The sequence below is a fragment of the Lithobates pipiens genome, unplaced genomic scaffold, assembly GCF_037356315.1.
Source record: "Lithobates pipiens isolate NorthernLeopardFrog02 unplaced genomic scaffold, aLitPip1_a1.2 Scaffold_8, whole genome shotgun sequence".
Lineage (NCBI taxonomy): Eukaryota > Metazoa > Chordata > Amphibia > Anura > Ranidae > Lithobates > Lithobates pipiens.
Window position 1 is genome coordinate 648,275,423 of NW_027507903.1, and position 72,089 is coordinate 648,347,511.

Genomic DNA, 72,089 nt, shown 5'->3' on the forward strand with positions numbered 1-72,089 from the left:
ACTCATAGGTAGGCATAAAGGATGAGAAGACGGAGCCAACATAGCATAATAACGTTTTTTTAAAAAACTTTAATTAAAAAATATTTTCTAAAACTCACATTTCAAGAAGAACAATCAAGCGTGTCAGAGAGATAAAAATGGCAGTAGCGGAGTCCTCCCGACGCGTTTCGACCCACCGGTCATCATCTGGGCCACACCCCAGATGATGACCGGTGGGTCGAAACGCGTCGGGAGGACTCCGCTACTGCCATTTTTATCTCTCTGACACGCTTGATTGTTCTTCTTGAAATGTGAGTTTTAGAAAATATTTTTTAATTAAAGTTTTTTAAAAAAACGTTATTATGCTATGTTGGCTCCGTCTTCTCATCCTTTATGCCTACCTATGAGTCGTTGTTGGATTTGTACATGCACATGAGGAATATTGACCACATCTAGCCATCTGCTGGGATCTGGTGGGATCGTACATGATTTGACTGATACATCCAATTCTTGAGCCCTTTTTGGGATCGCAAGCTGTGATTGACCCCTGAGGCGTATGCCTGTTAGGGTCATATAGATCCGGTAAGCCTGCACTTTATACGGTGGTGGGATCGTCACATGGTGAAACATTGTTCTCTTCGGTCACAACATTACAGAACCCTGGCTGATATTGGCACTTTGCACGATTGCTTTGGACTATATATCTATTTATAGATTTCGTCACTGTGATTTGTTTACAGTTATCCACAGTCACTGTTTCCCTTTTTTGGATTCAATATCCTAATAATCACCATTTTTTGGTTATATATACACATGTATAAGTCACTATATATATGTTCATATTTCTTACCTGTATAATACTGTATTTACTTTTGCTTTTGGGTTATTTATATATACATTTGAATTTATATCACTTTGTAGTATTATAAGAAGTGTATACAGGTTGAGCGCTTGCACTACATTTTTCACCGATTTCTCAGCTAAAAAAATCCCTAGTTTTAGCGTGCTGGCTGCTAACCATACACACTTCTTGTCATTTTTTCTATTTTTCCTTTTGCGCAATATTGTTGGTGTATACTTTCCAAATGGCTGAGTAAATTGGACGAAAGGGAGATATATTCCGACGAACCTTTATATATATTCAATTTGTCTTTGATTTCTTTAATTTCCTTATCTATACTTGACAAACAAATCAATTGAAAACTGTATAAATGCTTATCCCTGTGAAGAGAAAAACAAAACAAAAACCAATCAACATAAACACATTATTGAAAAACCCTTATTGATAAAGGCTTTGAACAGAAAATTTTAAACAAAAAGGAAAGAGCATTTTTGGTCCCGATATCCCCCAGAATACCCACTATTTACTATCTGCCTAAAATCCATAAGTCTGACGCCCCCCCCCCGGTAGACCAATTGTGAGTGGTATTAATTCCGTTACAGCACGTATAGGTAGGTATATAGATTTCTATCTCCAACCACTTGTCAAGAAAATGCCTTCCTATATACAGGATACAGGCGAAAAAAATTGGAAGGTATACAGTTTCATGGACAATGTATTATAGCTACCGCAGATGTTGCATCCCTATACACCTGTATACCACAGGAGAAGGGAATCGAAGCGGTGCGTTGTTTTCTGAACAGAGAACAATCGTTGGTTCCCTGCCAACGTGATTATATCATTGAACTATTAGAATTTGCTACTAGCCATAGTTACTTTTGGTTTGATGGCCAGTACTACTCACAACAAAGGGGTGTGGCCATGGGGGCCAAATTCGCACCCAGTCTGGCCAATCTTTTCATGGCTAAATGGGAGGAGGATGTCGTCTATGCTCAACGGAGCCCATCATTGATTTTGTGGGTCCGATACATAGACGACATCCTCCTCCTATGGGGAGGCACCCTTGAGACACTCTATGAATTTTTTTTAGAGGTCTGAATACCAACGATAGGGGGATTTCACTAACCTATCAGACCAGTACTGATAAAATACAATTCCTAGATCTGGAAATTGGAATCACATCAGGGGGTTTTAGCTTTAAAACACATTTCAAGTCTACCGATCGCAATAGCTATATTGCCATTGATAGCTGCCACCATAAAACCTGGCTTTCCTCTGTCCCCCGTAGTCAATTCATTAGATTACGCCGTAATTGTACTGATGACCGTATCTTTTTAGATCAGGCGAATTACCTAAAGCAACAGTTTTTGGATAAGGGATACTATGCGCCCACTCTAGAGAAACAACTACAAGAGGTCTTACATATAAACAGGGATACTCTTCTACAAGTTAAAACCCCCCGGAAGGACAACGATAAATTTAAGTGGTCTTTAATAACTACCTTTAACATGCAACATAGGCAAGTAAAAAACATTTTTAGTAAATATTGGGGGGTCCTAAAAAAAGACCCGGTGTTGAGTCCAAATCTTCCTGAAAAAGCGAACGTCTTGTTTAGATGCGCTCCAACATTACAAAGTAAAATAGCTCCCAACATTATTAATCCTCCAATTCGGCCTACTTTTTTTCACAACTTGGTAGGTTATTTTCCATGTAAAAAATGTAGTGTGTGTCAGCACAATACATTGACACAACGGAAAATTTTGGAATTTACATCCACGGTGACAGGGAGAAGATATCCCATTAAATCTTTTTGCACTTGCAAAACCAGATATGTAGTCTATCTAATAACCTGCCCTTGTGGGAAGCAGTACGTCGGTCGTACTACTAGACCGTTTTCCACGAGGGTAGGCGAACATATTTCCCTGATTAGAAGTAAGGTGTCTAAACACACAGTGCCAAGACACTATAGGGAATGTCATAATAATGATTTACGGGGCACACAATTCATTGTGATAGATAGATATACTCCACCTTGGAGAGGGGGGTCCCTCACACGAGGGGTCTCCAGGTTGGAGACTTATTGGATCTATGAACTTCAGTCCCACTCCCCACTCGGTATGAATGTGGAGTGGGACATTAATGCTTTCATTGACGATTCTTAAAAGTTTAGACATGTTTTTTGGATATTTGCAATATGGTGTTTGGCATTACATATGTATATGTGCAGGTCTACTCCACTGGTAGATGCTTGTTCTTAATGATTATTTCTATATTAATTTTATTTTATTTTATTTAATAAGATATTTTATTTATATTTAAAAATATTTTTAAATTATGTGACAAATATTATTTACAAAATGATATATTTTGGGCATTGTCTCCTTACTATTATGACAATTCTATTTGTGGCCATTATGTGTCGCTGTTGCACCCTTTTCAGTATTACCAGTGAGGAAGTAACATGTTTAGCCTATGCCCAGGCCTCGTTCCCATTCTTGTTCCGTACCGGAAGTGACGTTTGTTTACTTCCGGCTTCGGCACCATCGCGGATGCGCACTTCCGGTTCCGGGTTGGGACCGGATGGCGAGACGGGCGTATTTTACACGCCTTTTGCAAGTCCAGTGGACGAAGGTTTACATTGGGCGCACGGTCCTACGGCAGCATTGGTATTATTACATTAGTAGGCCTTTGTTCTTTCCTCTTTAGATTGTCAGGAATGGGTGGAACGCATTATTATTGAGGCGTGGAACGCACGCCAGGCCGCCATCTTACTATAACCGGAAGTGGGGCCGTTACCATCCCCAATTATGCCTCTTGTATCTAATACATTGGACATATAGGTGGAACGCACAAAAAACGGAGGCGTGGAACACACGCCCGTCCGCCATTTTGGATGTACCGGAAGTGGGCATGATTGCAACACATGGGGGAATGGTATCACTTTATTGTGTAAGTACTTATATAAGGCAGTGTGTCAGTGGTTGGAGCCCACCCCAGATGATGACCTGTAGGTCGAAACGCGTCTCTGATATGCTTTGTTGATCACTTTGGAAATGTGAGTTTGAACTATTTTTATTAAAGGTCTTTTTTAAAAAACGTTATTATGCCATGTTGGCTTTGTTTCTTCATCTTCCATGCCTGAGCTGTTGTCGGAGTTGTCCATGTATATGAAAAACAGTGATTACACCCAGTCGTCTGTATGAATCGTATGTGGCATGATTGGAACACCTAATTTGGGACTACTTTAGCCGAGATTACAAGCTCTTGTTGACCCCTGAGGCGTATGTCTGCTTGGGTCATATTCATCCGGTAAGCCTGCACTTCGTAAGGTGGTGGGAGCTCCACAGGGTGGAACATCTTTTTGGTCACAACAACACAGGATCTCGGTTGATACCGTAGCACATTGGGACTGATATCTTGCACGTCTCATTATGGACTTTATCACCTTTACTAGTTATATTTCTATGTGTTTATGTTGATTGTTTTTTGTTTTGTTTTTCTCTTCACAGGGATAAGCATTTATACAGTTTTCAATTGATTTTAAGCACACATTTACAGGTTGTCACTTTTTATTTTATCAATTTTTTTTGGTATATATACCAGTATTATCCCCATCTCTTTTGGGGTCACACTACACTCATTTGCCACACATGTGTGCACATACGTTTGTATTTTGTTGTATTACTTTAAGAGTTAGATACATATAAGTTGGGCGCTTACACTTTATATTTTTGACACTTTTCCCAGCTAAAAAGATCCCAATTTTAGCGTGTTAGCAGCCTTCAGCTTATCCTTATTTCTCTTTCGCCGACCACTGCGCAGTATTGTTGTTACATAGTTCACCTTTAATAATAAACACCTTCATTTACAAATTGCATTTTGTGTTTACTTGTGTTGTCCTTGACTATTGTTTAAATTGGTTTGATGTTCCGAAACACTTAAGTGTGACAAACATGCAAAGGAACAGGAAATGAGGAAGGGGGCAAACACTTTTTCACACCACTGTATATTCTTGTTCTGGATTTCTAAAATGAATACTCACATCAACAAATCAATCAAATTTTAAGGTGTACAAAAGTGTTCCATCCATCAAAACAATAGTGCCTAATGCATGGGGGGCATATGTAAATAGCGAAATATACACTATTGCTCCATCCTCTTCTTTGTTATAGTCTCCTGTATAACGACATCATCATGTACTTAGAACTACACCAGTGTCATTGCCCCACATGGTGACATCTCACTTTCCTTATTTGAGTGTGCCATTTTGAGTCTTCGATTGCCGTATTGACTATGGGAAATGGGTTTCCCCAGAACGCTTGGTGTATTAGGCTTATCAATTAAAATATATTTATGGGAGAATAAATTCAATATTTTGCTAACAAAATATATGTTGTAGGTGTCACTCATGCAAAGTGAAAAAAAAAAAACCTTAGTAGAATATGTAAAAAATTTAATAAAAAAATTAAATAGAAAATGATAAATGGTTTTAAATTTTTTTTTTTTTAACAAATAAATATGTGAAAAGTATGGCGTGCATTTCTATTTAGCCCCCTGTACTCTGATACCCATAACTAAAATCTAGTGTAACCAATTGCCTTCAGAAGTCACCTAATTAGTAAACAGAGTCCACCTGTGTGTAATTTAATCTCACTGTAAATGCAGCTGTTCTCTGAAGCCCTCAGAGGTTTGTTAGAGAACCTTAGTGAAAAAAAAAAAAAAAAAAACAGAAAGACGAAGACCAAGGAACACATTAGACATGACCGGTTCGTTTCGTGCAAATCGAACATTTTGGAAAATTCACACATTCGGAAAGCATCCGAAATACGAATTTCTATGCTTCCGAATTGTATACAAAATACAAAATTTTGTTGACGAATTTCGGATCCGAATTCCAACGTAATTTCAACGTAAAGGTGACTGGTGTTTTGTTGAGCAATCAGAGGTTTTCTTCTGCTGCTGAGTGAGGGTTGGGAAAATTACCTTTTTTAATATGGGAGTGGGAGACTGGTACTGGTAGTCAATGGGAGATTCAGAATCAGATAAAATAAGAATGTTCATTAATATCTTTTTATTATTGTCATAATAATTATGATTATTCGTTATGATGAAGTTAAAAACCCAGGAAGTCAGCACGGCACAGGGATGGTGGGAGCCCCTCATAATGACCACATCACAGGGATGGTGGGAGCCCATCATAATGAGCACAGCACAGGGATGGTGGGGAGCCCTTATAATGAGCACAGCATAGAGATGCTGGGACCGCTCATAATGGGCACAGCACAGGGATGGTGGGAGACCTTCATAATGAGCACAGCACAGGGATGGTGGGAGACCCTCATAATGAGCACAGCACAGGGATGGTGGGAGCCCCTCATAATGAGCACAGCACAGGGATGGTGGGTGCCCCTCATAATGAGCACAGCACAGGGGTGGTGGGGGCCCCTCATAATGAGCACAGCACAGGGATGGTGGGGACCCATCATAATGAGCACAGCACAGGGATGGTGGGAGCCCCTCATAATGAGCACAGCACAGACATGGTGGGATCCCCTCATAATGAGCACAGCACAGGGATGGTGGGAGCCCATCATAATGAGCACAGCACAGGGATGGTGGGAGCCCCTCATAATGAGCACAGCACAGGCATGGTGGGAACCCCTCATAATGAGCAAAGCACAGGGATGGTGGGAGCCCCTCATAATGAGCACAGCACAGGGATGGTGGGAGCCCCTCATAATTAGCACAGCACAGGGATGGTGGGAGCCCCTCATAATGAGCACAGCACAGGGATGGTGGGAGCCCCTCATAATGAGCACAGCACAGGGATGGTGGGTGCCCCTCATAATGAGCACAGCACAGGGGTGGTGGGGGCCCCTCATAATGAGCACAGCACAGGGATGGTGGGGGCCCATCATAATGAGCACAGCACAGGGATGGTGGGAGCCCCTCATAATGAGCACAGCCCAGGGATGGTGGGAACCCCTCATAATGAGCAAAGCACAGGGATGGTGGGAGCCTCTCATAATGAGCACAGCACAGGGATGGTGGGAACCCCTCATAATGAGCACAGCACAGGGATGGTGGGGGGCCATCATAATGAGCACAGCACAGGGATGGTGGGAGCCCATCATAATGAGCACAGGAGGGGTACAGCCCCAGGAAGTCAGCACAGCACATCACAGGAATGGTGGAAGCCCCCTCATAATGAGCATAATGAGTCGATGACTGCCATATTGAGAAAGATATTTTTGCTTTTTAAATTCATCATAACGAACGTTCGTAATTGTTACGAAAAGTTAACAAACCTAATAAAAATTAGTATTTTGTATGAATCCAAATTGAATTTCGGACACGAATTACGAAATACGAATTAATGGCTAATACGAAGCGGAATGGAACGAAACAAAACTAATTTATTGACGATGCACATGTCTAGAACACACCAGACAGGTCAGGGATAAAGTTGTGGAGAAGTATAAAGCAGGGTTAGGTTATAAAAAAAATTCCCAAGCTTTGAACATCTCACGGAGCTCTGTTCAAGTCATCATCCGAAAATGGAAAGAGTATGGCACAACTGCAAACCTACCAAGACATGGCCGCCCACCTAAACTGACAGGCCGGGCAAGGAGAACATTCATCAGAGAAGCAGCCAAGAAGTCCATGGTAACTCTGGAGGAGCTGCAGAGATCCACAGCTCAGGTGGGAGAATCTGTCCACAGGACAACTATTAGTCGTGTATGCCACAGATCTGGCCTTTATGGAAGAGTGACAAGAAGAAAGCCATTGTTGAAAGAAAGCCATAAGGGGGCGCATGCATGGATTGTAAGATGGCAGACGTGTAAGATCTGAGCTCCGGCCTTCTTCTCTTTTTCCGAGGCTACTGCTCCTCTACAGCCGCATCTACAGCACCAGGAGCCCTGTAATTCATTTCCGGAAGCACCCAGGCATCCCATGGATAGAATCGGTGACCAAAAACACATCTATCAGAAGAACTTACCACAGTTCGCGCTGAGCTGAGGCCTTACCAGCTCATGGAGCGCTTCCTGCGTAGGCCGCAATCCCCGGTCTCAGGTAGTCCAGAGGATTCAGCAGAGCCCGTCGATCAGTCGGTGCTCAACGATCCTTCTTCAGACGATGAAAGGTCCCTAGGCGAGGCACACTCATCCTTGCAGCTAGAAGCTGTGGCGATGGTGACTGTGGAGGTTCTGGATTTAAAGTTGCACACTCTGCTTCAGAATCTAACCCAGAGCATTGTTAACCACTTTCAGACCGGACCATTTTGCTGGTCAAAGACCAGACCACTTTTTGCGATTCGGCACTGCGTCGCTTTAACTGACAATTGCGCAGTCATGTGACGTGGCTCCCAAACAAAATAGACGTCCTTTTTCCCCACAAATAGAGCTTTCTTTTGGTGGTATTTGATCACCCCTGCGTTTTTTATTTTTTGCGCTATAAACAAAAATAGAGCGACAATTTTGGAAAAAAACGCATTATTTTTTACTTTTTGTTATAATAAATATCCCCCAAAAATATATATAAAAACATTTTTTTTCCCTCAGTTTAGGCTGATACGTATTCTTCTACATATTTTTGTTAAAAAAAACGCATTAAGCGATTATTGATTGGTTTGCGCAAAAGTAATAGCGTTTACAAAATAGGGGATAGTTTTATGGCATTTTTATTAATATTTTTTTTTGCTAGTAATGGTGGCGATCTGCGATTTTTATTGTGACTGCGACATTATGGTGGACACATTGGACATTTTTGACACATTTTTGGGACCATTGTCATTTATACAGCAATCAGTGCTATACAAATGCACTGATTCCTGTGTAAATGACACTGACAGTGAAGGGGTTAACCAGTGGGTGGCAGTGTAGGGGTTAAGTGTTCCTAGGGGAGTGTTACTAACTGTGGGGGGCTGGATTTTGTGTTAGTGAACACTGATTTCTGCTTCAATCACATGGAGCAGAGATCAGCGTCACTTGTTGCTAGGCAGAATGGGGAGATGCTGTTCACAACGGCATCTCCTCATTCAGCCACCCCGTGAGACGATCGCGGGTATGCCCGCGGCGATCGAGTCCACGGGACCTGCGACCGGACTCACGGGGGTCCCGACCCGATGGCAAGGTGGCATTTAAAACTGAACGTACCTGTACGCCAATATGCCTGCCCGTGCCCGTAAACATATAGTCTCCCAAATTCAGATGCAGCAAGAGGATTTGGAAAATAGGGAACCTCGTCAAAACCTGCGGATCTGTGGGGTCCCTGAATCTGTCAAAGATAAGGAAATACATCCCTACCTCTTGGACATATTTGTTACTCTGACACACCATACCATAGATCTCTGGCCCCTAAACCACCTCAAGGTGCCAATCCCAGGGACATCATTGTCCATTTCCACTACTACAAAAGCAAAAAAGCTCTCACTATAGCCACACTCAATAAAAGACTAATTTAAAGGCACCAAGATTTAAATCTTCAGTGACCTGTTGTCCATCACTCTAGAAAAAAAGGAGCAACCTACGCCCTGTTATTGTGCATCTACAAAATCATCAAGTCCCCTATCGAAGGGGTTTTCCTTTTTGACTTTCTGCATCCAGAGATGGGGCACAGTACTCAATGACCTTCAAGAAAGCGAGATGTTCATTCGCAATTTAGGTCTTCCACCAATACCTGAAGAGGATCTTCAGATTCCCGTTCCTATTCCAAGGCCGTTCTCCACTCCTGGAAATATCTAGACACCAGTCCGGACATGGCATAAATCACCACAGATTGTGCGGTGATCTATTGCCAGAAGTGGGGGCAAATACCTGTATTAGACAGGTATCTGCTCCCCCCAAAAGGTGCCAGATATGACACCAGAGGGGGGGAACAGGATAAGCGGAAGTTCCATTTTTGGGTGGAACCCTGCTTTAAGGGCTATTGCCTCCTGGACGTCTAGATATGCCCTGAACAGATAGTCTGAAATTTAAATGTGGGTTATTTCCCCTGCACACCCTTGCTACATGCTATGGCCATCCTCTGACAAATATACAGTATGTCTCAATTGGGAAGTGTATGCCTAGGCCCGATGGTATTTACTTTGTTGATTTGGAAGCAATGTACAAGTACTCTCTTCTCCATGCTCGCCACTAGGGATGAGCTTCGTGTTCGAGTCGAACGTATGTTCGACTCGAACATTGGCTGTTCGTCCGTTCGGCGAAATCCAAACACTTGGTCCGTTCGCATCAAAATTCGCGTGGCGCTCACGGCCCACAATGCACTGCGATGGCGCAGTGCATTGCTGGCTCATGATTGGCCAAGCATGCACTGTGACCCCCGCATGCTTGGCCAATCGCAGCACCAGCAGCGGGGAGAGCCATGATTGGCCACAGGCAGGATGCCTGTGGCCAATCATAGCTCAGGCTGTGTAGTGCACGCCCCACACTATATAAGGCCACCATTGAGGCGGCCTCGTGTAGTGTGTTGGCATCTGAAGCAGTGGGTGTTCTGTGTACCTTCAACACAGTACACACCGATCGTTTTTGGCTGATTTCCTATCTTGCTGTTGTGTAGTGGTTATTGTCTGTGCCCTGACCGCAGTATACACCACTATATTCACCTCACCTATATAGCTAGTGATCTATCTTTAATAATAGAGCTTGCAGTCAGTAGTGTTAGGAGATAGTGCGTGCTGTCTGCGTGCTCTGTACCCAGTACATACCGCTATAATCCACCTACATAGCTGTTCTCTATTTGAGCCCAATTGCCATCTGCAGGAGTTATTGGAAGTTGTGTGTGCCTCCAGCACAGCACAGTATACATCTGTATATACCCCTTTATCTCTGCTGTTTTCTGGTTATTGTCTGCGTGCCCTGACCGCAGTATACACCGCGATATTCACCTCACCTATATAGCTAGTGATCTATCTTTAATAATAGAGCTTGCAGTCAGTAATGTTAGGAGATAGTGCGTGCTGTCTGCGTGCTCTGTACCCAGTACATACCGCTATAATCCACCTACATAGCTGTTCTCTATTTGAGCCCAATTGCCATCTGCAGGAGTTATTGGAAGTTGTGTGTGCCTCCAGCACAGCACAGTATACATCTGTATATACCCCTTTATCTCTGGTGTTCTATAAAAAAAGGTATCTGCAGGAGTTAGTGGGTGTTGTGTGCCTCCAGCACAATATAAACTACCCAACTGCTGTTTTACCCAACTCCCTTCAGGCCATTACCATGTCTGCAAGGCCAGCAAGGAGAGGCAGACAGGCGCGAGCCGATAAAAGAGGGCAAGCAGGCTCTATGTCTAGAGACAACAGTGCTGGTTGTGGACGCGGTGCATTGTCATCAGCACGTGGCCATGGGACATGCTTGTCCTTTTTTTTTGGCAGCTGGACATGTTGAACCGCAACATGCCAAGGACTTGGTAGAGTGGATGACCAAGCCCTCTTCATCCTCCTCATCCTCTCTCACCCAGTCTCAGGGTAGTAGCAAAGCAGCTGCCAACGCATCGTCTTCCCTCCTCTCAATGTCATCATCAGACCCACCACGTCCTCCTGAGGAGTCTCCTGAACTCTTTGAGCACAGTGTTGGGTACATGCTCCAGGAGGATGCCCAGTGTTTGGTGGGCTCTGATGATGACACTCAGCTAGAGGAAGGCAGTAGCGTGAGCGCAGAGAGAGGGGATGCTCAAGAAGGACAGCAAACTGGCAGTCATGTTCCACAAGCTGCAGCATACTGCCAGGTTTGCTACAGCGATGAAGAGGGAGGGGATGATGAGGACACTGACTCCACGTGGGTGCCTGGAAGGAGGGAGGAGGAGGAGGAGGAGGCACATGTCCAACGAGGCAGGATGCCCTCCGGGGGCCAGCTTAGGGGCAGCACACCGACTGAATCACACCGCAGAGCTCCGCCTGTGCAGAGCGCTGCCTCTGCGTGTTATTCTAAAAGTTCTTTGGTGTGTGCCTTTTTTGAGACGAGTGCATCAGATCGCACCGCTGCTATTTGCAACATATGTCTCAAGCGTATCTCACCTGGCCAAAACATCAGCTGCTTGGGCACCACATGCTTGACCAGACATATGTTGACCTGCCATGCAGCTCGTTGGAAAGCGTACCTCAAAGACCCACACCAAAGAACAAAGCGGACCTCTCCTTGCTCCTCATCAGCTGGCATCTCCAACCCCACTAGACCTTCAGTCCTCTCTGAAACCTGCTCTGAGAGGAATGAAGGTGTAGAATTAGGTGTGTCACAGCCAAGTGCTTCCGGGAACTCTGCTAGTGGTACACCCACATCCGATTATAGCAGGCAAATGTCCCTGCCCCAGCTGCTGGACCGGCGGAAGAAGTTTACTCCCAGCCATCCACATGCCCAGCGGTTGAATGCTAGCTTGGCTAAATTGCTAGCACTTCAACTGCTGCCTTTTCAGTTGGTAGACTCGGCCCCCTTCCGTGAGTTTGTACAATGTGCGGTTCCTCAGTGGCAGGTCCCCAAACGCCACTTTTTCTCACGGAAGGCGATTCCGGCTCTCTACCGGCATGTGAAAGGCAATGTCCTTGCCTCGCTGGACAGGGCGGTCAGCGGTAAGGTGCATATTACCGCTGACTCATGGTCCAGCAGGCATGGACAGGGACGTTACCTGTCTTTCACGGCCCATTGGGTCACTCTTCTGGCTGCTGGGAAGGATGCAGGACAAGGTGCAGTAGTGTTGGAGGTTATTCCTCCACCACGCCTCCAAAATGCTACTATTGGTTGTGACACACCTCTCTCCTCCACCCCCTCCTCTTCTTCTTCCTCCATGGCCTCTTCCAATGCTCTGTCCTCAGAACCAGCGGTGCTCCGTAGGCGTTCCAGGGGCTACGCAAGTACGCAGGCAAAAAGATGCCATGCCGTGTTTGCGCTGGTTTGTTTGGGGGACAGGAGCCACACTGGGGCGGATGTTTTGTCAGCTCTGCAGGGGCAGGCCGAGAGGTGGTTGACGCCACACCAGCTTAAGCCAGGAATGGTGGTTTGCGACAATGGCACCAACCTCCTCTCCGCCCTCCGACAGGGATAACTGACCCATGTGCCCTGTGTAGCTCACGTCCTTAACCTGGTGGTGCAGCGGTTCTTGGGCAGGTACCCCGGCTTACAGGATGTCCTGAAGCAGGCCAGGAAAGTCTGTGTGCATTTCCGCCGATCATTTAATGCCTGTGCTCGGCTGGCTGAGCTCCAAAAGGAGTTGAACCTGCCCAAGAACCGCCTTATATGTGACATGCCCACCAGATGGAACTCAACATTGGCCATGCTGCAGCAGCTGCACACGCAGCAGAGGGCCATCAATGAGTACCTGTGCGACTACGGCACCAGGACAGGGTCAGGGGAGCTTGGTTTTTTCTCACCACGCCAGTGGGGCATGATCAGGGATGCATGCACTGTCCTGTCACCGTTTGAGGAGGCCACAAGGATGGTGAGCAGTGACAGTGCATGCATCAGTGACACTGTACCTCTTGTCCACCTCTTGGAGCATACGCTGCGTGGAATAATGGACAGGGCACTTGAGGCAGAACAGAGGCAGGAAGAGGAGGACTTCCTTGCCTCTCAAGGCCCCCTTTATCCAGACAGTTTTCCTGCTGTGCCACCCATCACACAGGAAGAGGATGAGGAGGAGGAAGAGGAGGAGGAGGATGATTGTGTCAGCATGGAGGTGGAGGCTGGCACTCAGCATCAGCATCAGCAGCAGTCTTATAGGGATGATTTACAGTCCCAAGAAACACGTGGACTTGTACGTGGCTGGGAGGAGGTAGCTGCGGATCATGTTGTCCTTAGTGACCCAGAGGACTCCGGACCAAATGCCTCAGCTAACCTACGCTGCATGGCCTCCCTGATCCTGCAAAGCCTGCGGAAGGATCCTCATATTCTTCGGATCAAGGAGAGGGACCATTACTGGCTGGCCACTCTCCTTGATCCACGGTACAAGGGTAAGGTTGCTGACCTTATCTTGCCATCGCAGAGGGAGCAGAGGATGAGACATCTCCGGGAGGCCTTGCAGAAAGGTCTGTGCAACGCGTTCCCAGAGACTGGGAGGTCACAAACTCCTGGTCCTGGACAACGTGTTGCTGAGGCATCGGTCAGAAGGAGCGGTGGAGAAGGTGGCCGTCTGACTGATGCTTTCAGACAATTTTTTAGTCCGCAGCCCCAAGGTATGATTGGTTCCAGCATACATCGCCAGCGTCTAATTTACATGGTGCAGGAATACCTAGGGGCAAGGTCAGACTTGGACACCTTTCCCACCGAAAATCCTCTGGCTTACTGGGTCTTGAGGATGGATCACTGGCCAGAGCTTGCACAGTATGCAATTGAGCTACTGGCCTGTCCTGCATCCAGCGTTCTTTCGGAACGCACCTTCAGTGCTGCTGGTGGCTTTGTTACTGATCACAGGGTGCGCCTGTCCACCGAATCAGTTGATCGACTGACCTTCATCAAGATGAATCAGTCTTGGATCACCCACAGCTACCAAGCACCTGAAGCTGATGTAACCGAATAATTTTTTTTGAAATACCACATCCCTTCAAGACTGCCTATACTGATGCTGAGTGACTGTCCTGTTATGTTGATTGTCTATCCTCTTCCTCCTCCGCTGATATGTTGGAAGAACATTTTTGGTTCTGGGTGATGCCAGCAGCCCAATTTTTCTGCCCCTGTTTAACAGGGGCGTTTAATTACAATTTTTGATGCAATGCTTTGCAGCAGGGCTAATTCCTGCAATAAAACTAGAGTATATGGCAGAGGTTGCAGTGTGGTGGCACCAGCAGCAGTGCCTAAGGCCCAATTTTTCTGCCCCTGTTTAACAGGGACATGTAATTACAATTCTTGATATAATATTTCACAGGAGGGCCCCTTCCTGTGCCCACCCAGAGTAACGGTGAGGACTTATAGTGTTGTGGCACCAGCACCACAACCACCAAAGGTCAATTTTTCTACCACTGTTCAACAATGGCATGTAATTACAATTCTTGATATAATCGTTCACAGCAGGGCGCTCCAGCGCCCACCAAGAGTCACTTTGAGGGCTTACAATGTTGTGGCAAAACCAACACCTTGTTCCGCCATTTCTGCAGAGCATATAGGGCAGGTACCTACTTTCAAACATCCAACTTACAAACATCTCCTACTTGCAAACGCAAGGAGACAGCAGCAAGTGAGATGAAAAAAGATGGACGACAAAACAAATTATACAGGGGTGATAACCCTTCCCTATGTTTTCCAAAAAGCTTAAAAATAGTTTTTTTGACTGGAGCTACACTTTAAAAATGTACCAGTTGAAAATTACAAACAGATTCAACTTAACACAACAAACCTACACAGTCCCTGTCTTGTTTGCACCGCCTGTATACTGCTGTTCTGAGTATATAGGGCCTGGGGGCCACACGCATTTCCTTTTTTTAATATGGGTACAGGGTTCCCCTTAATATGCGTACAAGACCCAAAGGGGCTGGTAATGGGCAGGGAGGGCTACCTATGCCATTTTTATCAATGATTTTCAACCATATTGCAGGAACCAGATATAGCATTAAAACCGCAAGCAGTTTTAAATGGTGTTATTTCCGTTTAATGTCATTTTGTGCAGGGACTGTTCTAAACACGGGAAACACGTGGCACTTCACAGGCATACTACAGACACCCCCCAGGCACTATATTTAAAGGAATATTTCACTTTTTTTTCACTTTAATCGTCATTAAAATCAGTGCTCCCGCCAAAACGGCCGTTTTTAAAACTTTTTTTTGCATTGACCCATGTCCCCTGAGGCAGGAGCCAGGTCCCCAAACCCTTTTTAGGACAGTATCTTGCATATTAGCCGTTAAAATTAGCACTTTCCATTTCGAACGTTCGAGTCCCATAGACTTCAATGGTGGAGATGTGGTGAAGCTATGGCTAATCATTACCATATTTTTTTGGGCATTGTTCTGGTATCAAACCCTTTTGGGCACAAGTTCAAAACAATTTACACAAGGTCTTGGCTATCTCTATTCCTATAAACCCCATACATTTTCTATTAGGTCTTCCTTTTCCAATAATTACTAGGGCTGCTAGGAGATTGATGGCTTTCATTTTATTAATGGCAAAATGTGCAATAACTCAATGTTGGCTATCTACATCTCCCCCTACTTTCATGCAATTTCTTTTGGCCATAGCTGACATATGTAGGATGGAATGCCTGACTGCAATGATAGACAGCTCTTTGCCAAGGTTTAATAAAGTTGGGAAGGCCTAGGGTGCCTCTGAATATAGCACTAAATCAGTTTTCACGGATTCATAGACCAATATCTCTTGTGTATAAAAAAAAATGTGACCCGTATCAGTTGTTCTCCATCCAGTCCCTTTATGTTCTGTATCTACAGTTAAAGAGGACGTAAACCCTGATGAGTTTACTTCCTCTTTCATTCCCTGCAAAGGCAAAGCATAATGGGCTACTATGCATCGCATAGTAGCCCATTATGTGTCACTTACCTGACACAGGAGCCAGCGAAGTCGCCGCTGTCCCCTGTAGTCCGCCGCATCCATCTTGTTGGTGGGGTCTCGCAGCTCCGCCGCTGTCATTCGGCGAAGCCGCGATAACTTCACTCCCACGCATGTGCATGGGAGTCGACACGCGCGGCAGCTCCATTCTTGGAAATGCCGCGCTCAGTGCGCCTGCGCGCCGCTGTCTACGGCGCATGCGCCGTAGACAGCGGTGCCCGTTTTCGGGCAAATATCTCCTAAACCGTGTAGGTTTAGGAGATATTGCTTGGACCTACAGGTAAGCCTTAATCTAGGCTTACCTGTAGGTCAAAGTGGTTTGTAAGGGTTTTTCAACCACTTTAAGAGAACTAAGCCATGATGTATTAATATTTTCTTATGTCTTGTTTATTCTTTTATTTTTGTGTTCATTGTCATATCTTGTTTTTGTTTCTTACATCTGAATCATACTTTTTGCTTTGTATGCTTCATAAAACCTAATAAACATACAATAAAAAAGAAAGAAAGCCATAAGAAGTCCTGTTTGCAGTTTGTGAGAAGCCATGTGGAGGACACAGGAAACATGTGTAAGAAGGTGCTCTGGTCAGATGAGACCAAATTTGAACTTTTTGGCCTAAAAGCAAAATGATATGTGTGGCGGAAAACTAACACAGCACATCATCCTGAACACACCATCCCCACTGTGAAACATGGTGGTGGCAGCATCATGTTTTGGAGATGCTTTTCCTTAGCAGGGACAGAGAAGCTGATCAGAGTTGATGGGAAGATGGATGGAGCCACATATGGGGAAATCTTAGCCCTTGTACACACGGTCGGAGAATCTGTCGGAATGAGTCTTATCGGACCGTGTCGTCAGATAATCCGACTGTGTGTGGTATGCATCGGACTGATTCCGTCCGAATCTCCTTCCGACCCAATTTTCCAACATGTTGGAAAGATTTCCCAACCAACTGGGCCGGACGGACCTAATCCGATCATGTGTAGAGCATTTTCATCGGACTAAGTGGCACGCATGCTCAGATCAAATTCCTACATCAAAGCTATTGGCTACTAGCCTGAATGTAGTCCCATCGTAACGAAATAACGTCATCACATTCTGAAAGATCAGATTTTTCGCCAACTTGGCCCGACCGTGTGTATGCAACAGTTTCGGACACAATCCGTCGGACTAAATCCTACCGGCGAAATCCGACGGATTTGGTTGGCAAAATCTCCGACCGTGTGTACGTGGGCTTAGAAGAAAACCTGTTATGCCCTGTACAAACGGTCGGACATTCCGACGGCAAAATCCATCAGATTTTTTCTGACAGATTTTGGCTCAAACTTGCCTTGCATACACACAGTCGCACAAAGTTGTCAGAAAATCTGATCGTTCTGAACGAGATGACGTCCAACACGTATGACGGGACTATAAAGAGGCCAGTAGCCAATAGCATTCATCTCGTAATTTATTACGTGGCACTGTGTGCGTCAGAATTGTCTAGCACAAGATCTCAAACTTTGTGTGTCGAAAATACTGACGGAAAGTCCGACCGTGTGTACAGGGCATTAAAGTCTGCAAAATACTTTTTAAATGGATGTGTGTCCACACAACGGCATGGGAATCCTCTCATGTACTCCAGATCATGAAAGGGAAACAATCACAAAGCAGACATAGCATAATCCCTTTTATTAAAAACAATCTTAAAAGCAAATAGAATGACATTCACATATTATTGTGCCGTGTTCCTGGCACTATGAAAGATCTGCCAGTTGTGTGTAGGCGCCGTTGCTCTGTCAGTCCTGGAGCCAGTGTGCATTCAAATTGGAGGAAGTGGTGACAAAATGTAACCTAAAAGCCTGCCCCTATGCGTTTCGTCATCTACATGCCCTTCCTGATGATGATGTCTAGATGGAAAAACGCATAGGGGCCCTTCGGTTATGTTTTGTCGTCACTTCTGCCGATTGGAACGCATGCTGGCTCCATGACCCAAGGAGCAGTGGCGCCTACACACAACTGGCAGATCTTTCATAGCGCCAGGAACACGGCACAATAATATGTGAGTGTTAGTGAATTTGCACAAGCGCAGAGCACTTTACAGTTTTACCTATGATAAACTTCATATACACCTTATGTTGATGAATCTTCATGCACTTTTTTCACTGGATAGAGGCTTATCTTTTGAATTCATGCACTGCATACCGTTTTTTTTTTCATTTTGATTTCACGTTTATATTTATTCACCTTGTATATTGATCAGTTGTTTCTTTTTATATGGTATATGAATTCATGCACATGCCCTTCATAGCTTTAGCCCTTGTACACACGGTCGGACATTCCGACAACCAAATCCGTCAGATTTTGTTCGATGGATTTTGTCTAAAACTGTTGCATACACACAGTCGGACAAAGTTGTCAGAAAACCCGATCGTACTTAACGTGATGACGTTATTTCGTTAGGACGGGACTACGTTCAGGCTAGTAGCCAATAGCTTTGGTCTAGGAATTTGATCTGAGGATGCGTGGCACTTTGTCCTATCGGAATTCTCTACACATGATCGGACAAAGTCCGATCGGATCATGTTGTCGGAAAATTTTATAGCCCAGCTGGAAAACTTGGTCCGTCGGATATTCCGATGGAAACAGTCCGATGGAGCCCACACACAGTCGGATTATCCAACAACACGGTCCTATCGGAGATTGTCCATCGGAATGTCTGACCGTGTGTACAAGGGCTTAGTCTTAAGTTAATACTGAAACATTCAATACATGAAATATTCAAATGCAGAGGCAGTTATTTAATAGAATAAAGAGTAAATACATTTATATAGTGTAAGCCCTTGAACACACGATCAGAGATTCAGACGGAATGTGTCCGATCGGAGTGTTTTGTCGGATATTCCATCGGAACAAATTTGTGTGTGGTCCTCATCGGACTGTTTCCGTCGGAATATCCATCGGACCAAATTTTCCAACTTGCCGGAAATATTTTCCGACAAAATGCTCCGATCGGACATACTCCGATCATGTGTAGAGAATTCCGATCGGACAAAGTGCCACGCATGCTCAGATCAAATTCCTACATCAAATCTATTGGCTGCTAGCCTGAATGTAGTCCTTTCGTAACGAAATAATGTCATCACGTTCTGAATGATCGGATTTTCCGACAACTTCGTCCGACCGTGTGTATGCAACAGTTTCGGACAAAATCCGCCGGACAAAATCCGACGGATTTGGTTGTCGGAATCTCCGACCGTGTGTACAAGGGCTAACAGATACAACCGGCCCTTTGAGGGCAACCATGATGCTGATGTAGACCGCAATGAACTTGAGTTTGACACCCCTGGTGTAAACCATACTGATCGCACAAAATGCCAACGGTTGCTCTTTCACATCTATGTTTGTCCTCAGGGAACTCTAGCGAGGAAGATACGTACGTCAATATGTGTGATCTTGGTCTACAGAAACAGGAGAAAAGTGCAAAAGCCAAAGGTGAGCTTTTACTCTAACAAGGTACAACCTTCTGTTCTGCCTCAGGTCCTACTCCATAGGAGGATACACGCCTCCATTTATAGGGCATTCACTTTTATTAACACCAATATTTTGTAGTCTTGGCTCTAAAAATCGTGCAACTATTAAGAAGTGCTCTATTTATCTGGAGCACATAAGCCAATGAAAGAGAGCTCATTACTGGTCCAATGATTGGTGTATGAAGACCAATACCTAAATGTGATATTTATTTGATGAAGGTTATGGAGGATTCTGTACAACTCAGCAGAGTTCACTAGAGATACAACATGGCATGCTGGGAATAGCCAACCACATTGTCTAGGATTGGGCTGGAATGACATTGTGTATGGATGAGGATTTCCTATAACCGCTTTCCTCCCACACTTCAAAGACATGCTGGTTGGTTTATTGGTTCCTGTCTAAAATTGGCCCTAGTATGTGTATGTATGAATGTGAGTTTGGGAACTTAGATTGTAAGTTCTTTGAGGGCAGGGACGGATATGGATGTACATGTAAAATCACTGCATAAATTGACAGCATTATATAAGTACCTGAAATAAATAAATACAATAAATAAATAATAGTTGATGACTGCAGGCTTGTTCACAATTGTCTGTCTATAATTATTTTAGATATACACTATATTACCAAAAGTATTGGGACACCTGCCTTTACACACACACATGAACTCTAATGACATCCCAGTCTTAGTCCGTAGGGTTCAATATTGAGTTGGCCCACACTTTGCAGCTATAACAGCTTCAACTCTTCTGGGAAGGCCGTCCACAAGGTTTAGGAGTGTATCTATGGGAATGTTTGACCATTCTTCCAGAAGAGCATTTGTGAGGTCAGGCACTGATGTTGGATGAGATGGCCCTGCTCGCAGTCTTTGCACTAATTCATCCCAAAGGTGTTCTAACAGGTTGAGGACAGGACTCTTTGCAGCCCAGTCAGGTTCCTCCATCCCAAACTCTATCATCCATGTCTTTATGGACCTTGCTTTGTGCACTGGTACAAATCATTTGGTGGAGGGGGGATTATGGTGTGGGGCTGTTTTTCAGGCATTGGCCCTGGCCCTGGCCCCTTATTTCTAGTGAAAATAATTCTTAAGGTGTCAGCATACCAAGACATTTTGGACAATTCCATGCTCCCAACTTTGTGAGAACAGTTTGCGGATGATCCCTTCTTGTTCCAACATGACTGAGCGCCAGGTCAGAAATCCAGGGGTGACCACACTTAATTAGAGCTACATGAAAGCATTTTAGTACTTGTCTTCAAGTTTGACAATTAAGATCATATTCTGCATCCGGCATCCTTGGCTCAGCTGTACTTCAACAGTGTTTGCTTTTGGTCTCTATGGGCTGTTCTGGCCTCCCTGTGTATCCCCAATGGTGTTCACCACCCCTTCCCTGACTCCTGGCTGGAGACAAGGGGGATTGAGCTGGTAAAACATCTCTTGTCACAAATATATCCCCTGAGGAAGCCCATGGTGGCGAAACATGTCAGGATAATTCTTAAAATTGTTATCTCCAAGTGACAAGACAAATGCTTTGTACAATGATGTTTCAAGAGACAAGTTGTATTCAATGTCTGTTTGTTTTAAAGCATAACAAACATTTTTAAATACATGTTGTTTGTAATAATAAAATTACTGTCATTTTGTTTATGTATATTTGAATCTTTGTATTCATTATTTTCTGGCACCTTTAAAGTCTCACAACAACTTTTCTCTCTATGACTGAGCACCAGTGCACAAAACAAGGTCCATAAAGACATGAATGAACGAATTTGGGGTGGAGGAACTTGACTGGCCAGAGTCCTGACCTCCATTCGATAAAACACCTCTGAGATGAATTAGAGCAGAGACTGTGAGCCAGGCCCTCTCATCCAACATCAGTGCCTGACCTCACAAATGCCCTTCTGGAAGAATGGTCAAACATTGCCATAGACACACTCTTAAAGCTTGTGGACGGCCTTCCCAGAAGAGTTGAAGCTGTTATAGCTGCAAAGGGTGGGCCAACTCAATATTGAACCCTACGGACTAAGACTGGGATGCCATTAAAGTTCATGTGTGTGTAAAGGCAGGTGCCCCAATACTTTTGGTAATATAGTGTATATCCCATAGTTTGTGGACTCTATATCTTTCCTACAGACTAAATAATAAATGCGCATTTGGGTTGTTTTCACCAAAGAAATGTAGCATAATACAGTTTGGTCAAAATTTATGAAGAAAGATTATTTATTTGTAAAATTTTTTTACAGAAACAACGTTTTTTTAAATTTACTTTACCAGTATTGACGTGGTTAAATAGTCCACTAGGCCCAAGTACCTGTGGTGGACCTACTCGTGTGTCCACTCGCGCAGTGTTGCGCACGCATTCCTATATGCCTAATGGTCGCAGATCTCTCTGATGGCTGATATGATGCTCCAGACAGAAACACTGGCCTCAAAGTTCTCCAACTCCAAACTGACAATCCACCGAAGATCTCAATATACAGCAAGTCAGTCAATGGTAATACACGGGAATAATCTGAAACAGAATAGGGAACAAGCACAGTGCATTAACCTAGCACATTAAGAAGGGGGCAACACTATCAAAAGCATCAAATGCACTTACAAGATTCCAAAAGAGTGGTGCAGATAACAACGCCCAGGGAGACGTTCCTCCCCACTACAATGGCCAGTGGTGGGCTTGAATAACAGCCCCAGGGGTAAAGGCTGGTGGTACAGGCGGCATCCGTGTTGCTGAGCAGCAGCCTCGTAGAGCGGCAGCAGTGTCCACTTTCCCGGCAATGTGTTTTTCGGGACATGCCTCCTTTTTCAAGCCTGGTCATGAGGTGGGAGTGCTGGCTACAAGTAATAAACAGCCAGCGGGGGGTTTGGAGACAATGGGGTATATGGACACTTATGGGCCGTACACACAATATTATTTCCCAACAACAAATGTTCAATGTGAGCTTGTTGACGGAAATTCCAACCATGTGTAGGCTCCATCAGTCATTTGCTGTCGGAATTTCCAACAACAAATGTTTGAGAACAGGTTCTCAAATTTTCCCACAACAAGATTTGTTGTCAGAAATTCCAAGCGTGTGTACACAATTCCGACAAGCAAAAGTCCACGCTTGCTCTGAATCAAGCAGAAGAGCCGCACTGGCTATTGAACTTAATTTTTCTCAGCTCGTCGTACATCTTGTACCTCACCGTGTTTTTGACGTTTGGATTTTCCGACAACATTTGTGTGAACGTGTGTATGCAAGACAAGTTTGAGCCAATATCTGTCAAAAAAAAATCCATGGATTTTGTTGTTGGAATGTCCGATCATGTGTACATAGCCTAAGGGGTGACTAAAAAAAAAAAAAAAAAAAAAAACAGCTTCATTGTAGATGTGTTCTATGTAAATGGGGGCAAATGTTATTAGGCTCTTTAATCTTCGGATCAAATGAATGAATCAGGAACATATAGCATTACAGCCACTAGATGGAGAAAATGATCATAGTAACTAAGTATGTATTTTTTATGATCATCAGCTCTGTCTAGTGACCATACTAAAGTATTTTCCTGATATATCCATTAGGTGGGGAGAATATAGGCCAATAACTTAAGATTATGCTCCCTTTCACACAGAAAACAAGTGTAGCACACTCTAGTGTACAACTTGCGTACGTAAATTTAGTTATGGCTCATGGTAGTTGTGTAATTTGGTCGGGTTACTGCAGGCCAGGCTGGATGGCTCTACATAGCAGGTCTCTGGTGCCTCCCCCTGGATATAGAGGTGTGGAGAAGCTTCTGGAAGTTTGTTGGTGGAGGCCAGGAGTTTTCTATCTGCATACTTAAGGGAATCTGGCCAGGCAAAAGGTCCTGCCATGGTGGATGGGTCGGCCCTTAAAAATGATGGAGCCTGACCAGCAGGGGAGTTGGATGGAAAAGGGAGTGCTGAGGTTGCTGTCGTGTGGCCTTGGAAGAGACCCTAGGTCTGGGAGCTCTGCCTCTAGGCAGAAGCTGAGGAAAGGAAGGAGAGTAGGCCTAATGCCCCCCACACACGATCGGACTTTCTGACAACAAAATTGTGAATTTTTGGTCGAAGGATGTTGGCTCCAACTTGTCTTGCATACACACAGTCACCCAAATGTTCGCCAACAATTACAAACGTGAAAACGCGGTGATGTACAAGACATACGACGAGCCGAGAAAAAGGAAGTCCAATAGCCAGTGTGGCTCCTTCTGCTTGATTCCGAGCATCCATGAACTTTTGGGCATCGGAATTGTGTACACACGATCAGAAATTCCGACAACAACGTTTTGTTGGCGAAAAATTTGAGAACCTGCTAGCCAACATTTGTTTGGCAGAAAGTCTGACAGCAAATGTTTGATGGAGCGTACACACGGTCGGACTTTCAGACAACAAGCTCACATCCAACATTTGTTGTCGGAAATTACAATCGTGTGTACGGGACATAAGAGAGGAATCTCCAAAACTTTGAACATCTGGGCTGGCATGGGAAGATCTGTTCAATTGGAGTCCTGAACAAAAGTCTTGCCCAGTGCAGCGGGGAGCAAAGGAGAGTACCTCAGCACACTCAGGGGCATTCAAAGGGAGAGGATGCCAGACGTAGCATATTTTCCAGGGACAGCATTGAACTAAATACCAATCCATTGCCTTGGGGTGTTCTACAGAGCAGCCAGATGGGCTGGTAGGCAAGGCAGCCAGATGGGCTGGTAGGCAAGGCAGCTAGGTGGGCTGGTAGGCAAGGCATCTAGGTGGGCTAGTTGGCAAGGCATCTAGGTGGGCTAGTTGGCAAGGCATCTAGGTGGGCTAGTTGGCAAGGCATCTAGGTGGGCTAGTTGGTAAGGCATCTAGGTGGGCTAGTTGGCAAGGCAGCTCGGTGGGCTGGTAGAATGTCCAAGCATCAGAACTGAGTGAAGTTCTACTGAGGAGACATGATACTCCTGCATGCAGTTTGCAACTTTGTGCTATTTCTCTAAAGGGGACTGAGAGCTCCTGGTCCATAAAGGACCTTGTCACTGATCCATAGAGACTGAGATTATTCCGGAGGGAGTACAGTCCAGGATCTTCATTTTTGTACACAGGAAAGAAAGTTGTCCTCGGCTGATGTTTCTTTAAGTCAAGTTGAGCATCCCATAATTTCTATACCCTATCCAAGTTGTTTCCCCCAATAAAACAACAAAAACAATCCCATGGACTGATTACTTGTGTCTCAATGCAAGTTGGAGATGCGTGTTGCCTGGCTGTGCAGGGATAGGGGAGCCAGTAATCAGCGGCTCTTGCAGGGGGTAGCACTACACATGTACATGTGTGTGTACGCTCCATCGAACAATGGTTGTCGGATTTTCCACGGACAAATGTTGGATAGCAGGTTCTCAAATTTTCCGTGGCCTGTTGTCGGATTTTCTGAGCGTGTGTAAACGAGTTAGTCGGACAAAAGTCCAAAGTACAAACACGCATGCTCAGAAGCAAAGACGAGCCGGAAGCGGTAGGTCTTGTAAACTAGCGTTCGTAAGGGAGAAATAACATTCGTGACGTGGAAAATGATGAAATCTGGAAATGCAGCGCACAATTCTCTTCTTCTTTAAGGGGATAATAATGAAGCTGCTTTGCTGGTGATACTGATGGAGTTATTGCAAACAAATTTTCAAAGTTTTTTTTTTTTTTTCTAGTGATATCAAGAATAATATTATTATGCTTTTTTTTTGGTACAAGTTACCACAACACCATTATCTTGTTGTTTTTAAGATCAAAGATACAACTATGTTGGTGTCCCTTGTAAATTTTACATTGTATTTTTTTAAAATGTGACTGCCTACTCCCAAACTGTCATTTGAAGTAAAACACATAGCCGAGTATTATTCTACACAATTTTTTTATTGTGCATTAAAAAAAGAAAACAAATAAAATTAGACATGCTATCTGCCAATAGAACTTAACCAAAAAGTACGTTCTATGCATCCAAATATATAGAAAATATACCAAATCAAATCATTATTCAACCAAAAAATAAAATAAAATAAAAAAATAAAACAAAAGCCTCATACACGTGTCCTGCCTCTTAATATAGGGGGTCACCAATGCCAAGAGATGGTGAAAGCAGGGGTCCGTCATCTGGAGATAATTCCGAAAATTATCTGTATTATTCTCCTGGAGCTCCCGCAGCAAAGGCATATGACATAATTGGTCACGATTAATAAAGCAACCAATTTTTGGTCAAAGAACTCCTCCTCCTCCTGTTCCTGGACTGGACTTGGGTTAAAGCAATAACTCCAAGGCCAATAATAAATAACACGTTATCTTCTCTGATTCCGCAACATGTCTGGCTGACGGACGGCCGTTCACAAACAAACTGAAAAGCGCAAAACGCTAAATGAAAAGCGCGAATCAACATTCACCAAACTTCTACTAACACAAAATTTGCAGAAGGAGCCCAAAAGGTGCCACTAATGAGCTAAAAAACCCCGTTGGTGTTTGTTGGCCGACAATTCCTTGCCATTTGTATGCAAGACAAAATCCATGCACACGCCTTTGCACAAAAGTCAGAGGTTTTGTCCGCAGAAAATCTGATCATGTTTACAAGGCTTTAGGCTGGCCATGCATCATACAATTTTCTTCTTCAATTTCTTTTGGATTTACCTTCAACTATGTAATGTGAAGACCTGCCTGATTGCATTCCAATTGAAAGTGTTTAGGTCTGACCTCATATTATAGGGTTTTGATAAATCTAAAGTAAAATTGTACAAGAAAGCCTAAAAAGAAAAACACTCATGAAACAAATACAAATAAAATTGATGAAAAGAGTGTCAAATCATATGTATATAAAATGGAAAAATTAACATAAAGAGAACAAAAATGAAATGGGTTTGTGATGATATAAACACTGTATTCTGTGTGTTCGGTGTAGTATTTAAAAAAAAAAATACTGGTAGACCTCTTCTATCTTATCTTTTTATACTGTGCATTAAAACATGTTGTTTTAAGAACTTACAGTGGACACCATACTGATTGCACACAATGCCAGGAGCTGTTCTTTCACATCTATGTTTGTCCTCAGAGAACCGCGTATATGGCAATTTGTTTGATCCTGATCTATGGAGGAAGAAGAATGCCGAAGCCAAAGGTGAGCTGTTACTATAACAAGGTATGACTTTCTGTCCTATTCAATTGGAGCACATTGGAGGACACTCATCATTGGAGGACACTCCCCATCGGAGGACACACACCTCCATTGATAGGACATTTACTGTTTACTAAAATGATGTACTCTTGGCTCTATAAACCTATGCTATTTATTTGATGAAGGTTCTGGAGGAATATGGACAACTCAGCAGCACCTGACATGAATGTCACATTCACTCAGCACAACTGGCTAGAGATACAACATGGCATGCTGGGAATATATATGTATAACATTGTTTAAGATAGTGTTGGAATGTTGTGTACGGATGAGAATTTCCTATAACAGTTGATGGCTACAGGCTTGTTCACAACTGTCTATGATTATTTCAGCTGACAAAAATACACAAACCCGGCTTATACTGATCCTGATGATCCTTCTCGTCTTCCTGTTCCTTGTTCTGATTGTCTTCATAGGTATCCTGTTCACCTCCTGTGAGTATTAAAGCTACAGTCTTAAAGGAGAAGTATGTTTTTTTGTTCCCTATTCATACTTGCCTAGGTGGATGCAGCATCGGCCCGATGCTGCATCTGTCCCCCAGCGTCTCTATGCTGAGAACTGAACGATGGAACACCACCGATGGCTCGATTCTCTCAGCTCCCTGAGAGGAGAGCTGGTGACGGTCAATCATCAGCTCTCCTACTCTGCTCCTCCATGCTTCCCGGAGTGCTGAGCTGTGGAGGGGTGGAGGGTGGCCGTCTCAGGCTCTCAGTGGCTTGCTGAGAGGCTGAGACTGAGATCAGTCCAGGCACCTGGCGGATCCAGACTTCCGAAGGCTGCATGACACTGTGCCTGGACTGATCGAGGAGACGTCAGCAGAGAGCAGACTTCAGACCTGAAAACAGGTCATAGGAGTGCCAAACAAATTGCACTCTTGTGACTCTTAGGAGAAGCCCAGCCAAATAAGCCCAGGCTGGACTTCTTTAAACTTTATGAATAAAGAAATTTTAGAAAGGTTTACCATGAGAATTTTGGATTTGGAGCCCCTTTTGACCTGAAGTTGGCATAGTATGGGCTTACAATACTTGACCAACAGTCTCTGGTCTCCTGATCATCACACCAATATGAGCTTCTTGGACGTCCCATCCCAAAACCATGACTGCTAAAAATGAGTTGCCCCCTTTGTATCAGCCTCCACTCTTCTTGAAAGGCCTTCCACAAGATTTCGGAGGGTGTCTGTGCAAATTTGTTGCTAATTATGAGGTCGGGTACTGATGATAGATGGGAAGACCTGGCTCAGTTCCAACTCATCCCAAAGGTGTTCAGTAGGGTTGAGGTCAGGGCTGGATATTCGGGTTTCTCCACACCAAACTGGTCAAACTGTGTCTTTATGGAGCTGGCTTTGTACACAGGGATGCAGTATTGCTGGAACAATAAATGGCCTTCACCAAACGATTACCACAGTCTTTGTTCACTGTAACATTAATAGAACCTTTCACTATAAAAACTTGAATTCTATTATTTATTAATAAACTAGATGGTATATGTGGGTCGGTGCAAATTTTCTGACCACAGATGTGATGGGGAATTCAAAATGGGTTGAAATTGAAGAAATTTGAAAAATATATATTTTAGTGTTAAAATCTGGGTTGAAATTGGAGTGGAATTTGACCTAAATCCAAATCTCAGAGGTAAGATAAGTTTAGATATGTCCATTCTCTGTCATTGGATAACATTTCCTATTATTGGTTTATCCTGCACAGATAAGAACATGGCCGAGGAGCAGACACGTCTGAGGGAAACTGGTAGGTGGACAATAAGCTTGTATTGCTGTCTGGTAACTTCTATAAATTATACTCCAAATATTCTGCACCTAAACAAATGGTATATATCCCCCTCCTACACAGCAACTATTTAAAAGTATCAGTGCAGATATTCAAATAAAAAATAAATAAAAATAAAAACAAAATAAAATAACGCTAAACTTAGAAGAACCCCAAACTTTATATATTTTTCGAGAGCTAAGTCCCTGGAGAATGGGTTGTTGGGAAGAGACCCTTGTCCCCTCAACATGGGGACAAGGTGCTTGTGAGAACATTCTGGTATAGTTAAGGATGGAGGGAAAGGGGTTGCTCCCCCTCCCCTTCCTGACCTGCGAGGCTGCATGCTCAGATAGGCATCTGGTATAGATTGGGGGGGGGGGTGTCACACACCGTTTAAAAAAAAAAATGGTGTGGGGTTCACCTTAAAATCCTGGTGGCACCGCCCCTTCTGACGTCACAGACCCAGCATGCCCTGGTCTGTTACGTCAGAAGGAGGGCAGTGCCGCCAGGTGATGTAGACAGGTGACCCTGCCCCTTCCCTATAAAAGAACTGTCAAACAGAGGAGCCTGCAGTGGGCATAGCTCCTCCATGATGGCGGAAGCATTTTTTTTTTCGGGTCAACAGGCAGCGTGATTGATGACGGATCTACATGGGGGGGGGGGGGGCACAGTTTTTTATTTTTTAATAAAGGATTACTCAACAACTGTCATCTGCACAAATGCTTTTCTGGAAGAATGGTCAAACATTCCCATAAACACACTCCTAAACCTTGTGGACAGCCTACCCAGAAGAGTTGAAGATGTTATAGTTGCAAATGGTGGGCCGACTTAATAGTGAACCCTACAGACTAATGCCACGTACACACGATAGCACATTCCAACAACAAAATCTGTTGGATTTTTTCTGATGGATGTTGACTCGAACGCCTCTTATACACATACGGTTGTACAATGTTGTCGAAAATTTCGAACGCCAAGAACGTGGTGACGTGCAACGAGCCGAGAAAAGTGAAGTTCAATAGCAAGTGCGGTTCTTCTGCTTGATTCTGAGCATGCGTGGAACTTTGTGCGTCGGAATTGTGTACACACAATCCTAATTTCCGACAAAGGACTTTGTTGTCGGAAAATTTGAGATCCAGATCTCAAATTTTGTGTGTCGGAAATTCCAATGAAAAAAGGCAGATGAAGCCTACACACGGTCGGAATTTCCGACAACTAGCTCCCATCGAACATTTTCTGTGTACGCGGCATAAGACTGGGATGCCTTAAAGTTCATGTGCGTGTAAAGGCAGGTGTCCCAATACTTTTGATAATACAGTGTATATTGGATTGGGATTGGAGTTGAATTTGACCTGAATCCAAATCTCAGAGGAACAATACAGTAGGTTTGCTGGTGTGCGTTCTCTGTCATTGGATAACATTTCCTATTCTTGCTTTATCCTGCCCAGAGAAGAACATGACCGAGGAGCTGTCGCACGTGAAGGAGACTGGTAGGTGATGAAGGAGCTTGTATTGCTGTCTGGCAACTTCTATAAATTATACTCCAAATATTCTAATTAAAGATGCACACTAGTATGGAAATATTAAGAGCTTTATGTAAAAATAAATCATAAATGTGCGCATCCTAATACATTGTGCACCCCAAAGCCCAAACACACATATCTTTCTCTGCAGCCTCATCTGCACGGGACAGGGAATGAATGGGAAGTGATCTATGCTGTGCGACTTCCTGTTCATTTACAAACTGAAGCATAGTAAGCACAGTTTACTGTGCTTCAGTTATGAATGTGTTCACTGTGTGCATTTAGAAAAGGAAGGTTCCGGTAAATTTCATATTTACTAGCCCCTTCCTCCACTCTCCATCCTGAAAAATCACTGTAGCGGCCAGGGGGAGAGGAGAGGAAGGAAGCCAGCAGCACTGTGGGGTGGGGGAACCAATATGGAGCAATCCTGAGCTGTTGGAGGAATCGGCACCACACGTACTGATTAGGGTGTGCCCAGGCACACCCAGAACACCCCCTGCACAGGCCTATGGATGAGATTAATAACAGCGCATACTGTACATCCAATGTACAAACAAACATTAACAGCAATGGGCTCTACAAGAGTCCTAGTGGAATTTCACACATATACCCTGTGCCATGATCCATAAACCAGACGGAGACAGAAAGTGATATTTCAATCATACCTTTAATAAAATGGCAAAATTAACAGAGTTCAGGACCGTAGTCAAAAACAGAAGCCAGGATTTGGATGCTAGAGCAGGTAATCAGACAAGTCGGAAAAGGAAACCAGATGTCAGCGTAGTCAGGAACAAAATCCGGAACAAGGATCGGAAGGGATGTCAGCCAGGCCAAGTCACACTCAGAAGCACAGGAAGGAATGCACTGAGAGATCACAGACCATGCGAAGGCAAAGAAGAAATAAGCAAAGACCAAGACCAGACCATTTCTGACATTTGTTGCTTACAAGTTAAAATCAGTATTTTTTGCTAGAAAATTACTTAGACCCCCAAATATTATGTATATATTTTTTTTTTTTTTAGCAGAGACCCTAGAGAATAAAATGGCAGTCATTGCAACTCATCCCAAAGGTGTTCAGTAGGGTTGAGGTCAGGGCTGGATATTCGGGTTTCTCCATACCAAACTGGTCAAACTGTGTCTTTATGGAGCTGGCTTTGTACACAGGGATGCAGTATTGCTGGAACGATAAGTGGCCTTCACCAAACTATTACCACGGTCTTTGTTCACGGTAGCATTAACAGAACCTTTCACTATAAAAACTTGAATTCTATCATTTAATACTAAACTAGATGGCAGATGTGGGTCGGTGCAAATTTTCTGACCACAGATGTAAATTGGAATTCAAAATGGGTTGAAATTGAAGAAATTTTAGTGTTAAAATCTGGGTCAAAATTGGAGTGGATTTTGACCTAAATCCAAATCTCAGAGGCAAGATAAGTTTAGATATGTACTTTCTCTGTCATTGGATAACATTTCCTATTATTGGTTTATCCTGCACAGATAAGAACATGGCCGAGGAGCAGACACGTCTGAGGGAAACTGGTAGGTGGACAATAAGCTTGTATTGCTGTCTGATAACTTCTATAAATTATAGTCCAAATATTCTGCACCTAAACAAATGGTATATATCCCCCTCCTACACAGCAACTATTTAAAAGTATCAGTGCAGATATTCAAATAAAAAGAAAAACAAAATAAAATAATGTTAAAATAAATTAAATAAGAACCCCAAAATGTTATATATTTTTCAAGAGCAAAGTCCCTGGAGAATGGGTTGTTGGGAAGAGGCCCTTGTCCCCTCAACATGGGGACAAGGTGCTTGTGAGACCATGTGGCCTGATATAGTTAAGGATGGAGGGGAGGGGGTTGCTGTATGCTCACATAGGGATCTGGTATGGATTTTGGGGGGTCCCATGCCATTTTTAAAAAAAATTGGTGTCCCCAGGTGCCCTCCCCTTCCTGACCTGCCGGGCTGCATGCTCAGATAGGGATCGGGTATGGATTTTGGGGGGGGGGTCCCACTCTGTTTTTTTTATTTTGGTGTGGGGTTCCCCTTAAAATCCTGGTGGCTCCGTCCCTTCTGATGTCACAGAACCAGCATGCCCTGGTCTGTGATGTCAGAAGGAGGGCAGTGCCACTAGGTGATGTAGACAGGTGGCCCTGCCCCTTCCCTATAAAAGAACTGTCAAACAGAGGAGCCTGCAGTAGGCATAGCTCCTCCATGATGGCGGAAGCAATTTTTTTTTCTATTTTTTTGGGTCGGCAGGCAGTGTGACTAACAAGGGATCCAAATGAATGAATGAATGAAATACTTGTATAGCGCACAATACGAACTGAATCGCCTCTAGGCTTTGTTCAGGTCTCCGGCCAGACGGTGTGTATGCGGGCTGGCCACTTGGGTCTCCAAGTGTGACGGGAGACCTGGGTGGAGTGGTGGAGGTCGGCTTGTAATAACAGCCTGCTGGACAATCCTGGGCAACATACACGCTTACAGCTAACTGCACTGTCACAACACCCAGAAGTTATGTGCAACAATGGTAAAGTATTAACATAGGAACACTTGCCTAATAACCTCTGCTTCTTGTCTGGAATAGCAACAGTTCTTTTATATGGACATGGTCCCCAGAGTTAATTTCGTCAATGAAAATATTTCCATCATAATGTTTCCTATGATTGGAGAAAGTAATGATGACTCTATCCAATCATGGCTCATTGCTCTTAGTCCTGCTCCATACAATAAAGATATTCCCCCCATAGCGGCCATTTGTAGTGTGATATCAGTGTGGAGAGAGATAGAACAGGGCTCTATATCCTGCTATATCCTCTGTAAATAAAAACCTGACTTGTCCAGTTGACAATGCTCAGATATTAAAGGCTCCAACAGATAAGAAGTTGGAATTCCTTTTTAGGAACTATATTTCACTAGCAGGTCCAGTTGTTCAATCTGCACTGGCAGCAATTTCATTCATTATCTCAGTCATTAATTGACCAGTTTACAGACGTACTCAAAGTTATTCCTGATCGGCAGGCCCAGGATTTGGCCGGTATATCAAAAGCATTGTGTTTTACTGTAAATGCTAGGAGGGATACTGTTCTCCAGGCCTCACGGCTTATGCTAGGGCTGGTACCTGTGTGTAGAATCCTATGGCTGAAAAATTGGTCAGGCGAAGCGTCATGCAAAAAGCTCTAGGTCAGTTTCCCTTTTCATGGTGAATGATTGTTTGGGGACGATTTGAATAAGTATATCCAAAGAATGTCTAATGGGAAAAGTTCCCTTTTTCTGGTTAAAAAAAGTTTAAACTTTTTACTTTTAAACGTACTTCTTCAGTGCCAGGCAGGGCTGGACTGGGAATACACTAAGTTAAGGGGGGTGGGTTACTAATATAAGGGTGAAAACCCTTAATGTCAGTGCCCCCTTACATTAGTATTTACTCGCCCTTACATCAGTGAACCCCCCCCCCCCCCCCGACTGGCCTGGCAGCGCTTACTGGCCTCCTCTCAGGTGCACTGTGCAGGGTTCAATCAGTTGGCTCCAGCTTGGTGTGGCTCTGGTTTTATCCTATAGTCTTCTCTCCACAGTCAACACAAGTCTGACTTCTCCCGTGACCCCCATCCTGGCAGCGCTCCCACTCTTGACTCCTCTCCAGTCTCCCTCAGAGACTGCAGACATGATACAGGAGATGGTCAGAGACTGCAGACTTGATGCAAGAACTCAATGCAGCCTCACCAGTGCCCACCAAATGCAGCCTCACTGTCCCCATCAATGCAGCCTCACTGTTCCCACCAGTGCAGCCTCACTGTAACCACCAAATGCAGCTTTACTCTGCCAGTGAATGCAGTCTCACTGTGCCCACAAATGCGGCCTCACTGTGCCCAACATTGCAGCCTCACTGTGCCCACCATTTCAGCCTCACTGTGCCCATCAATGCAGCCTCACTGTGCCCATCAAATGCAGCTTTACTGTGGCATGAATGCAGTCTCACTGTGCCCATAAATGCAGCTCCTCCTGTGCCCCATGTCCCAGTCTGCAGTCCCTGTCTGTGGGAAGGTGTGTTGTTGATGCTTGGTACGGTACCTTGCATGCCAGTAGGATATCCATGACAGCCATCAGCAGACAGGGCCTGTTCTTGTTTTGGATGGGGACGGTGCTCCTTCCAGAGGATCTGTTTGCTGTGAGAGAAGTGGTCCCTAGCCACCTGCACCTTCAGCCGTCCTCATTTTCCGGCCCCAGTTAGCCTGTCCTCTGGTCCTGGGGAAGTGGAGAGCACTGGGTGGGAGCTGGGGAGAAGGGGGAGCAGAGAGTACTGGCAGGGTTGGAGAACACATGGGTGATGGCAAAGAGCAGGGGGAGTGGAGATCACAGGGGTGGGGAGCGTAGAGCGCTAGGGGGAACTTGAGAGCACTGGGGGGGGCAAAAAGAACAGGGGTGGAGAGCACGATAGGTTGAGAGCACAGGGGGGGGCTAAGAGTGTGGGGTGGCGAAGAGCACTGGGGGGCAGAAAAACAGGCGTGGAGAGCACACTAGGGTACAAAGAGCAGGGGGGAGTGTAGAGCAATGGGGGGGATCTTGAGAGCATCAGTGAGGGCCAAAAAGAAAAGGGGTGGAAAGCACGGGGGACTGGAGAGCACTATGAGGGGTGGAGAGCACTGGCAGGGTTGGAGAGCACATGGGTGGGGGCAAAATGCAGGGGGGAGTAGAGAGTACAGGGGTGGGGAGTGGAGAGTGCTGGGGGAGCCAAAAAGAACAGGGGTGGAGAGCAAGGGGGGGTAGAGAGCACTGGGAGGGCTGGAGAGTGATGGGTGGAGCTTGAGAGCACCAGGGGGCCAGAATGAACAGGGGTGGGGAGAACGGGGGGCTGGAGAGCACTGGGGTGGGAGCTGGAGAGGGATGGGGAGAGCTGGAGAGCACTGGGGGGGAGGGAAACGGAGAGGAGAGCACTGGGGGGAGTGGAGAGCACTGGGGGGAAAGAACAGGGGGGAGAGCACTGGGGGGAGTGGAGTGCACGGGGGGAGAGCACTGGGGGGAGTGTAGCGCACTGGGGGGGGGAAATAACAGGGGGGAGAGCACTGGGGGGCAGAGAATTGGGGGGAGTGGAGAGCACTGGGAGGAAGAACAGTGGGAGAACACTGGCGGGAGTGGAGAGCACTGGGGGAGCACTAGCGGGAGTGGAGAGCACTGGGGGGGAAAGCACTGGTGAGAGTGGAGAGCACTGGGGGGGAAGAGCACTGGGGGGAGCTGAGAAGATGGGAGAAGAACTGTGGGGGAGCACTGGGGGTGAAGAACAGGGGGGAAAGCACTGGGGGAGTGGAGAGCACTGGGGGGAAAGAACAGTGGGGGAGAGCACTGGTGGGAGAGCAATGGGGGGAGTGGAGAGCACTGGGGGGAAAGAAACAGGGGGGAGAGCACTGGGGGGAGAACAGGGGGGGAAGCATTGGGGGGAGCACTGGGGGGAGTGAAGAGCACGGGGGGACAGGGAGGAGAGCACTGGGGGGCAAAAAAGTGGGGAGAGCACGGGGGGGCACTGGGGGGAGTGGAGAGCATTTGGGGGGAAGAACAGGGTGGGAGCACTGGGGGAGTGGAGAGCACTGGGGGGTAAAAATTAGGGGGGAGCACTGGGAGGAGAACAGGGGGGAGGGCACTGGGGGGAGTGGAGAGCACTGGGGGGGAAGAACAGGGAGAAAGCACTGGGGGGAGTGGAGAGCACTGGGGGGAGAACAGGGGGGAGAGCACTGGGGGGAAAGAACATGGGGGAGCACTGGGGGGGAGAGCACTATGGGGAGTGGAGAGCACTGGGGGGTAAAGAACAGAGGGAGAGCACTGGGGGGAGAACAGGGGGGAGGGCACTGGGGGAAGTGAAGAGCACTGGGGGGGTAAAGAACAGGGGGAGAGCACTGGGGGGAGTGGAGAGCACTGGGGGGTAGAGAACGAGGGGGAGAGCACTAGGGGGAGCACTGGGGGGAGTGGAGAGTACTGGGGGGAAGCAATGGTGGGAGTGGAGATGACGGGGGGAAGAACTGGGGGGGAGCACTAGGGGGAAGAACAGGGGGGGAAAGCACTGGGGGAGTGGAGAGCACTGGGGAGAAAGAACAGGGGGGAGAACAGGGGGGAGCACTGGGGGCGTGGAGAGCACGCGCAGACAGGGGGGGGCACTGGGGGGAGAACGGGGGATGGCACTGGGGGAGTGGAGAGCACTGGGGGGGAAGAACAGAGGGGAAAACACTGGGGGGAGTGGAGAGCACTGGAGGGGGATAACAGGGAGGAAAGCACTGGGGGAAGTGGAGAGCACTGGGGGGGTAAAGATCGGGGGAAGAGCACTGGGGGGTAGGACAGGGGGGAGAGCACTGGGGGGGAGTGGAGAGCACTGGGATGGTGGCTAGAGAAGGATGGGGAGAGCTGGAGAGCAGGGGGCATAAATAACAGGGGTGGAGAGAACTGTGAGGGGGAGCACTGGGGGAGAGCACTAGGGGGAATGGAGAGCACTGGGGGGGTAAAGAACAGGGGGAAGAGCACTGGGGAGGCAGAACAGGGGGGAGCACTGGGGGGAGTGGAGAGCACTGGGGGGGAGAACAGTGGGGGAAAGCACTGGGGGGAGTGGAGAGCACGGGGGGTAAAGAACGGGGGGAGCAGTGGGGGAGAAAGGGGGGAGAGCACTGGGGTGAGTGGAGAGCACTGGGATGGTGGCTAGAAAAGGATGGGGAGAGCTGAAGAGCAGGGGGCGCAGAAATAACAGGGGTGGAGAGAACTGTGGGGGGGGCAGGAGAGTGTGGTGGGGGGAGGAGAGCACTGGGGCGAGAGAACAGGGGGGAGAGCATGGGGGGGAGTGGAGAGCACTGAGGAGGGACGGGGGGAAGCACTGGGGGGAGTGGAGAGCACTGGGATGGTGGCTAGAGAAGGATGGGGAGAGCTGGAGAGCAGGGGGCAGAAAGAACAAGGGTGGAGAGAACTGTGGGGGGGGGCAGGAGAGTGTGGTGGGGGGAGGAGAGCACTGAGGGGGCCAGGGAGCATAAGGTGAACTGGGGGGCAGTAAAATAATTTGGATAGGAGAATCGGCCGGGGGGCCGCATATAGAGCAAATGAGCTTTCTATATTCCTCCATGCAGCCGCTGAATACTCGATTCTTCTCCTCTCCCTCCTGCAAGCATTCAGCGGCTGCATGGAGGAATATAGAAAGCTAATTTCCTTTATATGCCCCCCCCCCCCTTTGGCGATCCTCCGATCCAGGCACACAGGACGAGCTGTACAGGGGCATCTCCTCCTATGGATCACAGAGCTGGGTCTGTGTTCATCATCCGCGCTGTAACACAGTCCCGCCCCCCTAGTCTGGCTCGTGTGATAGGCAGAACGTTGATTCTATCTACAATCACACGAGACGGTCTGGGGGGCGGGACCATGTTACAGCGCGGCTGCCGAAAACAGACCCAGCCAGCTCTGTGATCCGCAGGAGAGAGGGGGAGCACTGCAGCTGCAACTAAAAGCGGCCCCGGGGGAAAGGTGGCCTACCGGGAAATCTCCCGGTATCCCGGTAGGCCAGTCTGGTCCTGGTGCCAGGGGCAGCTGACTCCAGGCAGTCTCAACGGTCTCCACCATCAGATTCTAGAGGTAAACCTCTCGGTCAGTAGCAGGGCCAAAAGAGGACCTGGGGGAGGAAGCCCACAAAACAAAATATTAAAGCCTCCTTATGAAGGGACGTCCACGATCGCTCGGGCGGGGGGAAGGCTTCAGCAGTTTTCAAAAGTCTGGTAGGAACATTGTCAAGAAAGATGGGTGGCTCCTCCTCAATTTCTCTAGGTTACAAACTAGAGTTGCAAGAGTTCCTGTATCCTCATTTTCTCAGATCAAAGGTTCTCTGGATCATATCTTATCTCAAGGAATGATATCGGAGGTCCCTTTGGAAGAGCGAGGTTTGGGTTTCATAGTTCCAAAAGCAAACGGGGATGTCAGACCCATTTTATATCTCAAACATCTAAACTGGTTTTTAAACATCCGTTCCTTTCGCATGGAGTCAATCCGATCTGTAGTCTCCTTTCTACAAGGGGAAAACTTCTGGCGTCAATCGACATCTAGGATGCTTATCTCCATGTGCCGATTTTCCCTGCTCATCAAAAATTTCTACGTTCTGAGGTAGAAAATCGTCACTTTCAGTTTGGAGCTCTAACCTTCAGACTGGCTACTGCACCTCAAGTGTTTACAAAGATCCTGGCTCCTCTTTTAGCCAAGTTAAGGGCCAAAGGTAGACCAATATTAGCCTACTTAGATGATCTACTCTTGATAGATTAATCTGTAGCTTTGGTCACCACAGTCAGCTACCTGGAAGAAGTAGGTTGGATTCTCAACCTAGAAAAATCCTTCTTAAAACCATCAAGGAGATTGCAGTACTTGGGGCTGACCATAAATACACCTCAAAAGATGGTGATTCTGCCCCAGGAAAGGATCAGTCCCATAAAGGAACTGATCCAGGTGGTCAAAGCAAAGAAGAATCCTTCTATTCAACTTTGCATGAAATTGTTGGGAAAGATGGTGGCTTCTTTCGAGGCCTTTCCTTATGCTCAGTTTCATGCGAGACTGCTACAAAACAATAGCCCATCAATATTCTAGAAATTCGGGCAGTATGCCTGGCCCTAGAGGCCTGGATGCTCAGACTACGGAATTATCCTGTCAGGATTCAATCTGAAAATGTCACAGCAGTGGCCTACATTAATCACACAGGGGACACGAGAAGTCGTGCGACCCAGAGAGAGATGAATCATATACTTTCTTGGGCAGAAAGCAACATTTCTTGGCTATCAGCAATTTTCATTCCAGGGATAGAGAATTGGCAGGCAGACTACTTGAATCGTCAACAATTGTTCCCGGGAGAATGGTCCCCATACCGACATCTTTCTGTCAATATGTAAAAAATGGGGAGTTCCGGAGGTGGATCTGTTTACATACAGGTTCAACAACAAGATCGACAACTTTGTGTCAAGGACAAGGGATCTAATGGCATGCGGGACAGATACCTTGGTCTTTCCTTGGGATCAGTTCTCACTGATCTATGCATTCCCTCCTGTTCTGTTGCTTTCATGGCTTCTTCGCAGGATCAAGCAAGAAGGGAAGGAGGTAATTCTTGTGGCCCCAGCGTGGCCCAAGAGATCTTGGTTTGCCGAGATCATAAAAATGGTGGTAGGGGACCCTTGGACCCTACCACTGTGGCCAGACCTTCTTTTGCAAGGTCCGGTATTCCATCCTACCTTACAAACGCCAAATTTAATGCATAAAGGAAAAATAAACTGCGCTTGAGTAAAACAACAAAACAAACAAAAAAGGGGAAGAAATGTACAATAATCTATAAAGAAGGCAGCAGCAATAAGTGAGATACACACACCCAACAGCAATAAGAAAATACGAAAAGCTGCGCCAACAGGGAAAATAGTCAATACCTAACTACCCAGAGAATATAAAGAAAATTTAAAGGTTATAAATAATTAGCACATTCATTATGCATTAATTGAAAAAAATGACAATTAATGTGATTTTTTAATTAAAGAGTTCATAAAAAGTCCATAAACAATCCACAGTTGCGATCCTTTACGAGAACACCACAGTGATTACACACACAAGGATGCGCACAAGTGCCCGTCACCATAAAGTGAGTGCGCTTACCAGATGGAAGCTTAATTAAAGCGTTGTATGCAAATCCTCAGTCTCCTCAATATTCTTCTCCAAAGGATCAGCTAACCGTAGTGAAAAGCAGCATTCACATATATAAGTATCTCATTCAGCGATCCCAAAAAGTGCTATCAATGGCTTTCAATCAATCAATTTTCCCAAACCCACACAAGGCATCAAAAGGTCAGGAGAAAGAGGAGAGGAACCAGAGGGGGGAGGCGAGTTAGAACAGCAAAAAAGGCCCAGAATGTAATAGGGAAGGGCATTTTTAATTTAAGTTCAAAAGCTTTGTCTGAATCAGAACAACAGATTCTAGACAAAAGTTTGAAGTTCGTACCTCCTACAGGATTGAATAAATTCCAAACATATATGGATGTGCATAAGTTTGTGAGAAAACTTAACATCAAAAGATACATGATGGAGTCCCTCAGTACACATAATGTGAATAACATAAACACTGTGGCCACACAGGTGGTTCACTCTGGTCTAGCGAATGCTTCACTTTTTAACCCCCCGGGTACACTTCCAGCCTCATTGCGAGTGTTCAGGGACATTGTTTTAAGGGATCTAGATGCAATGGAGGTCAAAAAATGTTGAATGAATAAAAATTTACAGGAGGGACTGGAGTCTCTCTGCGATAGGAAAGATCTCGTTATCAGGCCCGCAGATAAGAGCGGGGCAATTGTAATATTGGATCGTGCTGACTATTTGGCTGAGATAAATAGGATCTTATGTGACACTAATACTTATACTAAATTACCTTCCGATCCGAAACTTCTATACAAAAAAGAGCTTGAGAAATTGGTAAAGGCGGGCCGAGAGGCTGGCCTTTTGAATCTCAAGGAGAGTTTATTTTTGATTCCTAGGGCTCCACGGACACCAGTCTTATACTATTCACCTAAATTACATAAGAATCCTATCTGCCCCCCGGGAAGACCCATCGTTAGTGGAATAGATTCCATTACTTCCCGGGTGGGCAGATGCATAGATTTGTATTTACAATCTTTGGTCCAGAAGACCCCTTCTTATGTCAAAGATTCGAGACACATTATTAATCTCCTAGAGGGTCTGTCTGCTAGACCCGGTATATGGATGGTTACAGCCGATGTGGCCTCCTTGTATACGATCATTCCACACAATTTAGGGTTTGAGGCAGTTCACTCCTATCGGGATAGAGACTCTGGCCTTTCCACCCATCAAGTGACCTTTCTTATGTCCCTTTTGGAATTTGCTGCCTCCCATAACTATTTTTGGTTTGGAAATCAATATTACAGACAGACCATGGTAGTAGCCATGGGGGCAAAATATGCCCCCAGTTTGGCGAACCTTTTTATGGCAAGGTGGGAGGAGGATGTAATCTATGCCCAAAATATACCCCAAATTGCCTTATGGGCTAGGTACATAGATGACGTCCTCCTCTTGTGGGATGGCCACGAATATGATTTGAGGGATTTTTTGGACTCTTTGAACAGAAATGAAAGGGGCATACAACTAAACTATGAGATGAGCCAGTCAGGAGTTAATTTCTTGGATTTGACAATCTCTGTGTTTGAAGATCGTTTTGTCACTTCAACGTTCTTTAAGGACACCGATAGGAACTCCTTTATCCCTACGGACAGTTGTCACCATACCCCTTGGCTTAGGTCGGTCCCCAAGAGCCAATATATCAGATTAAGGCGTAATTGCTCAGAAGTGAGTGATTTTTTGACACAGGCCGAAGTCCTCCCTTCGAGATTTCTCGAGAAAGGATACCAACATGACTTTTTGGTCGAGACCCTTAATGAGGTGACCAACATTGATTGACAGGATCTGTTGGTGGAGAGAGGCCCACGGGAAAATGCCATCCAGAGAAGTGTCCCCTTTGTGACCACCTACTCATTTCAACAGAAGGGTATAAAAAGGTTGATCAATAAACATTGGCACATTGTGAGTAGTGATGCTACATTGAAAAATGTGTTGTCTGAAAAACTACAAATAGTGTTTAGGGGTGCACCATCATTACGAAATCGTTTGGCGCCAAATGTCATTGATCCCCCCGAGAGGAGTAAAGGTTTTTTTGACCAACTAACTGGGTTCTATAAATGTGGAAGATGTAGGGTCTATTCTCTGAACTCTTGTTCTCGGAGACGGACCACCACATTTAACAGTACTGTTACAGGGATGGACTATAACATGAAGCCATGTATCACATGTGCCACAACTGGGGTGGTCTACATGTTGCAGTGCCCGTGTGGGCTGCAATATGTGGGACGGACTAAACGTCCATTACAGGTGAGACTCAATGAACATATAACGAACATATTAACTGGTTTTCCCAACCATTCAGTGTCCAAACACTATTTGATGTTCCACAATAAGGATCCTTCTAAAACCTTATTTTTGGGAATAGATAAGTATAAACCCCACTGGCGGGGAAGCTCCCTGGTGAGGGAAATTTCAAAACTTGAAATGTCCTGGGTTTATCGTTTAAATTCATATGTCCCACATGGACTTAATATAGACACTGATGTTAATGCCTTTATTGATAACTCTTGATTTTTGCTTATTATTGTAAATGTTCCATCATTGTGTATCTTTTCTCGTCGAGGTTCGGGGGACCGGCCTTCTTTTATATTCTCACCCTACCTGTTCTGGGATGCCTGATAGGTTTTCAGTTTTATTTTTTTATTTTTGACCATTATTATCTTATCCCACTAATGGGGGGTCATATAAATACAATTTCTCTTTCATGGGTGAAATTGCTATTTCTGTTGATCATATTATCTATCGATCATAATGCATCGATATGATATTGATATATATCTTTTTGCGTTGGGGAAGCGATATTTTTTATTGATCAAATTTACAGATCATTACACATTGACATGATAATTCATATTTTCTTTCACATTTAAAAAAATTGAGGGTAAATTTTTTTCACAGAATTTTTTTTCACATATATATTTTTTTGGATTACTTTTTAAAAAAATATGCTGATAATAGTATTTACTATATAAAAAAAAATCATTTTTTCTTCTTTATATACACACATTATTCTTTTAATAATTTCATAATACACATTTAACACAATGACTTGATGTTTGATATATGGTGTGCGATACTAAACATAATAGCACATTCATTGTATTAACTAGTTATTCGATTTGGTGCATGATATTTGTAATGATGTCATTCGATTTGGTATCATGCATGATATTTGTAATGATGTGAGTTACACACCTCTCACGTTAGATTACTATTATACTGATATCCTTATATCAGATTTTTCATTAATGTTACTTATGTCAATCATTGTATTTACATACACTCACATGTTTTTTATTCATATTTTCACTTTTTTTATTTATTTTCCGCCTTTAAATATATATATATTCACTATATTTTTGTATCTTTTGGTTTATGAAAAGTGGACCAACTAATATATATTACAACCAGTTAAAACTCTTTTTGACCCTCTGACCTGTCCGTACAACGAAGGGATGTCTTATGAGTCACATAAGTTCATGTGGCACGCAGGTCCGTCTTTGTTTTGGTGTGGGGCCAATCGTGTGAGGTTTAGGGATGTTTGCCATCAATCAAAATGGTGGCGTCTGACCGGATCTCGCATCTCAGAACGAGGTTTGGTTTTGGTTTGGTTAATGGTTTGGCTATTGAGACCCACATTCTAAAGGACTGTGGGCTGTCAATTTCAGTAGTCTCTACTATGGTTAATGCTAGGAAGCCGGCCTCCAGAATCATATACTGATTGGTGGGCATGTCACAGATAAGGCGGTTCTTGGGCAGGTTCAACTCCTTTTGGAGCTCAGCCAGCCGAGCACTGGCATTATATGACCAGCGGAAATTAACACAAACTTTCCTTGCCTGCCTCAGGACATCCTGTAAGCCCGGGTACCTGCCCAAGAACTGCTGCACCACCAAGTTAAGCATATGAGCCAGACAGGGCACATGGGTCAGTTGTCCCTGTCGAAGGGCGGAGAGGAGGTTGGTGCTATTGTCGCAAATGGGATTAGAGATGAAGCTGGCCTTGAGTACTATCAAAGGCCAATCATGAGCCAGCAATGCACTGCGCCATTGCAGTGCATTGTGGGCTGTGAGCGCCACACAAATTTGGAGCGAACGGCCCATAACATTCAGAATACGCCGAACGGGCGAACAGCGGATGTTCGAGTCGAACATATGTTCGACTCGAACATGAAGCTCATCCCTAGTGGTGATTAAGGTTCACCTGAGCCACAACTTCGGAAGGGTTAGGGGTGAATTTAGTTTGCCAATGTCTGGCAATTACTAGCTTGGTGGGTAGTCGTCAATTCCTAAATGAAGAATTGCTAAGGCTGGCTCAGGAGATTTCAAAATTCCTGTGACTTCTGCTATGATACTGAATATTTTCCTCCAGTAGCTGGATAGGTTTTTACAGTTCCAGAAGATGTGGAACATTGTTCCTGTATTACCACACTCTCTCCAACATAAGGAAAATTGTGTTGGGTACATTTTGGCCAGTTGGTACGGAGTCCTGTACCATCTCGCCAAAACTTTTTGTGAAAGTTCCCAATGATTTATACAATGTGAGGCTGAGTAATTATATTTTAACATTGATGACCATTGTGTGGGGTTGAAGTTTTTATTCAGGCCTTTTTCCCATGCCTTCATAGGCAGAGGTTTTGATGAACTCCTGTTTTTGTTGCAGTATATTGTAGAGGAGATCTCTACCTTTCCCCTTATGTTCATATGACATATAAAAATGCCATAATTTTGGGTGAATGTTAATTGAGGGAGGTGGACTTTTAGATATAAGTGATGTAAGCGGTCTGTAGAGGTGTACACTAGAGCCAGGTAAGTTGTATTTTGTCTGTAAGGATTTAAATGGTATGAGGGTTTCTTGATCCATCAAATCATCTATCCAATCTATGCCTTTATCTTTCCATTTGGAGACTGAGCTATAAGGGAGGAGTATTTCTAATGTTTCTAACGGTATTCTAAAAGTAGATGTTGATATCTTGTGTTGCTTGTGTGAGCATAGATGCCTCCAGGCCATCAGTGACGCCTGTATGGTAGGAGGAAGGGATACCAATGAATTTAGTTTCAATTTATCTGCCAGTAATAGGTGATATAGGTTTGAAACCGTAGCTAGGGCCAATTCTATGCTCACCCAGTGCGGTGTTGCATTAGTTCTAAACCAATGCTTGATTTGCGTTGGAAGGGTGGCCCAATAATAGTCTTTGATGTCTGGCATTCCTATTCCTCCTACACTACGATGCTGAATAAGATGTATGTGAGGGCATCGTGCTCTTTTCCCTTGCCATAAGAATTGTTTGAGCAAATTTTGAATATCAGAGAGATACGACGATTTGAGTGGGATTGGGAGTGTGCGAAAAATATATAGAATTTTTGGGAGGACTAACATTTTGAAGGCTGAGATTTTCCCTATCCAAGATAATTCTGTTTTCGCTATGCGGGACAATACTCCCCGGATATCAGTTATGAGAGGCTTGATGTTGATTCCTGCTAATTGTGACGTTCTGGCTGGGATACCGAAGTATAGAATGGACTTTTCCACCCAGCTATATGGGAATTGTTGTTTTAGATGGGTGTGGGTATGGAGATTTATTCCCAGGTGCAGGATAATAGACTTATTGAAGTTAACCTTATAATATGAAATTTTAGTAAAAAGTGTTAAGGGTATCGATTTCAAAAGGCAGCAAAATTATGGTATTGGAAAGGAGTAAGATAACGTCATCTGCGAATAAATTTATTGTGTGTATTTTATGATGAATTTTAAAACCTGAGATGTGGGAGTGGGTCCTAATGGCTTCCGCAAGGATTCCATCATCAGGTTAAAAATAGATGGGGAAAGCGGGCAGCCCTGACGGGTTCGATTTGTTATTTTGAATTTTTTAGATAATAGGCCGGATGTGAGGACTTGTGCGGAAGGGTTTGAGTAGAGGGCTAAAATTGCTGAGAGGAATTGATCCCTAAAGCCAAATTTATGGAGGACTCTTTCCATATATCCCCAGTGGATCCTATCAAACGCCTTCTCTGCGTTCCAATGAGAGAGCTGAGAAGGCATTGGTTATTTTCTGAGGGTTTATTACTTTAGAAGATGTTATAGGGTGGTAGATGTGAGGAATTCTGGTTTTGGTCCTCTGTGCTTTAAGGCGATTGGCTAGTAATCTACCTGCTTTGTTGTTGTTTGCATAGTAGTTTAGTCTTAACTTCCTCATATAATTTTCATGTTGGGTGCATAATGTTTCTCTTAAGGTATGTCTGAGGTCTGGCAATTTGGATGCGAGATACAGGGAAGGATTCGTTTGGTTTTGGGTTTGTAATGTTTGGATTTTGTTCAGGAGTTCTATTCGTTTAGTTGACTGTATGCATTTTATCCTGGCATTAATCTTAATTAGAATGCCCTGTATAAAAGATTTCTTTATAAGAGTCCGAATCTCATATCACCATCTCATTGCACCGCCAGATGCGGGTTGTAGCAAAGGAGTTCCCCCCTCAATTTGGATTGAAATCGGGGCGTGGTCTGACCATGTAATTCCATTTATTTCTGAGTTGGAAATCCTCTGCAACAATATCTTATAGGCTATGAATAGATCTATCCTAGAATAAGAATTATGTCTAGGAGAATAAAATGTATAAGATATATCATTAGCGTTCTTGCACCTCCACACATCAAATAGTTCCTCTCTGGCAAGGAGGTTCCGAAAGTGGGTTTGATGTCCCCTTGTCGAAGAGGTAGCATCTAGGTTACCATTCCTATATAGTATTGAAATCTCTGCATATTGATATGTTCCCCTCTTGCAGCTGGGATATTTTTTTATAATCTTCCTGATAAATTTGATTTGATGCGAGTTGAAAACATAAACATTGGTTAAGGTCATAGGCATGTTGCCAATAATACAAATCAAAATTATGTAACGCCCGTCTGGGTCAATGACTGAGTTTTTAAGAACAAAAGATACCGTGTCCCTTATGGCTAGCATCACTCCTCTCTTCTTCACTGAGGGGGAGGACTGAAAGACATGAGGGAAGTTCGGATGGGAACATTTCGATGTAGCCAGTTTATGAAAGTCGGTTTCCTGTATTGCTAGTATGTCCGCTTTATGGAGGGTAGCTTGTTTCCACATAGATCTCTGTTTGACTGGTTTAGACCTCTTGCGTTTATGGATAAGAGTTTAATGCCCATGTTTAATTGTCCTTATGTTGTCGATATCCATGCTGGAAGCTTGTTCGAAATTCTGCCCTTGTGGAGGAAAGATGATACATCTGATGGTTGGGATTGAAGGAAGTGAGATGTAGGTTTCCTTAAGCAAGTGGTGTGAAAAGGGTAGGGATTTGCCATATTCTCCCCTGTATCCTCTTATGGAAATCAACCAGTACCATAGCTGGTACTCAGCTGGCTTTATAAAAGGTGTAAACAAGAACTTTTACGTTCCCAACGGGGAACTTGGAGAACATAATAAGTAGTAATAAACATTTAAGAAAGGGTCCAAAGGACAGGCAATGGGTTGCCTATTTTAATGGAGTTTTGGTAAGGTGTCAGGTACCACAGTTATTCGCTGGGGGAATTTTACTCGACTTGAAGCATTCTTGGTAGGGCTTGGTTGTAGTCAGTTGAGCTTTGTAGATGCCCTACGTTGTGGCTTGATTATCCAATCCTGTTGTAATTTCCCACTGGGAAGTTGATGTTGTGGATGCGTAGGCGGTCCTTGGTTTTGCTCCAGAATCAGAATCTGCCATTTTTGCAATAGATGGATCCCTTCTTCAAGGGAATTGATGATATTATTTGAGCCTTTATAGGTGATATTAAACTTGGCTGGGTATTTTCAGCAGTAGTTAATCTTGTGATTCCTTAAAGCTTTGGTGAGTGTTGCCATATTGCGGCGTTGCTGGAGCATATATTGCGATAAGTCTGGTGGTACTTGTATGTTATTGGCTTGTTACCTGAAAAAAAATGAATCCTTAACAGAACGTCTCTGGGTACTTCTTGGGGTAAAAAGGAAGGTTTTGGTACCCTGTGGATTCTGACGATCGTGAGATCTGTTTGGGATAGTGATGGAATGACTGCATGGAACAGATCCCGAGCAAATTGTGGAAGTTGCTGTGCAGAGATGGATTCGGGTATTCCCCTGAGTTGTAAGTTATTTCTGCGAAAGCGATCTTCGAGATCTGCTAATTTCATTTGGATTTTTAAGATAGATTGTTGCTGTGCTGCATGGGAGTCCACAAGTGTATTGAAGGATGACGTGACATCGCACATACAGGTTTCAACTTGGTGCACTCTTTCATCTATGTCGCATATTTCTTCTCTGCATTGTTGTATGCATGCAATCATGTCTGACTGTATGGAGGAGCATAGAGAAATTAACATTTCTTTCATTGTGCTATCCGAAAGCGGCTGTCCCGTGGTGGGGAATTGTGCCATGGGATCAATGTATGACCTATTAGATGCTTTGTGGTTCTGTGAGTCACTGACCTCCATTATCTGTGTGATTTCATTGATGCTAGTGAGTTTTTCCGTTTCCAGCCTTGATTTGGATTTCACAGGGCTTTTGGTTAATGGAGATCCACAGGGAGAGGAGGATTCGCTGGAGCCTGTGTCTTCCGTAGTTCCCATTGTTCCTCTTTGCCCTGTACACTTTCGTTTTGTTCCGGAAGACAGGTCTGTGGAGGGCTGCAGTGCGGTGGAGCTGTATGTCTCCCGCCGCCATTTTGTTGAAGACCGCAGATTACCACTAGATAAAAGTCTGACAGTTTCAAAGCCTGTGGCTGTTCCGTTTGCCTCTTTCCCATGCTCGGGGATGGCCAGCAGCTCCCAGTGGACTTGTGTGTTCGCCGCTGCGCCCGTGTGCTTCCTCTCTTCACCGTAGCGTGGTTAATTCTCCCAGCACAGAGCGGAGCTCTCTTCTATGCATCTCGTATGGCGGTCACCACGTCCCCCTGAAGGTGGCCTATTAAACCCACATAGTAAGTACTATGACTCTGTGTCCCGTGATATACCGCAAAGAAAATAATTTTACAGGTAAGCTGTTTTAAAAATCCTATTTTTTCAAAAACTTTTTTTCATTGATACATGTTTCCCCAGGGCAGTACCCTTACCCCCATAACCATTGTATGCCCAATTACTTGCATATAAGCCTTTAAAATTGGCACTTTTGATTCTTCTAGTACAGGTTCCATATACTTCAATAGGATTCATTATTCGGTTCCTAACTTTTGCATTGTTCTAAAGTTTTGCTGCAAACCCAACATTTGGCCCACCTCTATCCTTCATTTAATATTAAACTAATATGGCAGATGTCTGACATGTTTGGGAATTTGAAATGGGTTGAAATTGAAGAAAGCTGAACATAAGAAAATGTCCAGATTGGGTTTGAAGTTTAATTTGACCTGAATCCGAATCTCATCTGTCTCTGGATAACATCTCCTATTTTTGTTTTATCTGGCCCAGATCAGAGCATCACCGATGAGCTGTCACGTCTGAGGAGAACTGGTAGGTGGATAAGGAGCTTGTATTGCTGTCTGAACACTTCTATGAATTATTTCTTGGTTTATACAGATAAGGTTTTTGTAGAAGGTTAAGTTCAGTTGTTAACTGCTTAAGGTCCACCCTATAGCAGTTTTACTGCTAAAGGGTGGCACCTCTGCACCAGATCACATATACACAGTGGGTAAGAAAGAAATCAACCCCTTCAAAATAATCACAGTTTGTTACTTTGCATACTGAAATGAAGACAGGCACATTTTTTGATTTACCCAGCTGTATTTACTCCGTGCAACTTATAACATCCAAGCAAAAGTTATAACTTTAACATGTCAGAAAAAAATAAAAAACATTCAAAAACAGAATCACTGAGTTGGAAAAAGGATCACCCACATGGCTCTCACAGCAAAGCACACTGTGATTGGCAAAAGCATGCAAGTCAGGTGCATGCTTTGGCCAATCAGCAGCCATCAATGCAATCTCGCAGTTCCGCGGGTGCTCAATTTTCCCTCGAACATCCCACAATGTTCTAAATTCAGCGAACAGGCGAACACCCGATGTTCGAGTCTAACTTACGTTCATGACATAGATTCAACAAGGTGTTGGAAATGTTCCTCAGAGATTTTGGTCCATATTGGCATGATAGCATCTCGCAGTTGCTGCAGATTTGTCGGCTTCTCATCTGCGCATCCTGAACTGGTGATACAAGGCAGGATGGATCCATGCTTTCTGACGCCACCATCTGAATGTTTCAGCTGGAATCAAGACTCACCAGACCAGGCAACTTTTTTTCCAATCTTCTATTGTCTAATTTTGGTGAGCCTGTGCAAATTGTACCCTGTTTCCTGTTCTTAGCTGACAGGAGTGGCACCCAGAAAGGTCTTCTGCTGCTGTAGCCCATTTAATTCAAGGTTCAATGTGTTGTGCATTAAGAAATGGTATTCTGCACAACTTGATTGTAATGAGTGGTTATTTGAGTTACTGTTGCCTTTCTATCATCTCCAACCAGTCTGCCCATTCTCCTCTGACCTCTGACACCAACAAAGCATTTTCCTCCACACAATTACCGCTCACTGGATATTTTCTCTTTTTTTGGACAATTCTCTGTAAATCCAAGAGATGGTTATGTGTGAAAATCCCAGTAGATCATCAGTTTTTTAAATACTCAGACCAACCCGTCTGACACCAACAACCATGTCACGTTCAAAGTCACTTATTTCTCTTTCTTCCCAATTCTGATGCTCAGTTTAAACTTCAGCAAATTGTCCTCACCATGTCTAGATGCCTACATATATTGAGTTGATGCCATGTAATTGGCGGATTACCAGATTGTGTTACCAAAAAATTGAACAGGTGTACCTAATAAATTGGCGGTAAGTTTAGGTGTAATGGTCAGATGTTCAAAAACTTTCCACCACATAGCATATAAAGTATACAGCTCAGTCATGTTAATAGTTTACATTTGAGAACTGCATTATCCTTTAATGAAAAGTTGATACAATTTGAAAAGCTCCCGCTAGTCTGAGATATATCAATTATTACATGGTTTCCCATTTACTATAGTCTTATCAACATGACCCACTTGGGGTATTGTGAAAGTTCATTGTCATTTTACACCTATTTTCCTTTCTTTTTCAGTCTTTTCCCAACTATTGTGTAATATGACCTGGGGGTATTATAATCTCAGCTGTTACTACAGGTCCTTGAAACCAATAACATGGAAATCCGCCAAAGAAGAATGTGAGAAAAAGTCGGCTCATCTGGTTGTCATTAATGGAGAGGATGAGATGGTAAGAGCGGTGAGCACCACTATGGGGAATAAGGAGGTTCAGTTATCATCTTCCCATGTGACCTCCTTTTAGAAGCAATGCTATTACCTCTAAAGGATTCGTGGAGATATTTGGAAGCTTCTAGGGAGATAAATCCAAAAGGTTCTGGGGCTCCAATACTTACTGCTACAGAGTAGGGTTGCACCAATACCGGTATTGGTGCCGAAACTAAGCATTTACACGAGGTTCGGTATTCGTGAAAATGCTCAGATACCTGAAACAGATATTTTCAGGCACAGTTCTTTCAGCTGTCAGCGGGATTCCCAGGAACCCGGCAATTATTGGTTGTCCAGGAGTGGGGCCGCTGCATCCTTAGCAACTGATGTCTCATTCAGCTGTCAGTGGTTCCCTGTTGACAGCTGAATTGTAAAGGAAGTCCCGTGTTCTGTCAAGAATCAGCTCATCAAAATCTCCATACGTCATTTCCGGGGGCTCTGAAACAGCAGTAATCTGAGAATTTGACAAGTTGCCTGTTTTCACATAAACAACAGCAATGTATACACTACGGTAAATGTTATAATGAGTAAACATTGTTAGTCCTGCCCGTTAATAACCAACAACATGACCACCTCCAAGGTGGCGACAACTTTTTTCCTCCTTACCCGGCATTCTGTCAAAAGGGCCAACTGGTCCTGTACCGTAGTGCAGAGGTCTCCAACCCCTGGGCCGCAGCCTGTTTATGCAAAGTCTGCACAATCTGAGGTGCGGCGGGCGAGTGAGTATGGCAGTCTGCCTCTGGTGGCATGTGGCAATCTGCATCTGGTGAAAGTCTGCATCTGGTGGTATGTGACAATCTGCATCTGGTGGCATGTGACTGTGGCAATCTACATCTGGTGGCAATCTGCATCTGGTGGCATGTGACTGTGACATGTGGCAATCTACATCATGTGGCAATCTGAATCTGGTGGCATGTGACTGTGGCATGTGGAAATATGCATCTGGTGGCAGTCTGCATCTGGTAGCATGTGACTGTGGCATGTGGAAATCTACATCTGGTGGCATGTGACTGTGGCATGTGGCAATCTACATCATGTGGCAATCTGCATCTGGTTGCATGTGACTGTGGCATGTGAAAATCTGCATCTGGTGGCAGTCTGCATCTGGTGGCATGTGGCAAGTGTCTGGTGGCATGTGGCAATCTGCATCTGGTGGCATGTGACTGTGGCAATCTGCATCTGGTGGCATGTGGCAATCTGCATCTGGTGGCAGGCGATGTGGCAAGTGGAAATCTGGTGATAGGCACCATGGCAAGCTGCATCTGGTGGCAAGTGACAAGCTGCATCTGGTGGCAGATTCTGCATTATGGTGAGTTGAACTATCTAATTTTATATTACAATATAATAATAAAAATAATACGCTTCAATCATCCTGACACCATATTAACCATGGTGTTGTGATGATTGAAGTGCTAACACCAGCCTTTTTCTGACAAATTGGCCGCAAAAAAAAAAAAACATCGTCACCCAGACCCCCCTCTGGCCTTGGCACAATTTTCATCCACAACACCGGTCCCAAAAAGTTTGGGGACCACTGCCGTAGTGTATACGCTGTCGGTGCTCTATGAAAACAGACAACTCGTCGAAATCCCCAATTACAGGTGCTAGAGAATCACTGGAAGTGATAAGGTTGGAGATTTTGAGGAGTTGGCTCTTTTGACAGAACACCAGCAATTGGAGCGATCAACAACAAAAAAAAAAAAGCAGCCGGCAATGTTTATCAACAACATTCCTCAGCTGCTGAAGCAAAAAGATAGAAAGAAACATTGTTTCTTTAGGTATTTTTCTGTTTATTCATCTACAGCTCAAAGGGATGAACTTCAATCTGTAAATGAAGTCAGTTAAAAGCAACCTGTCACACTCCCCCCCACCTGTCACTCTCCCCCACCTATCACACTGCCCCCCGCCTACCACACTGCCCCCCACCTGTCACACTGCCCCCACCTGTCACAATGCCCCCCACCTGTCACAATGCCCCCCACCTACCACACTCCCCCCACCTGTCACACTCTACCCCAGCCGTCACACCCTCCCCACCTGTCATACTGGCCCCCACTGTGACGGAACCACTTGGCACACTGACTAAGTTCTTCCTTCCGCCAAAGAGCATCTCCTGCCCTCCAAACTGTTCCCAGCAGACTGAGAGGTAATACCAGCCCTTTTACCCCAAACATCATACGCAGACAAGATGTGAGGTAAACTCCAAAGGAATGACTGTTTATTAAAACTCAGACACATACTTTATACCCCACAGGAGGATCATATTACCCTAGCAGTACAAACTGTACACAGGAATATAATTAACATAGATAAACAGCAACCAATATATACTATAAACATGAAAGTGGTTGTAAAGCCACTTTTTTTCTTTCTCTAGTTCCCTCTGTTAGATAACATGATGTTCTCCAGTGTATGTGATTTATAACAATATGCTGCCTAATACCTTATTTCAGAGAGCCGTCCGGCACTCACATGACTGCCTGCTGATCTGACGACAGATCCACTTAAAGGGATTTTATTTGCAAAAACGTAGACAATGAACAGTCTCTTAAAATGGGATCAGAGGGTTGGAAAGGAAGTTCAGGTATTCTTAGCCCTTGTACACACGGTCGGAGATTCCGACAACCAAATCCGTTGTGATTTTGTCAGTCGGATTTTGTCCGTCAGATCTTGTCCGAAACTGTTGCATACACACGGTTGGACAAAGTTGTCGAAAAATCCGTTCTTTCAGAACGTGATGACGTAATTTCGTTACGATGGGACTACGTTCAGGCTAGTAGCCAATAGCTTTGATGTAGGAATTTGATCTGAGCATGCATGGCACTTTTAGTGTATAAAGTACCTCTGCGCCAACCACCTTGACAAGGGGAATAGAGGGATGCTGCAAACACTGAAGGGAGCTTCACCTACTCCCTGAGCAATATCGATTAAGTGGTTTTAGTGTTGCGCAAATGGGGGAATACAAGAAAGGAGGGGAGAGGGAGGGGGGGGGGGAGGGGGGAGGGAAGGAGAAAAGAAAAAGGGGAAGGGGAAGAAAGGGCAGGGAGGGGGAAGGGGAACAGATGAGTATGCAGGTAAAGGATAAAAGGGTAAAGGTCAAAAAGTGCTAGTGTAAAATTATATGTGTCTGGGTGTGCACAAATCCTTGTTCGGTACGTGCTAAACTAGAATAAATGTTAGAGAGTGGCAATCAAATATAGATTCTGATAGAGTGCCATACAAATAAAAACTCACAGTAATGGATGAATGCCTGAAACAATAGACATACAAATCGTGGGTGCTGTGCAAAACTGCAATAAAATATGCTGACAATAAATGAGTATATAACTTAAGGTGATAGTCCAAAATATATGACTAAAAGTGTACAGTGAGAATAATCACATAAGCACAATCCCATGTGACATGTCTAGTGGAAAAAACACAGATATCAATCAATCCAATATAACAAAATGCATGTTCCATGCGGTGTTTATAAAGTGCCAAGTGAAAAAATACAGATAACAATCAATCCAATATAACAAAATGCATGTTCCATGCGGTGTTTATAAAGTGCAAATAGTGCTAGCAGCAAAAAAACGTTACAACACAGGTGAAATGATAAACACATAAAAATAAGGTGCTGGTAATCAGTCTGGGATATTCAGTCCTGTGGACGTGCTGTGTTCTAAGGGGAAGCACTAGCTTTGAACTTCAGTGATCCATGCAGGCATACATGTGCAGTGACTTAATCCTCCTATTTATCCAATACGTGGATGGATGTGCCCTTACCTCACGGCTATTAGTATAGGTGGGTAACTGGCTCCTGTTCCTGGGATAGGTATGCCTCACGGATGTGAGGTTACAGCCTTAATAGTATAGGTGGGTAACTGGCTCCTGTTCCTGGGATAGGTATGCCTCACAAGATAAAGAGATAATGTCCCATAGTGTAGTAGTTTCAACCAATTGAATTTTATTTAAGTATAGTGACAGGGTACTCACATTCTGAGTGAATAAAAACTGCAGTAATAGAGCAACAAGCAGAGTAACGAACGGTGCGTTCCAATGTCCTTCCTAGTGTCTCTCTCACTTCCTTCCTGGAAGGAAGCATTGGATCTTTGTTGTTTTTATTAACCTAGGCCCTGCTGCCTGCCATGGGCTTGTCTACTGATATGTTTTGGTTGTTTTCTTTTACCTGTGTTACTTGAAATATTGATGCTCCCATTATTTTGCTGCTGCTATCTGATTCCTCCCGCAGTCCATTACCCTACCCTTCTTCCCTGATCTTCCCTCCCCTTCTCTTCTCTTCTCCTCCCTTCTCCTCCCTCCCCTCCCTTGTTTTGCCTGGGTCCTCCCCCTCTTCCCCTAGCTTTTCCTTTTAGCCCTCCCTCTACCCCGGGGTACAAATCCTGCCTCTCCCAGGGGGTGCGGTCGCTCTCTGGGAGATGTGTTTATACAACGTTCCTTGTGTGGAAAAAAGTGAAGATGTGGTTTACACTTGTTTAGTAGCTTTACTGTCCTGTCTTCTTCTCTCTTCTTTACTCTTTTCCTACTACTCCTTTTCCTGCTCTCCTTTCCTCTCCTTCTCTCTCCTCCCCCCCTGTCCTATGTGTCATCTTCTGTACACATACCCACCCCTACTACAATACCCACCCTAAGTCCCATCGGATCTCCTTTAATAGTAGCTCTGAGGCTCTTATGCACTCACCACACTCCTGATGGCTGACACAAGCGGAACCCAACTAACCGTGGTTACGTGGAATGTCAAGGGCCTTAGATCACCTGCTAAACGCATGAAAATACTTAGACATCTTAAACGTCTGCGGACAGATGTCGCGCTCCTTCAGGAGACTCACCTGTCCGCTGACGACATCTCTCGCCTCCGGAAACTTTGGGTCGGAGAGGTCTTTGGCTCACCTGCTGATGGTCGCAAGGCAGGTGTAGTTATTCTGCTACACAAACACCTTCGCTATACGACACGGGAAGTTCGCATTGACTCGGGTGGGCGTATGCTTACCGTACGTCTCTCTTTGAATAACAAAGATCTAGCCTTTACTAACATCTATGTCCCTAATTCACCTGACTCTGCGTTTTTCCATGACCTGCTGGCTTGGATATCGAACGTGCCTGAAACTCTACATTTAGTTGGTGGGGACTTGAATTCGGTCATTAACCACCATGATCGGTCCTCACACACCCGCTGTCACTCCACTAGATAGGACATTTTCCACCCTGCAGTTCACGGATGTCTGGCGCCTCGCCCACCCCACCGATCGGGAATTCACTTATTTCTCGCCCCCTCACAAATCTTTCTCGCGACTCGATTACTTTTTTGCATCCCTGCCCCTAGTGTCGTTTGTTAGAGATCCAGAGATTAAAGATATGGTAATCACAGACCATAGCCCAGTCTTAGTCCGTTTACTATATGCCAAACCCTCGTCGCCAATAAACACGTGGCGCTTCCCTACACATTTAGCAGATAGCGAGGATTTCAAGCAGATGTTGTTAACTAGCTGGGCGGATTATACAGACACTAACGGTGCACATTTAGACGACCCTAATTTGTTTTGGGAAGCGGGAAAGGCCTACCTTAGGGGTAAGATCATAGCCTATGTTTCCAGACACAAGCAACACTCCAAGAAGCAATACTTGCTAGCTAGCCAAAAACTACGTACAATGCATCTCAACCTTCTGAGCAGTCGTACTCCTGCCAACCTTCTTGCCTGGCAATTAGCCAAGCAGGAATTTGACCTCTGGGCTGACGCACAGGAACGTCTGACCTCCTCCTATCACGCACTGCGCCTCCATAAATACGGCAACAAGGCGGGGAAACTTCTCTCTAGGCTTTGTTCAGGCTTTCATCGCCCCACCTATATACATACCCTGAAACGCGCAGATGGATCTCTTGCTTCTGCTCCTGAGGAGATTAGTAATATTCTTACTGAATATTACACATCTTTATATGCCACTGACCCTATCGACCAATCCTTAGCGGATCGGCTCTTATCCAAAATCCACCTGCCAAAAATAACTGCCCCGCAACTGGAAGCCATTAACGCCCCATCACAATAGCAGATGTTAAATCCACTATTAAACACCTATCCTCTTCCAAGGCCCCAGGTCCTGATGGCTATACTGCGGAATTTTATAAGCTTACTCAAGACTTCCTTCCTGACACCCTATGTAATGTGTTTACTACTCTCTGGAAGGGGGGCTCCTACCTTCCTACGGGCTCCCAGGCACATATTAAACTAATAGCAAAAAAAGGCAAGGACCCCTCCCACCCTGGATCTTACAGACCGATCTCCCTGATAAATGTTGACGTGAAGATCCTGTCCAAAATGATTGCCTCCCGTCTAGCTACGCTCCTCCCCTCTCTTCTCCACCCAGCTCAATCTGGTTTCACCACTGGTAGATCTGCAACCCTTAACATCCGTAAGGTTCTCTTAGCACTGGAATGTGCCAAGCGAAATCCGGATTGTGACATGGCCATTATCTCGGTCGATGCCGAGAAGGCCTTTGATAACATCAATTTTACCTGGCTGTTTAAGGTTCTCCAGACCTTTGGCTTATCTGGCCCGGTTTTACATTTCCTGAGCCAGATGTATGCTGCCCCGACTGCTAAACTGGTGACTCCAGATTTTGTCTCTCCGACTATTCCCCTTACTAAAGGCACACGGCAAGGTTGTCCACTTTCTCCTCTACTTTTTAATTTGGCCATTGAACCCCTGTCAAGAATCCTAAATTCCCCTGAAGGAATTAGTGGTATCCCCATACACGACCACACCTTGCAATCTGCCCTCTCTGCAGATGACATTCTCCTCTTCTCTTCAGACCCTTCAAAAGATTTTGCCACCATTCGTGACCTGTTTACAACTTTCTGGCAATGCTCGGGGTTTCGAATTAACTATGACAAAACTGAAGTTCTAGCCCTAAATCCACGCAAAGCCAAACTCTGGCAGTCATCTTCACCCTTCACTCTTGCACGACACTCCATCACATATTTAGGTATATGTATAGGTAGAGAACCCTCCTCACTGTACTCCCTCAACTACCCTCCACTGTTGACCAAGATTGTGCAAGAACTGGAGTCTTGGGCAGGCCTGCCGCTCTCACTCTTTGGGAGATGTCACCTTTACAAGATGGTTTCATTTGCGAGACTTTTATACCCGATGCAAACTATACCACTTTTAATAAAACACTCTGACGTCCAAAAACTACACAAAGCCCTGAGTGCCTTTTTATGGGCAAATAAGAAACCTCGCATTGCTCTTCAGAAACTAAGTCTCCCGAAGTCTGAGGGAGGGGCTGGCCTGCCCAATATTCGCTTCTACAACCTGTCCTGTCTAGTACGCCAAGGGTTGGATTGGCTAGTGGGTAAATCTAGATATTCGAACTATGTTCTCGAAAGTGCACTGGTACACCCTTATACTCTCCCTGCTGTTCTTCACTCCAATTTACATGTCCTTCCGGGTCATCTTAAGGTTAATGTTCTCATCCGTGACACAATTATTGCATGGAGGGAAGTCAGAAAACTCATGGGACTATCTACCAACTTCTCTAAACATCTGACTATCCAGGGGAACCCAATGTTTCCTCCCTCCACGACCCACCAGGCCTTCACACTTTGGGGCTCGAAAGGTCTTACTTCGGTAACCTCCCTATATGACCTTCCTCAGGGACGACTCAAGCCTTACCATACTTTGGCTGGCGAATACTCCCTCCCTCCATCTCAAGTGTTCCACTACTTCCAACTAACTCACTATCTGCAAGCTATAGGAGGGACTCGGCCTGACTCCTGCTCCAATTCTCCCCTTGACTCCATGCTTCAACGGGACACTTACTCCATCTCCGATCTCTACTCCCAGTTAATCACCTATCAAGCTGATAAGTACCGCCTCGCCCCTTTCAAAAATTGGGCCTCCATCTTTGGCGACACGACCCTCTCTGACAATATTCTAAAAGGATACAGACTCATTCATAAACTCGTCATTTCTGAAGTCTGGAGGGAAACGCAATTTAAAATTGTACACAGGGCCTACTACCCATTTCGCACCACCAATGGAGATCCCTCCCAAGCAAAATGCCCTTGGTGTTCTTTGGATCGCCCCACCTTGCTTCATCGCCTCTGGTACTGTACCTCAATTTCCACCTTCTGGGACTCGGTGATACATTACATATTCACTATTACCAAAATACGTTTGCCGAAGGAGCCACTCATATGCTTGTTTAGCTGTGGCCCAACTAATTCTGACAAGACTCACCCTGGATCTGGGGTGCTTTCACACTGGATGCACATCTGTCTTCTGGCTCCTCGTAGAACTATTATGTCCCATTGGATCTCCTCGTCCCCTCCGAGTCTACAGGACGTACAGCAGACTCTTTTGTCCCTGTTCTACATGGAAAGATTGGACACTATTTCTTCACATCTCCAGTCTACTACCCTGTTTTTCGCACGGTGGAAAATCTACATCGAACAGTCCTTTTCTCCTGACGACATTCCATCAATTATGTACCCTTTCCGATATACCGAATGGTACCTCAACCGTAACCTCAATAACTCACTAGGGGTACTTAAGCTACCGGCCTCCCATATTCCTACCCATCCTCTCAATGTAGTGCATTATCCGCCATGAACCCATGAGATAACCTTCCGGCTGCTCCGGTCATCCTACTACTTCCTAGACGGTTGTTCTCTCTATCCACCATACGTTTCCCCTGACTTCTTTTTTTTTGTCTACCACAGATCTACTATTAATATGTCTTCAGCCTGTCAACTGTCAGTAGTATATAGGGGTATTGGATATTGATATTAAGCTTACTATGTTTTTCAGTTCCCCATGAAATGGTGATTTACTGTACTATGCTGCGCTTGAGATGGTACACATCCCCCATATTCCTCTTCCCCCTCCCCCCTCCTCATCTTCTCTTTTCTTTTCTTTTTCCCCCTCTTTTCTTCCTTCTTCTTGAATAATTCTTATGTTTAGACTTTTCTCCTAAAGTCTTGTTTTACCAGTTATTTGACTCTCATATCTCATACAATTTGTCAATTGATATGCTTCTTGTACCTTGTTAAGCTCTAATAAAAATATAAAAAAAAAAAAAAAAAAAAAAGGTATTCTCTCTAGATTGAGCAAACACAGACCCTCCCTCATAACAGGGCCTGGGCAATCCCTCAAGTCCAGTGGCTCGCTAAAGGCAGATTCAACAACCTTCCTCTCCAGGGCCTTCCTAGGAAGAGACTTAATTTCCTCTGCCGTCACTCACCACTGCCAAAGCATTTACAGGCATGGGGCAACGGAAGCTGGGAGCTTACCGTGTCGGACCCTCAGGTTTTCACTGGCCCACCATTCTCCAAGTTTTGCAGAAAAGGTCTAAACCAGGACTGAAAAAATACCAACCCACCCAGCCAGTTCTGCTGCCAGCATATTACCAAAATGATGTTTCAATAACATCAGAGAAAAGAAATACCATCGGGTTGACCATACCTGGGCCACCCATCCGCCTGGGAAGACCTGTTACAGACCTATTAATGAGGTTCAGTTTGTTCCCCCATAACAGCTGGAAGAAACAGATGTAGATCTTTGCATAGAGCAACACTGGCAAACAAACCTGACATACAGAAATACCGGGATCAGGTATGTTTTTAGCAGGTCAATCCTTTCCCTGTAAGAGAGTTTTCAATCCTTCCAGCTGGCAACCTTGGCATTGGCATCTTGTACCCCGCTTTTCCAATTTGCAAAGCCATAATCGCCAGGAAATTTTATGCCTAATATTTCAACTTCTTGCCAGGGTTCTGGAAAGGTGTCCGGAAGCTCAAAGCTATCAACTTACTCTCCCATCCAAAAAACTTTTATCCTGATTGATCTTTGAGCCAGATGCCTCAGCATACTGCTCCATTACTGAGACCACCTCCTCTGTCACCTCTGTCCCAGAGATGAAAACAGTCACATCAATAGCAAGGCCACGACCCTCAGAGGAGGCTCACCAGGAATGCCTAAAAGCACCCTGCACAACGGCCCATCTTCTAACCTCCTGATGAAGGGATGGATTGCGAATGTGTATAGCAGAGGACTCAAAGGACTCAGGCCAACCTCAAAGGGCCATCCGATCCAACCATTCACAAGCATGAAACGATATAAACATTTATTAATACATAATTAATAAGACATGGCAAATAACCAAGAACAGATTAAAAGCATGGTAACACTCCATGTGTACCACCAAAATAATGGTCCCCGAACGGGGAAGATCAAAGTGGGATGGTTGTTCACGGATAACATCTCAACTAATTTTGTAATCTAATGCCGCTTCGTCAGGAGGATATCTGTAATTTTATTGACAAATGATCAATAACAATACAATTGACCAAAGTAATAACAGCATTTCATACAATAGTATCAGTAACAAAGTATAAATGGGGGAGGAACAGAGTTTCTTACCTAAGACCCGGCATGCACAGGGCACAGGACGTCACCAAGAGGTCCCCCACAGTGACTTGGGGGGGCTAACAAGTCAATGGACTGGTAGAGCACAGGTGACCACACCCACCACTACACTGAACACTCCCAGTCCCAGAATAAAAACAGACAGGCCCAGCGCACAGCATAAGCCTGCCTAAATTTACCTGCACATATCCTGAGCTGGAAAAATCCTATTCTAGCACCTACCTACACAAAGAAAAACCCACAGGTAACCTCAGGAGAAAAAACTCAGGCTTTCTTTTGGCAGCTCAACCATGCAGCACTTTTTTGTTCAAGTATCGTTGAATTGTGCTCCTTAAAAACAACCACACCATCTTTTTGGAGAGCAGCCTGTATTTCTCTTGTGGTCACCTGTGGGTTTTTATTTGCATCCTGAGCAATTCTTCTGCCAGTTGTGGCTGCAACCTGGCTTGGTATCAAAAGAGCCCCTGAATTTTCCACTTCTTAATAAGGGATTATACATTACTGACCGGCATATTCAAGGTTTTGGGTATCTTTTTTATATCCTTTTCCATCTTTATAAAGTTCCATTACTTTGTTACGCAGGTCTTTTGACTGTTCTTTTCTACCTCCTCATGGCTCAGTGTCTAGCCTGCTCAGGGCATCCAAGTGAGAGCTAACAAACTCATTGACTATTTATGCACAGACACTAATTGTGATTTAAAAAGCCACAAATGTGAGGAATTAAGTAATAAGAAGGTGCACTATTTTGGGGGCTCTCACCATCATTTAAAAATATTTAGGTAAATTGAATGAGGTGGTTGCGCTGCATTATTTATTAATTTTGTTTTCTGAGGTGTGGGAACAGATATCAGTGCTAGTAGCAACTGTTAGTGAATATTTGCACTTGAGTTTTGTATTTCTTTTCTAATTTTCAATTTTTTGTATAATTTGTTTTTTTCCCCATCAAGTATTGAAGTACTAAAAACACTCAGAGTCTGGTAGCACGGTAGTTTTTCCAAAAACGTTTACATCAATTTCTATCTTTTGTCTTTCTGAAGGCATTCCTACGTGAGTTTTCAGAAGAACAGACCATATGGGTCGGTCTGAAAAAGGAGAGACCTGAGAGATGGAAGTGGGTGGACAGAACTTCTCATAATACGACAAAGTAAGATATAGACCCTACCCTTCCCCCCACCCCTCCGTTCCCTTAGACATAGAAATTGCAAGTCATATAACTGTGATCGGGTTGGAGATTTTATCTAATGTACCTGTTCTGAATGTTACCATCAGTTCTTTCATACAAAGTATTTTCTTTTTTGTGAATGCTTAAATCAATTGAGATTCAGGCATTGTTGTAAAAGGGACAGCTGCTATTTGGACTCCTGGGTTCAGTGACAACCGGGACACTAAGCCCATCAACTGACATGATCATCTCTTGGGCTTGCTACACATTGCTCTATCAAACCACCTGTAGTAGATCGAAAAAGGGAAGCCACCATATATTCAAACCTGAGCAGCACTCAGACCCGAAAGTCTACACAAAGAAGAAAAAAACATTGCCCACGGGACTTTAACCCCTTCAATACCGGGCACTTTCGCCCGTTTCAGCGCTGTGGTATTTTGAATGACAATTTCGAGGTCATGCAACACTGTACTCAAACTATATTTTTAGAATTTTCTTCCCAAAAATAGAGCTTTCTTTTGGTGGTGTTTGATCCTCTCTGTGATTTTTATTTTTTGCTAAACAAACTGACTGACGTGTTTGAAAAAAAAAAAGTTTTTCTTCATTTCTGTAATAAAATGTTGTTTTCTCCTTCACTGATGGGCACTCATGAGTTGGCACTGATGGGTACTGATGAGGTGGCACTGATGGGCACTGATGAGGAGGTACTGATATGCAAAATTGATGGGCACTGATAGGCGGCACTGATATGCGGCACTGATGGTCACTGACAGGCAGCACTGATGGGCACTGGCAGGTGGCACTGATGGGCACTGATCGGCAGCACTGATTGGCACTGATAGGCAGCACTGATTGGCATTGACAGGTGGCATTGATGGACACTAATAGATGGCACTGATGGGCAGCACTGATTGGGCAGGTACTGACGGGTGTTAATGCTGGGCACTGATTGGCACTGTATATCCAAACAAAATAACTTGCTGCTCCAGGTGAGACAGGAAGCCTAATGATATCACAGATGCCCGCCTTGGCTCGCCTCCGCATATGATCAACACTGAAGAAATGGCTGCACTCCAAGATCCATCAAAATTCTTATTTAATAACGAACATCCCAAGTGTTAGAGACAGTTAAAATGGTAGATGCGTTTCACACACTAACAGGTGCGCTTTTTAATAAGCGCACCTGTTAGTGTGTGAAACGTGTTTACCATTTTACTGTCTGTAACACTTGGGATGTTCGTTATTAAATAAGAATTTTGATGAATTTTGGAGTGCAGCCATTTCTTCAGTACTGATTGACACTATGACGGGCACCGATTTGCACTGTGGTGGGCACTGATTGGCAATTTATTGGACACTGGCAGGGGGTTATGATGGGGCACTGCCTGGTCACCAATTGGCAGCTTATTGGTACACTTGATGGGGGCTATGCTGATAATCAATGTGCTGATTATCAGCACAGACCACCCCTCTGACAGGGAGAGCCGCCGATTGTCTCTCCTTGTCAGCGCAAACCGAGGAATGCCGTTTACCGTCACTTCCTGGTTCATGCGATGACCAGCTGAGATTGGTGTCAGAGGCCAGATTGACACACCGTACTGCGCGCCCCCGTGGGCTTCCCAAACTACTTCCCAAACGTCAATCTGTTATAGGCCGGGTGGGAAGTGGTTAACAGAGCAGTGCTCATTAACAAATACAAGAGGGATATACAAAAAGTTAAAATTTTATTAAAGTTAACAAAAAAACACACATGACATTTCCACATAAATGTGGAACAAGATAACGTACAATTTTTCACCAATGTACATTCTGCATAGGGATGAGCGGAACACCCTCCGGTTTGGTGGTCACCAGAACCTGCGAACGGAGGGAAAATTTGCGTGAACTTTAGAACCCTGTTAAAGTCTATGGGACTCGAACGTTCAAAATCAAAAGTGCTAATTTTAAAGGCTAATATGCAAGTTATTGTCCTAAAAAGGGGTTTGGGGACCCGGGTCCTGCCCCAGGCGACATGTATCAATGCAAAAAAAAGTTTTAAAAATGGGAGCGCTGATTTTAATGATGCTTAAAGTGAAAAAAAAAAAGTGAAATATTCCTTTAAATATTGTACCTGGGAGTGTCTATAGTATGCCTGCAAAGTGGCGCATGTTTCCCGTGTTTAGAACAGTCCCTGCAAAAAATGAAAATTTTAAAGGAATAAAAGTTATTTAAAACTGCTAGCGGCTTTAATGTACCGTATATACTCGAGTATAGGCCGACCCGAATATAAGCCGAGGCCCCCAATTTACCCCCAAAAAAACTGGCAAACTTATTGACTCGTGTATAAGCCGAGGGTGAGACATGCCTGTCCATCCCTGTGTGTGTGTCCGTCCATCCCTGTGTGTCCGTCCATCCCTGTGTGTCCGTCCATCCCTGTGTGTCCGTCCATCCATCCCTGTGTGTGTGTGTGTCCATCCATCCATCCATCCCTGTGTGTGTGTGTCTCCATCCATCCATCCATCCATCCCTGTGTGTGTGTGTCTCCATCCATCCATCCATCCATCCCTGTGTGTGTGTGTCTCCATCCATCCATCCATCCATCCATCCCTGTGTGTGTGTGTATCCATCCATCCCTGTGTGTGTGTGTGTGTGTGTGTGTGTCTCCATCCATCCATCCATCCGTGTGTGTGTGTCTCCATCCGTGTGTGTGTGTGTGTGTGTGTGTGTGTGTGTGTGTGTGTGTGTGTGTGTCCAGCCTACCTGTGTCCCGAGCCTTTGTCCCGAGCCTCCGTCCCGTGTCGTGCCTTGCCTTCGTCCCGTCCCGTCCCGTCCTGTCCCGTGCCGTGCCTTGCCTTGCCTCCGTCCCGTGCCCTCTTCGTCGGCGGCCATTGTAAAATTCAAAAGCCGCGCCTCCTCCTTCGCCTGTGATAGGCGGAACACTGAATTTCCCAGCAGGCTGTGTTCCGCCTATCACGGACGTCGTATCATCCTCGTCCGTAGTACGAGGATGAGACGACGCCCGTGATAGGCGGAACACAGGCTGCTGGGAAATTCAGTGTTCCGCCTATCACAGGCGAAGGCGGAGCCGGAGGCGCGGCTTTTGAATCATAGAATGGCCGCTGTCTGTCTGCTCGACACGCTGATCGAGCGGGCAGACAGCGATGACTCGAGTATAAGCCGAGGGGGGCACTTTCAGCCTCAAAAAAGAGGCTGAAAATCTCGGCTTATACTCGAGTATATACGGTAATGTCTGGTCCCGGCAATATGGATGAAAATCAGTGAGACAAACGGCATGGTTACCCCCCCCCAGTCCATTACCAGGCCCTTTGGGTCTTGTATTGATATTAAATGGAACCCCACACCCTAATTAAAAAAAGGAAAGGTGTGGGGCCCCCAGACACTATATACTCTGAACAGCAGTATACAGGCAGTGCAAACAAGACAGGGACTATAGGTTTGTTAAGTAGAATCTGTTTGTAGTTTTGAACTGGTACATTTTTAAAGTGTAGCTCCAGTCAAAAAATCTATTTTTAAGCTTTTTGGAAAACATAGGGAAGGATTATCACCCCTGTAACATTTTTTTGCTGTCTGTGCACCTCTTCAGAAGATTTCACCTCACTTTCTGTCCCAATGACAAATGTTTTTTGAAAATTTGGGGTTTTTAGTGAAACAAGGATGGTGATAAAGCATCAGTGGCAAGGGGACACGTTTTTCCCATATCAACTCTTACAGGAAAGAATTTCCCTTCCTAGTGGTAGATTTCATCTCACTTCCTGTTGTTTCCTTCCGCTTGCAAGTAGGAGATGTTTATAACTTGTATGTTTGAAAGTAGGGGCCTGCCCTATATGCTCTGCAGACATTTGAGCCTAAGGTGTTGGTTTTGCCACAACACTGTAAGCCTTCAAAGTTACTCTTGGTGGGCGCTGGAATGCCCTGCTGTAAACTATTATATCAAGAATTGTAATTACATGCCATTGTTGAACAGTGGTAGAAAAATTGGGCCTTTGGTGGTGGTGGTGGTGCTGGTGCCACAACACTGTAAGTCCTCACAGTTACTCTTGGTGGGCCCTGGAACGGGCCCTGCTGTGAAATATTATATCAAGAATTGTAATTACATGCCATTGTTGAACAGGGGCATAAAAACTGGGCCTTAGGCACTGGTGCCACAACACTGCAACACCTCACAGAAACTCTAGTTGGAGCGCGGAATGAGTCCTGCTGCAAAGCATTGCATGAAAAATTGTAATTACATGCCCCTGTTAAACAGGGGCTGAAAAATTGATCCTTAGGTACTGGTGCTGGTGTCACAACACTGCAACCCCTCACAGATACTCTAGTTGGAGCGCAGGAATGAGCCCTGCTGCAAAGTATTGCATCAAAAATTGTAATTACATGCCCCTGTTAAACAGGGGCTGAAAAATTGGGCCTTAGGCACTGGTGCTGTTGCCACAATACTGCAACCACTCACTGATATTGTAGTTGAGTGCAGCAACGAACCCTCCTGCAAAATATTGCATCAAAAATTGTAATTACACGCCCCTGTTAAACAGGGGCTGAAAAATTGGGCCTTAGCCCAGAATCAAAAATGTTCTTACAAGCTATCAGCATGGTCATTGAAGAGGAAGAGGATAGTCACTCAGCATAACAGAATAGTCACAGCATCAGCATAGGCAGTCTTGAAGATATCTGACATTCAAAAAATAAAATTTGGTTACATCAGCATCAGGTGCTTGGTTACTGGTGGTGATCCAAGACTGATTCATTTTTATGAAGGTCAGTCGATCAACCGAGTTGGTGGACAGGCGCACCCTGTGATTGGTTACAAAGCCTCCAGCAGCACTGAATGTGTGTTTTCCGAAAGAACTCCGGATGTAAGACAGAACAGTAGCTCAACTGCATACTGTGAAAGCTCTGGCCAGTGATCCATCCTCAAGACCCAGTAACCCAGAGGATTTTTGGTGGGAAAGGTGTCCAAGTCTGATCTTTCCCCTGGGTATTCCTGCACCATGTAAATCAGACGCTAGTGATGGATGCTGGAACCGATCATACCTTGGGGCTGCGGACTAAAAAATTGTCTGAATACATCGGTCAGATGGCCACCTTCTCCACTGCTCCTTCTGTGACTGACCGAAGCCTCAGCTACACGTTGTCCAGGACCAGGAATTTGTAACCTCCCAGGCTCTGGGAACGTGTTGCACAGAGATTTCTGCAAGGCCTCCCAAAAATGTTTTATCCTCTGCTCCCTCTGTGACAGCAAGATAAGGTCTGCAATCTTACCTTTGTAACGTGGATCAAGGAGGGTTGCCAACCAGTAATGATCCCTCTCTCCTTGATCTGACAAATACAAGGATCCTTCCGCAGGCTTTGCAGGATCAGGGAGGCCATGCAGCCTAGGTTAGCTGAGGGGTTTGGTCCGAAGTCCTCTGGGTCACTAAGGACGACATGATCCGCAGCTATCTCCTCTCAGCCATGTACAAGTCCATGGGTTTCTTGGGACTGTAAATGATCCATTAAAGACTGATGCTGAGTGCTCGGCTCCACCTCCATTCTGACACAATCCTCCTCCTCCTCTTCCTGTGTGATCGGCAGGCCAGCAGGAACACTGTCTGCGTTAAAGGGGACCTCGAGAGGTATGGAAGTCATCCTCTTCCTGCCTCTGTTCTGCCTCAAGGGCCCTGTCCATTATTCCATGCAGCGTGTGCTCCAACAGGTGGACAAGAGGGACATTGTCACTGATACATTCACTGTCACTGCTCACCATCCTCATGGTCTCCTCAAATGATGACTGGACAGTGCATGCATCCCTGATCATGGCCCACTGGCGTGGGGAAAAAACCAAGCTCCCCTGATGCTTTCCTGGTGCCATAGTCGTACAGGTACTCATTGATGGCCTCTGCTGCATGTGCAGCCACTGCAGCATGTCCAATGTTGAGTTCTACCTGGTGGGCATGTCACAGATTAGGCGGTTTTTGGGCAGGTTAAATTCCTTTTGTAGGTCAGCCAGCCGAGCAATGGCATTATATGACCGGCGGAAATGCACACAGACTTTCCTGGCCTGCCTCAGGACATCCTGTAAGCCCGGCTACCTGCCCAAGAACCACTGCACCACCAAGTTAAGGATGTGAGCCACACAGGGCACATGGTTCAGTTGTCCCTGTCGGAGGGTGTAGAGGGGGTTGGTGCTATTGTCGCAAACCACCATTCCTGGCTTAAGCTGGCATGGCGTCAACCACCTCTCAGTCTGCCCCTGCAGTGCAGACAGAATCTCTGCCTCAGTGTGGCTCCTGTCCCCCAAGCACAAAAGCACAAGCACCGCATGACATATTTTTGTGTACTTGCGTAGCCCCTTGAAAGCCTACGGAGCACCGCTGGTTCTGAGTAGGGATGAGCTTCGTGTTCGAGTCGAACATACGTTCGACTCGAACATCGGCTGTTCGCCCGTTCGGTGAAGTCCGAACTTTTTGGTCCGTTCGCGCCAAATTCGTGTGGCGCTCACGGACCACAATGCACTGCGATGGCGCAGTGCATTGCTGGCTCGTGATTGGCCAAGCATGCACTGTGACCCCGCATGCTTGGCCAATCGCAGCGCCAGCAGCGAGGAGAGCCATGATTGGCCACAGGCAGGATGCCTATCATAGCTCAGGCTGTGTAGTGCACGCCCCACACTATATAAGGCCGCCAGCGCGGCGGCCTTGTGTAGTGTGTTGGCGTCTGAAGCAGTGGGTGTTCTGTGTACCTTCAACACAGTACACACCGATCGTTTTCGGCCGATTTTCGATCTTGCTGTTGTGTAGTGGTTGTTGTCTGCGTGCCCTGACCGCAGTATACACCGCTATATTCACCTCACCTATATAGCTAGTGATCTATCTTTTATAATAGAGCTTGCAGTCAGTAGTGTTAGGAGCTTGTGTGTGCTGTCTGCGTGCTCTGTACCCAGTACATACCGTTATATCCACCTACATAGCTCTTCTCTATTTGAGCCCACTTGCCATCTGCAGGAGTTATTGGAAGTTGTGTGTGCCTCCAGCACAGCACAGTATACATCTGTATATACCCCTTTATCTCTGGTGTTCTATAATAAAGGCATCTGCAGGAGTTAGTGGGTGTTCTGTGTACCTTTAACACAGTACACACCGATCGTTTTCGGACGATTTTCGATCTTGCTGTTGTGTAGTGGTTGTTGTCTGCATGCCCTGACCGCAGTATACACCGCTATATTCACCTCACCTATATACAGTGGTGTGAAAAAGTGTTTGCCCCCTTCCTCATTTCCTGTTCCTTTGCATGTTTGTCACACTTAAGTGTTTCGGAACATCAAACCAATTTAAACAATAGTCAAGGACAACACAAGTAAACACAAAATGCAATTTGTAAATGAAGGTGTTTATTATTAAAGGTGAAAAAAAATCCAAACCATCATGGCCCTGTGTGAAAAAGTGATTGCCCCCCTTGTTAAAACATACTATAACTGTGGTTGTCCAGTTCAATTTCTCTAGCCACACCCAGGCCTGATTATTGCCACACCTGTTCACAATCAAGGCATCACTTAAATAGGAGCTGCTTGACACAGTAAGGTCCACCAGAAGATCCTTAAAAGCTACACATCATGCCGAGACCCAAAGAAATTCAGGAACAATTGAGAAAGAAAGTAATTGAGATCTATCAGTCTGGAAAGGGTTGTAAAGCCATTTCCAAAGCTTTGGGAATCCAGCGAACCACAGTGAGAGCCATTATCCACAAATGGCGAAGACATGGAACAGTGGTGAACATTGCCAGGAGTGGCCGGCCGCCCAAAATTACCCCAAGAGCGCAGCGACGATTCATCCAAGAGGTCACAAAAGACCCCACAACAACGTCCAAGGAACTGCAGGCCTCACTTGCCTCAGTTAAGGTCAGCGTTCATGCCTCCACCATCAGGAAAAGACTGGGCAAAAATGGCCTGCATGGCAGAGTTCCAAGGAGAAAACCACTGCTGAGCAAAAAGAACATCAAAGCTCGTCTCAATTTCTCCACAACACATCTTGATGATCCCCAAGACTTTTGGGACAACATTCTGTGGACCGATGAGACAAAAGTGGAACTCTTTGGAAGGTGTGTGTCCAAGTATATCTGGCGTAGAAGGAACACTGCATTTCATAAAAAGAACATTATACCAACAGTAAAATATGGTGGTGGTAGTGTGATGGTCTGGGGCTGTTCTGCTGCTTCAGGACCTGGAAGACTTGCCGTGATAAAAGGAACTATGAATTCTGCTGTCTACCAAGAGATCCTGAAGGAGAATGTCCGACCATCTGTTCGTGTACTCAAGCTGAAACGAACTTGGGTTCTGCAGCAGGACAATGATCCTAAACACACCAGCAAGTCCACCACCGAATGGCTGAAGAAAAACAAAATGAAGACTTTGGAGTGGCCTAGCCAAAGTCCTGACCTGAATCCTATTGAGATGTTTTGGTATGACCTTAAAAAGGCCGTTCATGCTCGAAAACCCTCTAATGTAACTGAATTAGGACAATTCTGCAAAGATGAGTGGGCCAAAATTCCTCCAGGACGCTGTAAAAGCCTCATTGCACGTTATCGCAAACGCTTGGTTGCAGTTGTTGCTGCTAAGGGTGGCCCAACCAGTTATTAGGTTTAGGGGGCAATCACTTTTTCACACAGGGCCATGATGGTTTGGATTTTTTTTCACCTTTAATAATAAACACCTTCATTTACAAATTGCATTTTGTGTTTACTTGTGTTGTCCTTGACTATTGTTTAAATTGGTTTGACGTTCCGAAACACTTAAGTGTGACAAACATGCAAAGGAACAGGAAATGAGGAAGGGGGCAAACACTTTTTCACACCACTGTAGCTAGTGATCTATCTTTTATAATAGAGCTTGCAGTCAGTAGTGTTAGGAGCTTGTGCGTGCTGTCTGCGTGCTCTGTACCCAGTACATACCGCTATATCCACCTACATAGCTCTTCTCTATTTGAGCCCACTTGCCATCTGCAGGAGTTATTGGAAGTTGTGTGTGCCTCCAGCACAGCACAGTATACATCTGTATATAACCCTTTATCTCTGGTGTTCTATAATAAAGGCATCTTCAGGAGTTAGTGGGTGTTGTGTGCCTCTAGCACAATATACACTACCCAACTGCTTTTTTACCCAACTCCCTTCAGGCCATTACCATGTCTGGAAGGCCAGCAAGGAGAGGCAGACAGGCGCAAGCCGATAAAAGAGGGCAAGCAGGCTCTGTGTCTAGAGACAACAGTGCTGGTCGTGGACGCGGTGCATTGTCATCAGCTCGTGGCCATGGG

The 72,089-nt window shown here is 45.0% G+C and overlaps 1 long non-coding RNA gene across 1 annotated transcript; it reads left to right on the forward strand.

Moving 5' to 3' along the window:
* The first annotated feature begins 19,696 nt into the window (after positions 1-19,696).
* Positions 19,697-27,401, forward strand: LOC143964185 (uncharacterized). The gene is made up of 3 exons (XR_013271089.1): positions 19,697-19,778; positions 26,859-26,924; positions 27,314-27,401. It is a non-coding gene; the product is annotated as an uncharacterized LOC143964185 (long non-coding RNA).
* The last annotated feature ends 44,688 nt before the right edge of the window (positions 27,402-72,089 follow it).